Raw genomic sequence first — 72,089 nt, 5'->3', positions numbered from 1 at the left:
AAGCAAGCCACCTACTGCTTGTAGTCTTTTCCCTATGCAACCTTTTAAGCACTTTAGGGCATATCTCTGATTCCACTCTCATGATCTTTTGTCTGTTCTCTTGAAACTTGGTCATAAGATATAACCTGATGGACTTTAGCTGTAATCACACACAAGATGTTAATCAAACAATGTATCAAATAATGTATCGACTAATTGTTACTCAAAGGCTTAGATTCATATCATAGTAATTATAGACTTAGATCTAAACTTCAGAATCCTGCTGTTAAAACTCTCACACATGTTGTTCAGTACTATATCACTTAACCCATCCTCACTGAACATGTGTCTGGCCCATATGGTGGTTGAATGATCTTACAACCAACTGTGTGCATCCTCATCAATTCCCTTCAGTTCATCCATCAGCCTATCAAACTCAGCTTTATAAGTAGCTTTGGCTGCTTTCCAAAACAACTCTCTGATCAGAACACCAGGATGGTTCTTCTGGAGATTATTGTAGAGGTGTCTGCAGCAGATCCTATGCTCATATTGTGGCCAATTATCAATGAAGGTTTGCACCAACCCCTGTGAGTACAACAACAACAATTGTGGTGTTAGTAACTTTATACATCCAATATGGTAATGCATATAGATATGGTAAATAACATACATACCTTCTGTTGGTCTGATATAAATGTTCATCTTGTGTTCTGACCTATGTCTGCAAGTAGCAAATTTATGAACCATGTCCAAGAGTCTTTAGTTTCAGCCTCCACTACAGCATATGCAAGTGAGAAGTACTCTTCATTAGGGTCTCTAGCAACTACTGTGACTAATTGCCCACCTAACTTAGTCTTCAAGTGGCAGGCATCCAACCCAATTATTGGTCTGCATCCAGCCATAAACCCTTTCTTACAACCCTCCAGGCATATGTACAACCTCTTAAAATAAGGAACCCCACAGATCAAGTCCATCTCAGCAGCCAAATCATCTTCATTGAAGGTGTGTACCTTCATAAGTATGGTACTGCTAGGGCTAGCCTTCCTTAACTCTTCACAATACTCCCAAAGTTAATTGTACTGCTGTGTGTGAGCCCCACCAACATATTCTCTTGCTTTCTCCCTAGCCCTATTGGCTTTTCCCGGAGTTATGTTTAGTGTAAACTTCTCATGTACAGCATCTTGGATGTTTTTTAGTTTCATGTTAGGTTGTTGTTGAGGTCCAAAAAATCACAGCACCCAAGCCCAAAGAAATAAGCACAAGGGGCCATGGAAAAAAGAGAAGAAATGGTAAGCCCAAAAGGCTTGAAGCCCAAAAAAACATAAAGAAAAAAAAGACAAGCCTGGAAGTCTATGAGAAAAGAAGAAAGAAAAAGAAAAGAAGCCTAGATCAGGAGATTGAAGAATTACCAGTGTGAAAAGAAAGCTAAGTCGGGATCCTCAAAGACTGCTAAAAGGCTCAGGATCCTCGAGGCATGTAATACAGTCAAGAAAGGATTAAGACAGCTCAAAGGAAAATGCCAAAAGAACATAAGAAATAGAGGATGGGCACATCCTTCTCAGGTACCAAATGATCCAACAAGAAAAGAAGAAAACCTGGAGTGACTTCTCATAGCGCAAGTGGGCGGTACCTCGGGGAACCAGAATGAAGGGGTATAAAAAAGGGAGTAGCAGTAAGGACTTTCAAACTGACAGAATGGGATTTCGCCCATTTGAGAAAAAAGATAAAGAAGAAGGACGGCCAAAAGTTGAATCGTGAAGAACGTGACCTCAACACACTTCGAAATAGGTAGTCAGCCACGGACTTTCAAAGAAACAACACTAAAAGGAAGGAAATAATGAAGAACAGGGAAAACTGAACCTTCTGGGCGATGGGCACAACACAGGCTCTGGTACCCAGGGGGGCAAAACAAGGGAATCAATAGTTCTCTGGGACTCCATAATAACACTATAAAAAGGGGGGAAGGATTGCGAAGAGGGGAAGAAAAAAATTTACAACAGAATCATTGAGAAAGTTTTGTCAAGAAGAAAACTCAGAGAAATTAGTAAATTACTTCCCGGTATCCCAAAAAAAGCCACTATAGCACATACTCGGATTCAAAAAGAATCAAATTTTGCAAGTCTTAAAGGCTTGAATAGCCATCTAAGACTGTAATTTTTAAACTTACTTGAACCTTGTATCACGTCTTAGTGAGCACACTGTAATCATAATAAAGAAAATTCAATGAAGCATTCCCTATTGATTTGAGGATCCCTAACCATTACTTTGTGCATTTACTGTTTGCTTTTGCATTACTTTGCTGTTTTGATTGTTGTTCAATACAAATATCTTTGTTTGTTAGTTTATGTGTATTGTAGGAAGTATGCCCTGTGCACCACTTGATTCTTAAACAGCCCTTTAGCTGCGGTGAATCAAAGCCCAGTCCACCGAACTACAACTATTTGGCCCAGGATCCTTGTGCCTAAGTGCTAGAAAAAAAAAAAAAAAAAAAGCACTCTCATTGTTGTCTTCTCACCTTCTTCATCAACTTCTTCCCAATGTATGAAGAAGTGCACCTTGGATTCTTATAACTCCTAGTGCATGTGTGTTCCAGGTTCAGTGTTCTTAGTTGGTAGCTCTTCTCTTTTGGCAGCTTTGCTAGATATGCCACAAACTTGTAGTTTTCCTGGCAAACTGCTCTTACCCTCTGCAAATCATTTTTTGCAAATCTAATCCCCTAGTCACCATGAATTGCATAATCAGTTATAGCTTCTTTGAATTGCTAAGGTGTTGTGAACAACATATCTTTCTCAAATCTAATATGTTTAACCTTTGCAACTGGATTAAACACTGAGAAGGTCCTCTTTTGTCCCCCCCCCCCCCCCACCTTCCCTTTCCCATAGGTGTTTTCAGTTCATCCTCAGAGCTATCATCAGTATCATCCCCAATATCATCATCAGATGATGATTCCTCAAGACTATGCAACTCCTCACTCTCATAATCAGAGTTCATTACACTAGCACCCATTTGTATTGGTTCAGTAACATCCTCATCAGAACCATCCCAACTATCACTACTGTCCTCCACAAACTCTCTCTCATCAGGATTCACTACGTCTTCATCCTCTAGGCCACTTCCTTCACCATCACCTCCTTCATTATTACTGCTATCAACTACATCCTTGTCCTCATATGGGTGCTGAGTCATAGGTTCCTTACCTACTCTCCTAGAATACACCTCTGCAGCATCAACTTCAACAACATCATCATTATCAACCTCCTCAACCATTGGTGTGTTATTTTCTCTCCTAGAGTAGGCTTGTTCAGCATCTACTTCAATGTGATCCTCATTATTATCTTCATTATTATTGTTATAATCTTCACTACCAAAATTACTACCACATCCTAAAAGGTTTTGCTCCACTGCCGATGGCTGCACACCTGCCCCAACATGCTCACCTTCATCCACTAGTATAAGATTATCCACAGGGTGCTCTAAAAACACATGAATTTCTTCATAACCAATCACTAAATCTGTCATAAACATGGCATCATCATCATCAACTATCAAATGGAAATTAGCTCTCTCTAGATCACTACCAGGCATTTTATACCAAATCTTGCTCATAGAGGTGTACCCAAACTCCCTACATATACCCTCAATCTCTGTCTTGGACCACCTATCAGGGTCATAATTGTCCACTATATCCACTTTACCTCCCATATATTTTCGAAGGTTATTAGTAAAATACCCACCATGATGCACAGACAAACTAAATAGCTCATTCATGCTGCATGCAAAACACATATAAACCATTAGTTAACAACAGCACTCATTAGTTAACAAAATATAAACCATTAGTTAAATAATACTGACTACATTCCAAAACAGCACTCATTAGTTAACAAAATATCACACATTAATTATTTACTAACTCAACACTCATCATTCCATAATCCACCTCAGCTGTTTTGAATTATATAATATGGTAATGCACATTATCTTCAACAGGGGAGTAGAGGGACCACGTTGGAAAGCACAAACAGACACATATTAAACAACAATGTCATAAAAAATAGACACATGCATAGTAATCTACAAACAAACACATGTTAACATTATATATCATAAGCATTTTGGCCCACTAATTCAGTATACATCACACACAGAATCAGCCATTATCTTCAACAGGGGAAAACGTGGACCACATTGGAAGCCACAAAGAAACACATACCCAGACAAGGACCAACAAATAGTCAAAAGTAACTAAACAAACATAATAAAGTCAAAACCCAAACAATGAATATACAAAAACAACATTGTGGCCCCTACGCATAATACAAAGCTAGCTATATATAAGGACATACACAAAGAGAGGGCTAATACCTATGTGTTTGGTCTCTATCTCACAGAGATAGAGATCTCACTGCTTTTCTTTTCTCTGCTATTCCAAGAAAAATGGGTTTGGGTATATATATTTCTGGGTTTGTTTGTCTGCGATGGTGGTTTGTTTGTCTGCTATGATGGTTTGATGGTTATCTTAAATCGGGAGAGAAGGTGGACTGATTTGGTTTAGGGGTTCACAGAAAGAGAAGGTGGACTGATTTAGTTTGGGGGAAGGCGGACTAATTTAGGGGTTCACACGCACCATTTGGGGGGTAGTGAGGGTCACTTGTGAATAAAGGGGCAGGAAACCCATGTGGCATGGGTGACGAGAGCCACGGTGAATTTTTATTAATATTTTAATCAATCTGTTAGCCACGTCAGCTATTTCTATCTGTTGGCTGACGGAAAGGACTAAAATAACACGCATTAATTGGATTAGGGACTAAAAGTGGTAAAATAGAAATGTAGGGACTAAAATAGAAATGACCCCAAAATGTAAAGACGAAAAGTGCATTTACGCCTTTTAAGTATTGTAATCTTGTTACCATTGTTATTAATAAAGTATCCTTTTAATTTTCTTGTTTTTATTGTTAACTTGTGCATTTCTCAAGAAGTCCTATTAAGTTAGGTTATACAGAATCCATTCCCTTTTTAGCAAAGTTAGTTTCCTGTCTTGAGTGGTGTTTAATCATTTCTAGCAGATTGAAAATTGATTTGTACGTAAAAAAAAACTTATTTTAGCCAATGGACATTGGCAAACTGGAACTTTGAGCTGTTGGATATGTGGAAAAATGGGCTAATCTGGCTTTACTCTAATTAATGTGATTCGGTTGACTTAGTTCCATTCAATTTGTTGTAATTAAGGACTTACTATATTCAAAAGTTGCTAAATTTGAGGGATTATGTTAACTAGTGTTCATGGTGATTGAACGAGAATTTATTGTAGAGTTGGTAGTTGTCAATGGCTTAATTGTCTCTAGGAGATTTGGTACAATTACCATGGAGTTGCGACATCTAATAGTTAGAAAGGTTAAAAAGTAATATTTTGAAAGATTAAAAAATTTTCTAATCCAAAAACTAAGATTAAAAGTGAATTTTTAACTTTCAATCTCACCCATTGATTTAATTCACTGTTGCAAGGTGAATTTTCCCATGGGCTTTTTATGTGGGCTTGGACTACATAGGAAAAAGATGAAAAAAATATTATGGATACATGCCCATTTAGCAAGCAAAAGCTTTGTTTCGTGAGACACTCAAAATGGTACAAGTCAATTTTAGTGCTAGTGGTTTCTTTCTACCTGAAGAAACAAACAATCACAACTTGCAACTATCATTATACCATGTGAAATTTAAAAAAAAAAAAAAAATTGTATATCAAGGAAGGGAGTCAATCTCATACCGAATGCCGTATCGGTTTGGTTAAGGAAACGATATATTTCGGTACTAGTTAATACTGGTGCACCGTACAACATTACCTTAGTTCAAAACAAATTATTCAAAGGTTTAGCATCAACTAAAAGAAAAACAAAACATATAAAAAACAGAAAAACTTAAATTGTTCATTACATACTAAAAAAACAAGTAAAAGCAATGCAAATAAGTTAACACAAGTTATACAATATCATCTGCTCTCATCCTTCATAAGGATCTACATTAGGACCATAAAATACATGAGTGCAAGTATTTGTCAACACAACATCATTATCATTATCATTATCATCCTCATCAAGAACAACATCATCATCTTCCAAAGTCATTGTTGATAATGGTTCTTGAATGCTAGTCCAATTCACATCTTGCTCAATTAGTAACACAAATTTAGGTTCCTTAGCTACCCAATCCTCCATTAAATCAATATTATCAAGCCTTATAGGATCCAAGGCATCCTTTATCCTTCTAAGTTCCTACCAAAATCAATATCATACATTAGTGACATTTTCTAATCATTTAAAATAAAAATTGAATATATTTAAAAACATACATTTCTTGTAACATTAGATTATAACAAACAAATACTAAGTAATTTAAACGTTTATGCTCAAGTTTATTTCTCCTCTTGGAATGGACAAACTCAAATGTGCTCTAATTTCTTTCACAAACAATTGCACTACAACACTGACTTAGTACTTAAACTTTTGTAATTTTGGAGTGTCATTTCCAAATTGCTTCCACCAAGCAACTTCCAAAAATAAAAGAAATTAATGATTAAGTGCAAAGCAAATAAAAAATTTTCAAATGAAGTATGTATATTTATTACTAGAAACTATAGATACATATGGTATACCTTGACTTAGGGTTTGTTTGGATACTGCTTATTGCTGAAAACTGAAAATTGAAAACACTGTAGCAAAATAATTTTTAAATATGTGAATAATGTCGTGGAACCCAGGCTAGAAGTTATATTTGCTAAAAGAGGTACTTGTGGGTCCCATGAACAATGCATGGGACCCAGCCAAGGAAACGCAAACGCGGATAGCAATGCAAACCCACTCTTAGTTTTTCACGTTGGTGAATTGCCATTGTCATTCCAAAGTCACCTAAAGATTTTTTGTACTCTTCAATTTGAGAACTAAGTATGTCTTGCTCATCAGGATTAGAAACCAACCTTGTAATGGTATTAAGTAGGCATTTTGTAACATCATTTTGCTTCTTAAATGAAGGCTTAAAGAAGATTCTAGGGTTGACATAACAACCTGCTACATGTAATGAACTATGAAGTTGTTTATCCCACTTGAAATTAATGATACTAGTGAATGGTATATATGCAGAAATTTTATTCTTCAAACTTGATTTAATATTCTCCTTTGCTTTATCCATTGCCTTATACAAGTATCCTATCCCAGGTTTTTCATTCCCATCTATAAGACGTAGTACTTAGTTAAAGGCTTACTAATTTTCACTATTCGTTAGCATTGTAACCAAAACTCTTTTATCTTCCAAGATAATTACAGTCATCTAATTTCCAATGATATCTTTAACATATCCAGATTCAACCCATAGATCACAAGTAAACATTTGCCTAAGTTCTTTCTTGAACTTAATTAGACATTGAAGACTTAGAAACTTAGTTGCAAACCATGTGATGAGTGATGACTGGACGACACAAATCCCTACCATTAGTGAAGTCGCTTCTCATCAGATATAAAATCTAGCTATGGTTGTATATGAATTTATTAATCTTTTTTGCCTTTTGAATAGTTTCGTCACTGAAAATATCTAGAATTTGAAAAAATTTCCAACATTAAATCAATGCAATGAGCTGCACAAGGAGACCAAAAGAATGACCCACATTTCTACATTAACTTCTGTGAGAGTGCTTTTTTTTTTTTTAGCATGCAGGCCCAAGGATCCTGGGCCAAAGAATTATAGTTTGGTGGACTAGGCTTTGGTTCACCGCAGCTAAAGGGTTGTTTAAGAACCAAGTGGTGCACAGGGCATACTTCCTACAATACACATAAACTAGCAAACGAGGATATTTGTATTGAACAACAATCAAAATAGCAAAAGTAATGCAAAGCAATAAGGAAATATACAAAGTAATGGTTAGGGATCCTTAAATTAATAAGAAATACTTCATTGAATTTTCTTTATTATGATTACAGTATGCTCACTAAGACATGATACAAGGTTTAAGTAAGCTCAAAAATTACAGACTTAAGATGGCTATTCAAGCCTCTAAGACTTGCAAAGTTTGAATCTTTTTGAATCCAAGTATATGCTATAGTGGCTGTTTCTAGGATACCGGGAGATAGTTTACTAATTTCTATGAGTTTTTCTCGACAAAACTTTCTCAATGATTCTATTAATTTTCCTTTTTTTTTCTTCGCAATCCTCCCCCCTTTTTATAGTGTTATTCTGGAGTCCCGGGGAACTTATTGATTCCCCTGTTTTACCCCCTGGGTACTAGAGCCCGTTTTGTACTCATTGCCCAGAAGGTTGAGTTTTCCCTATTTCTCATTTTTTTTCTTCCTTTTGGTGCTGTTTCCTCGAAAGCCCATGGCTGACTATCTTTTTCAGAGTGTATTTGTTTCTGATGTCACATTCCTTATGGTTCAGCTTTTGGTCGTCCTTCCTCTTTATCTTTTTTTCTCAAATGGGCGGAATCCCACTCTACTGGTTCAAAAGTTCTTTGCTGCTACTTCCTTTTTTATAACCCTTTATTCCGGTTCCTCGAGGTTCTGTTCATTTGTGCTATGGGAGGTCACTCTAGGCTTTCTTCTTTTCTTGCTGGATCTCTGATATCTGAGAAGGATGCATCTACCCTCTGTTTCTTGTGTTCTTTTGGCTTTTCCTTCGAGCTATCTTAATCCTCTCTTGGCTGTGCTACATGCCTCGGGGATCCCGAGCCTTTGGCAGCCTCTGGGGATCCCAACTCAGCTTTCTTTTTACACTGGTTCTTCTCCAATCTTCTGATCTGGGCTTCTTTTCTTTTTCTTCTTTCTATTCTCATAGAATTTCGGGCTTGTCTTTTTTATGGTTTTTTGGGCTTCAAGCCTTTTGGGCTTACCACCTCTTTTCATTTTTTTCTATGGCCCCTTGTGTTTATTTCTTTGGGCTTGAGTGCTGTGATTTTTTTTTGGACCTCAACAACTTCTTTCCTGTAGCCTTGTAAGTAGTACTATTATCTGTAATGAACTGCACAATGTGCTCAACCCCAACTTGTTGAATAACTTTATCAAACAACTTAAACAATGTCTATGCATCCTTTGTTAGGCCTGACACATCAATGGATTTAAGAAACATGGTATCTCTCGGACAATACACTAAAAAATTAATGATTGGATCTTTCTTTTTGTCCACCCATCGGATATTATTGAACACCCATAAACTTTCCTATAAATTTTCTCATCTAAGAGAAGATCATTAATTTCATTCTCATGCTTTTGTAATAAAGGTCGCCTCAATTCATGATAAGAAGGTGCCTTAAAACCAGGCCCAATAGATGCTACCCCATCCAAAACTTCTTGATAATATACACTCGGTACAAGGCTTGTACGACCAATATTTAAATGTTTAAGAAACATCAGCGTTTCTGTACCTGTGCACGTATTGATATGATAATTGATAAATACCAGTCATATCGGCCGATACGGTACGAGATTGACTCACTTGATATTAAGGCAAAAAAATGTAATTTGACATTATCTATCCCCACAAAAATTATTCGATGAGTAAATGTTTGAGATTTACAGCAGTTCCACTACAATCATTCTACTTACTGAAAATTGTCATTCTCCTAGTAGTTTCATACCTAATAAAATCTATTGCGAACAACTAAGAAACTTATTATTATTATTACTATTATTATTATTATTATTATAGAATTTCAACTTTTGGCATTCATGTAGGATTTATCACCAACTCTATTTTGGATGGTGAAACATTTTTCATGTGTTACGTCATATGTGTTTGCGTATTAGGGACAATAGCTTAGGCTAGGTGAAGAGAAGTTCAAGATGCATGTGTTGCCTTTGTTGACTTTTCTTTTACCAAGTTTTCTACATTTTCAACTTGTAGGTTTATAGGAGTATTCTTGTCTCCTTAGTCCTAATGGGGATTGATAGAAATTGTAGGAAAATTAACTTAATTTGAGGTAGTCACCTTTCATAGAGAAATATTAAGAGAGAGAGAGTGAGAGAGAGTGAGGAAATGCACTAAATAATGAATTGGTTTATTCTTCAATGATGGAAATGTGATTATAGGTAAGTTTTTATAGAACTACACAACTATTCTATTGGCCCACACGACCTTATCCTAATGGTCCTATTATTCCCCATGTGCATTAATAATTTCAACATGTGTTGAATGTGATTAACATGCTTGGAATATTGTAACTAAGTAAATTCATTCTATACCCAAATGTGGGTTTCTAACATTTCACTCTCCTTCAAAACACCTTGCCCACAAGGTGTTGTTGTAGTTGACAACAAAAGAGCACCTTGTCACAGCCCATAACTTGAGCAAGTAGATCCTATCATTAACTAGATCAACAAAGGAGCACTAAGAAATCATTATGTAGTGGCCTTTCTTTCTATCAAATACCAAATCGCTGACCATAAACTTCCAAACAAATGACCACCCATGCAACTCACGTGGGTAAGGAGATAATTGTCCACAAACTGCAAATAATGTAGTAAATGGATCCAACTAATCACATTCCCACGAAGCTAATATTGAGGATAAAGAGAGTTTCTTGAGAGCAATTTCTATATCTTCACAACCTTTAAGATCCCAACTTACACCTAAGTCCTTATAAAAATTATGATCAACTCGATTATGGAACCCATCATTTATCCCACCACAACCACCACAAAAAGGATCTAGTTCAAATTCAATTGCATTGCCACCAATGTTAGTGGCTGTTAATTTTATGCCCTCATTCTTGATTACATGAGCAGCCCCATCTGTTGAAGTATGAGTTTGGCCACAGTTAAACACCATTGGATCACTCGTATTCACACCAATAGCAACAACATCATGCATTGTAGATTCTTGGATCATCACCACCTTCTTTGTTGGTTCTTTGGATTAAACTTCAAGGGCAGTGTGTACATGGATATCATCATTCACTTTGTCACAAAAATCAATGTCCCAGCTTGCAACTACAGCAGTAGATTCTTGAAACTTGATTTGTTCTTCGAGTTCCATTGAATCAAGAGATTGTAACTCATCTTCTGTCATGTTCTCAAGATCCTCTTGCAATCTTGAGAGCTCTTCTTTCATAGCCTTTTTAGATTCAACCAATGCCTTGACATTCTCTAAAATATCCTTGACATCCTTCGAAACTTTGTTCACCATTTGCTTTATTTCTTTCTAAAGTTTTCTTTGGTCACAATCACTCTTCTCAAGATCAACGGCTCTGATACCACTTGTTAGAAACCTAGTGGTTCCTAATGGGGATGGATAGAAATTGTAGGGGAATTGATAGGAATTATAAGGAAATTGACTTAATTTGAGGCATTCACCTTCCATAGAGAAATATTAAGAGAGAGAGAGAGAGAGAGAGAAAGAGAGGAAATGCACTAAGCAATGAGTTGGTTTATTCTTCAATGATGGAAATGTGATTACAAGTATTTATAGAACCATAAAACTATTCTATTGTCCCGCATGGCCTTGTCCTAATGGTCCTATAATTCCCCATGTGCATCAATAATTCCAAGATGTGTTAAATGTGATTAACATGCTTGGAATTGTAACTAACTAACTAAATTCATTTTATACCCAAATTTGGATTCCTAACATATTGTTTTCTATATAAATTTCTTCTATGGATTATATCAATCATCCAATAGAAGTATTGTATCCAATAATCCAAGAAGTGTGTGGTAGCCCAATAAGTGTTGTTTCTTCAAAGAGTAGTATTCAACAAGTGTAAGGAAAACAACAAGAGAGAAATAGTGAGAGGTGTGTGTAGCAAAGTGTGTGTAATGTATTAAGCATCTATAAAGCTTCTATTTTATTAATAAATCCTTTTTTTTTTTTTTTTTTTGAGAATCCAGCCAAAGCTTTTCATTATATTGAAAGTGAAATTTTGTCAAGGATTACAAAGTTGTTAGCCTCATAGTGAATATCTTCCCTCCATATCTATGGAGTAGAATTTTTTTTGGCTAATTTAGCAAGCTTATCCACTACTGTATTACCACTATGTTTTACATGGGAAAAAGAAGCAAAGCAAAATTGAGAAACTAATTTTCGAGTTTCATCAGTTATGTGACCGAAGCCAAACTTGGCAAGGTTGTTGTAAGGTGCTTGTAAACTACTTCGGAGTCTCCCTAAAAAATTACCACTTAGAGACTAAGTTCAATGGCAAAAGTGACTGATCTTTGCCAAGCTAAAGCCTCTAAGTCATCCACTGATGGAGGCAGCATTACCTTCTCTAATAGAGCTGCAATTACCGATCCTTCAGAGTTCCAAATTACAGTTCCCAGGCCTGCACAGTCCAAATCGTTGAAGATTGCCCCATCACAGTTGGCTTTGAGCTGAAGCAGTGGTGGTGGGAGCCAATGTGTTGGGTGACTCATTGTAGCAATGAGGAGCAATAGAATTATGGCTGCCTGAAATTCATTGAGCTGCTCCAAAGCATCCTTACAAATTTGAGACAATGGCAGCAATGGACTGCCCACTCTTGATGCATTTCGGTTTGCCCAAATTCTCCAAGCTATGTTGGCGACTGTTTTAGGCAGGTTGGTTTCTTTGAGGAGCAAGATGCCATGAAACAAGTCCCTGAAGTTTACAAAACATTTCGATAAGAAAACTCGGCATGCCTCAATTTCCCACTAAATCTCCTTCAGCCCAATACACCCCCATAGTGCATGTGCTAAGTCTTCCACCTCACTACCACACCTCTCACAGAGTGCATTTGGAATGGATACACTGTGATGCCCCAATTTGATTGAGTGTGTGGGTGTGTGATGAGTCCCACATCGGGTATTTACTGGGTTGAACTGGGCTTTATTAACAACTACAAGGAGCCTCAATTGTGACTAGTCCTTTTGAGGTATAGCGCAGTTGTGGCTAGCGTTTTTCCTTAGGTTGTTACCAATGGTATCAAAGCCGGCCTGGTAACCCCATGTGGGCTCGGAGACACTACTCCAGAAAGTGGACCCTAACGAGGACGTTAGGGATTTAAGTGGGGGAGATTGTGATGCCCTAATTTGATTGATTGTGTGATATGTGTGGGTGTGTGATGAGTCCCACATTGGGTATTTACTGGGTTGAACTAGGCTTTATTAACAATTGCAAGTTGCTTCAATTGTGACCAGTCCTTTTGAGGTATAGCGTAGATGTGGCTAGCGCTTTTCCTTGGATTGTTACAAATGGTATTAGAGCCGGCCCGGTAACCCCATGTGGGCTCGGAGACACTACCCCACAAAGTGGGCCCTAATGAGGACATTAGGGATTTAAGTGGGGGAAATTGTGATGCCCTAATTTGATTGAGTGTGTGGGTGTGTGATGAGTACCACATCGGGTATTTACTAGGTTGAACTGGGCTTTATTAACAACTACAAGGAACCTCAATTGTGACTAGCCCTTTTGAGGTATAGCGCAGATATGGCTAGTGCTTTTCCTTGGGTCGTTACATACACGCTTGATTAAATTCAATTTTGTTGGGAGGGAATCAATGCAGGCACGCCAAATGAAGTGTCATATTTTACTAGGGACATTAAGAGATAGTTGAGGGCCATTTGTGAGAATCCAGGTGGAAAGAAGGAAAGCCCAATAACAAGGGCAGTAAAGAATTGGCAAAGCAGACAGCAAAACCATCAGGCCCAAGCGGCAGGAATAATGGATCACAGGCCCAAGAAATAAACAAATGGGCCTTGAAGAGGCAAGTGGGCTTAAAGAAGCCCGGAAAGAGAGAAATAGCATCCCATGGACAGTGTATGATGTAGAAAAGTGAGAAAGGGTCGCCGTAGGTCCAAAGTAATGCAAACTAAGAAAGTAAGGGGTTTATGGCAGGCCCATGAACTTCAAGGATGAGAATAAGGTTATTGGGCCAGAGAAGCCCAATGAAGTTAGTACAAGCCCATGGAAATGCAGAATTAGCAAAAGGGCCGAGGAAGCCCAAAGAAAGCAAACGGGCCAAGGATGCCCAAGGAAAAGACAAAAGGGACATGGGAAACTAAGGAGTAGGCCAAAGAAATGTAAGGCCCATCATCAAATAAAGCCCAGCTCCTGAGAGAAGCGGGAAAACAAAAAGCAGCCCACATAAAAGGTCAAAGAACACGGACGACAAGCCTCCAGACCACAGCAAACGAATGGGCAGCAGGCAAATTTTGGACACATATGGAAGGAAGGCACGCGTAAGGCCCAAGCACCACCAGCCTGTATCCAGCCAATACAGGGCATGGTGAGGTCGAGGGTCAGAGATTTAGAGGGCATGGTTTGGTGGTGGGGAGAGGGGAAAAATCTATTTTGAAGGTTCCGGCTCAGGCTCTTTCAGGGAGGTGTCCTGCTGGGATGGCTTACTACCCAAAAGAGACAAGATGAGTTGGAACCACTAAGTGCATGCCATGAGGGATAGGAAGAGAGAAAGAACCCAGACCGTAGCAGGAAAGGGTGCCATGGCGGACAAGCAAACAAAATACTCTTCCTTGTCTGGTGGTGGGAGGGTGACACACAAACGGAACAGTAATGGTCGGTCAGTACACCCAGACCAGACAAAGGGAGTTAAGGGCTAAAACAGTAAAATCTGGTCACGGCAGGCACTATAAAAAGAGGGTCTTGCCGTGAGCAGAAGGAGGAGGATGGAACTTCGACTAAGAAATAGGAACTTAAAAAGAGAAACAAAGAAATAGAAAAGAGAGGGGGGGAAAGAAAGAAAGAAAACCGCAAGAAAAAAAGACAAAAGTGAGAATGAGAACGGTAGGCATGCACCGGTAGATTGGTTCCCTCTCTCCCTCATGAAATCTTGCTCTCTGTGAAAACCTCAAAGAGCATCTGTGCAGAAAAACCACTCAGGTTCGTTTCCCTCAGGACGGTTAATCTCCATGGCAGGACTCTTTCCTGAGAGATTAACCGCGTTGAGAAGGAATGTTCTTTCCTCTTTGGCTCTGCTCCTGCGAATCGGATCTTGATTAATTTCCCTAACATTCTGACTAACCCATATATATTAATATTTTTTAACTTCTGTTCTGTTCTTTCCCTTCTGTAAAAACGATTAATATTGCTGCTGTAATTGAGTTCAAGGGCTGTTTGGTCATTTCCCACTGAGTGGCTAGATATTTTTTGTTTATTTTATTATTATTGTGTCTGTCTGCCACAACTTGCTTGAAACAGTTCTGCCTGCCATAAACATGTTCCTGGCAGACCTGGCTTAGTTTGCGCACAAGCCGGACCAACTTAAGTTGCAGCTGGATCGGTCCCAACTCCCTTATCCAGAAAACTTGGGCTTAGTGCCGTAGGAAACAACCCAAAACCACTAGCACAGCCCACCACCTTACAATTGGCGACTTCATTGGGGAGTTGGGAAGCAGATAGAGGTGAAAAAAAAAAAAAAAAAAAAAAACAAAGCCCCTCGCAAACAATGCCACCAAAGTCCAAAACGACATGAAATATGAGTGTCGTACCCTCACAAGCAGAATCCAGGCCAACAATGCCCCACCAACAATAACCTAACCAAGCGGAAGGTGCCAACAGAACCGGGGTTGATCCTCAGCCGCAGCCAAGAGCCCCCACGGATAATGTCAGTACTTTTATTGAAGTATTACAATCACTGCAGCACTCGCAGCAATAAATGATGGAAGAGATTCGTCAACTAAAAGCAGACAAGACGAAGGAGAAAGGCAGCTAGCATGACCCAGAGCATGCGGCAGACAGAGAAGAGACGCTAGCAGGAGGTGTCCCACGTAACGCAGAACAGCGCTTCATTACTATAGCTGAAGTAGCGGCTCTCCTGGAACAAGAGAGAGCCAGAACACCTAAGGAAAGGTTTTACACACGAAGGCCTCCTTACCCTCTAAAAGTACTCAGCAAACCATACTCTGAGAGGTATGAGCCAAGGGCCTTTGCACAATACAATGACAGGAAGGGAAGGGCAGTTGAGCACGTGAGCAAATTTATTGATACCCTTGGCCCTTACGCCGCAGACGAAGACCTATGTCTGCGAGAATTTTCAAAGTCACTATGTGACTGGGCATACACTTGGTACATTGGCTTAAAACTAGGATCAATCCCAACTTGGGATGACATGGTGGATGTATTTTGCACTAAGTACTTCCACGGAGAGGAAATAGTAACGCTCGCAACCCTACAAGTGACCAAGCAAAGGAATGGTGAAGATTTGATGGAATACATCAAGAGGTTTAAGGATATAGCACTTGACTGCTATGACCATTGTGAAGAAAGGACCTTAGTAGAAATGTGCATGACTAACATGATTCGGGAATTCAGAGTTGTCCTGGAAAATCTAGAAATTTCCCAATTTGTACAGCTATTGCAGAAAGCCAGGAAGACGGCCCAGTCTGTAAAATCCAGTTCAGACAAAAGAAATGCTTTGTAGGCTATGGCGGTGTCCATTGGAGAGCGGAGAAGGAAAACAAAAGGGAGGGAATATAATACGCCCCCACCCATACCATGTACTCCTAAGGAGCTGGATGTGCTGCTAGACAAATGAATAGCGGACAGAATCTTTAAACCCAACCTGGTTTCCAGAGAACCCATGGAGGAAGAAAGAAGAGATCCTCGCTTCTGCCGCCTGCACAACTATGTACAACATCCCACCGCAGAATGTTGGCGCTCAGCAAATTGGTGCACCGCAGGATTAAAGAAGGCACATTGGAATTAACCCAGCAGGAAGTCCAAAGAAACCCACTCCCGAACCACAAGGGAAAGGGTATAGCAGTAGTGGTAATATGTACAGACCCAGGGGAGGACGAGGAAGAGAACTTGGCCCTGCTTGCCGCGGCGATTACCACTCTACAACAGAGTGCCAAATTCAAAAATTTGTTTGACTAGTTGGGACTCACAGCAAAGGAAAGAAAGATAGCCACAGAAGCTTTGGTGAGTATCGCCTTCGAGGTAGGGGTAGAATGCTTATCAGTAGAAAGGCCAGAAGATAGAACCCTCCTACAGGAATCAACAGAGATCACATTTAGCAATAAGGACATGGAGGTGGGACACCCGGATCATAAGAGGCCTCTCTATTTGGCAGCATCCATAAATCAAATCTCCATCAAGAGGGCCTTGGTAGATACAGGTTCTTCTGTAAACCTCAATCCGTTGAGCACCTTGCAAGCAGCAAGAATTTCAGAAAGAAAGATCCAAGGATGCCCGATGGAGGTAACAGGGTTCGGCGGAAAAGGCGAGTACACCGCAGGCCACATTCAGTTGTGGTTGAAAGTAGGTCCTATAGCTTCTTTAGCCCGTTTCCATGTGGTCAGAACAGAAGTATCCTATCATGTGCTTTTAGGAAGGCCATGACTATACAAACATCAACTAGTCCTATCCACCTATCATCAATGTGTGAAAGGAAGATTGAATGGTAGGATGATACGTATAGCTGCATACCCCTCGCCATTTGAGCAAGCAGAAGCTCACTTAGTGGAAACCATGTTTTACGACCAATGGGCTCCATCCGGGGAAAGCTCGGTTTCAAAGCCGCGAGATACCTTCGTGCCTAGGTGGGAAGATGTCCAAGGTGACCCAAAACTCGATCTAAGGGAGCTACTAGCGCGAAAGAAGAAAAGAAAAGAAGCACCTGCCGTAGAGCCAGACGACACACCCCAGTGCATCAAGGTCCGAGGCCTTGATGGCAGGATCGTGTATAAGTTATGAAGGCACGTAGGGCCCACGAGTGAGATGTAAGCGGGCCCCACCCAAGAAGGGCAACACGGGAGTTTGGCATGTTGTGTCACTCAAGAAAGTTTGGGAAAGGAAGAAGAAAAGGATGGGGAAGTTGTGACAGAATAGGACACATAGGTTGTGGTAGAAGGAGAATTGGAAGAAGTTAACTTGGGGTCTGATTCACAAGAACCAAGGCCTATCTCAATTAGTGCAAGCTTGACAGAAAAAGAGAAGTCATAACTAATATTGTTGTTGAAAGAATTCAAAGACGTTTTTGCTTGGGACTATAGTGAAATGCCAGGACTGGATCCCGGGCTAGTTGCGCATACATTAAATGTAGATCCAGAGGCCAAGTCAGTGGCCCAGCCTGCCAGGATATTTCACACAAAAATAGAAGGGCAAATAGTCAAAGAAATGCAGAAATTGCTAGATGCATGATTCATCAGGCCTATTCAACATTCTTGCTGGCTATCCAACATAGTACCAGTAAAGAAGAAGAACGGCCAGATAAGATGCTGTGTAGATTTCAGAAATCTCAACAAAGCCTGTCCAAAGGACGAGTTCCCGTTACCAAACATGGATTTACTAATAGATTCCGCGGCAAGAAGTGCCATGTTTTCGTTTATGGATGGTTTCAATGGATACAATCAGATCAGGAATGCATCAAAGGATGCAGAGAAAACTGCTTTCAGAACACCCATGGGCAATTTCTACTACACTATGATGCCCTTCGGGTTAAAAAATGTAGGCGCAACTTATCAACGAGCAATGACGGCCATATTTCACGATATGATGCACCAGGAGCTAGAGGACTATGTGGATGATATAGTGGTTAAATCAAGGAGGAGAGAAGAACACTTTTGCGTGTTAAAGAGGGTATTTGAAAGATGTAAAGCTTTTAAGTTAAGAATGAATCCCCTTAAGTGCGCATTTGGGGTGTCCTCTGGAAAATTCCTAGGTTTCCTGGTTCATAGCAGAGGGATAGACATGGACCCGGCCAAAGCTACGGCCTTAACAACTATGAGACCTCCGGCCACAGTAAAAGAGTTGAAGAGTTTCTTAGGAAAAGTCTCATATATCCGGAGATTCATCCTTGGATTGGCATCAATCACTTCTGCCTTCACCAAGTTACTCAAGAAGGGGCAAAGTTTTGAGTGGGCGGAAGTGCAGTAGACGGCCTTCAAGAGACTACAACAAATAATGATGAACCTTCCCACGGTGCAAGCCCCTATCCACAAAAAACCATTGCTACTTTACTTGCCACCAACTCGTATGCCATTGGTGCATTAATCGCATAGAAAGATGGAGGTGGCGTCGAGCAGCCAGTGTACCACATCAGCCGCGCTTTAAAGGATACAGAGACTCGTTATCCAAGGGCATAGAGAACGTGCCTGGCCATTGTATATGCTTCGCAGAGGTTGCGTCATTATTTCTTGGCCTATGAAGTATGGCTAATGACTAAGTCCCATGCCATCAAAGCTTTGTTACAACAACCGATCCTCTCTGGTAGGATAACCCAGTGGTTGCTACAATTGTCACAGTATAACTTGAGAATGAGGACACCTAGGGCAGTGAAAAGTCAGGCTATAGCAGATCTATTGGCACAATTTCCAAGAGAGGAAGAATTCCCGTTGGATGATGAAGTTCCAAGGGAAGTAGCCGTGGCACAAGAGGTCGGAGAACAGTGGGTATTGAAATTTGATAGGTCTTCTACTACCCAGTCTGGAGGGGTGGGAGTAGTTTTGTATCATGAAGAAGACAAGGCAGTGGCGCTGTCATTCAAGCTGGAATTCCCCTGTTCAAACAACACGGTGGAGTACGAAGCCTACTAGCCACAGCTCTCGAAATGGGAGTCAAACATTTGAGGGTATTGGGAGATTCGAACCTGGTCATCTGCTAGACCAAGGGAAGCTTTTCCTTAAAAGAGCCCAGCCTAATCCCATACAGAGCGATGGCCCAGAGGATGGAAGAAAAATTCTCAACCTTCGAAATAGAGCATGCTTCGAGAAACGAAAACCGGTTTGCGGATGCATTAGCCGCACTAGGGTAACAAATAATCTTCAAAGGGGATAGCACCAGGATAGAAGTCAGCAAAAGGGAAGAATCCATTATTGAGGTGTTGAAGGAAAAGTTTTGGGAGGAACAGGGCGAAGGGGATTGGCGAATCCCCATAAGGGAAGTCTTGATAAAGGGAGAAGATGCTGCAGAATTAAAAATACTAAAAGATTACACCTTGGTGGGAGAGAGGCTGTACCGTAGGATGCCAGGTGGTGTCTTGTCCAGATGCGTGGGGCAGGAGGAAGCCCAGAGAAAATTGAAAGAAGTACAGACAAGACTTGCAGGTCTTGCAGGGAAGTCAGCCTTTACTGAAGATTTCAAAGGGCAGGCTTCTATTGGCCAAGTATGGGTAAAGATGCGGATCAAGTCCAAACCCAATGTGGGACCTGCCAGCTTGCGGCGGATAGGGAGGAAAGTTACGTTGTATTCGTCAGCGAGGACTGGAGGAGCCCTTTCATGCAGTATCTAACAGAAGGCATCCTGCTACAAAAGCACAGTGAAAGATACAAGCTTAAGAGGTTAGCAACACGTTACTTCTTGTATAACATGGTCCTTTTCAAAAAAGGATATGATGGGGACCCTTTGAGGTGTTTGGGCCCTGAAGAAGCAAAAGAAATGATAAAAGAAGTACATTAAGGGGAATGTGGTGAATACCAGGGGAAGAAAAAGCTTTACAGATGCTTGCTGCAGATGGGCTACTACTGGCCAACCATGAAAAGAGATGAGACAGAATTTGTAAAAAAGTGCCACAGTTGTCAGGTACAAGTCAACTTAATTCATACCCATCTACAGAATTTACATAGCATGGTCACCCCATGGCCCTTCCACACTAAGGGGCTAGATTTAATAGGGCCAGTTAACCCACCATCACGTGGATACATATGGATACTAGTGGCTATAGAATATTTTACTAAGGGGCTATAGAATATTTTACTAAGTGGGCAGAAGCAGTGCCATTCTGTAAGGCCACAGGAGGAGCAGTGGCAAATTTCATCAAAGAAAATATAATTGTAAGGTTTGGGGTGCCTCGCAGGATTATCAGTGACAATGGCACACCATTTGTCAATAGTGATGTAAGGAAGATGCTAGAGTTCTACCAAGTCAAGCACCACCGGTCATCGCCTTATTACCCTTAAGGGAATGGGCAAGCAGAGGCAACGAACAAAACTCTTATCAAGATCATCAGTAAAATGAGCCAAGAGTATACGGGAGGATGGACGACGCACCTGCCAGATGCTCTCTGGGCTTATAGAAAATCACCAAAGTCAGCCACAGGCTTTTCACCCTTTTTCCTTAATCTACGGAACTCAGGTAGTAAGCCTGGCAGAAATAATGACATCATCCCTGAGAGTCATGCAGATGCGAGAAAAGGAAAAGGAAGGAGAAGTCTTTGCGGTGGAAAGGTGTGAAGACCTAGAAGGACTTGATGAGAAGAGAGAAAAGGCCCAGGAACGCAGCCAAAGATACAGACAAAAGATGACTAAAGCCTATGGTAGGATGACCAAGGAAAGAGTGTTCGCAGAAGGAAAACTTGTGCTAAAGGTGGCAGACTATGTCAGGCGAGGCCTGGCAGGACCATCTAAGTTTGCACCAAAGTGGGAGGGACCCCTTGTGATAAGGGAAGCACATCAAAGTGGGTATTACCGCTTTACTCAAATGGATGACAAAAAATTAATGGATCCCATCAATGGGAAATGGCTGAAACGTTATTATGCCTAGGGAAAAGAGTTATGTAGTTGTCCCTTTTTCTTTTGCTAAAAGCTTTTATGTTTCCTTTACTTCTATTTTTTTTATTCCTTTAAGTGATTATGTCACAAAAAAATAATAATTTTGTAACGCGCTTTCATGTAATGAAAAAGTACGAAGTATTAGCACCATGTCATAGTAATAGTAAAAGTAGTAGCAAAGTGTAGCATCATGATTACAAACCCAAACTGTGGCAAACACACGCCAAATAAATACTACAGGAAACATATAAGTGTTCTGGACGACATAACAAAAGCAGGAAAGCAAAGAAAAGGGGAAGGGAACTGTATCATCATCAATGGAGTTCGGGAATGAGAGTCTGGTCTCCAAAACGACTGGGCCCACCAACGTCAGAAAGAAGACACTTGCGACAATCCCTCCAAGTCCGCCACCTCCTTCTTTAGAATCTCGATCCGGGCATCTATAGCATCAACGGCTGGCTGAACTCTCCTCATAAAAAGGGCTCGAGCAACCTCACGGAGGTGATCTAGAACAAACCCCACAGCAAAATCCACGCTGATAAGCTCCTAAATCATGACCCTCCACTACAGGATCCTCTCGGTTGAGACAGTATCAACAAAGCTGTGCTCAATGTCGTTTAGCACGCATCCCAACATCTTCAAGAAATGCTTCCTAGCAGAACGGCCAAAACGGAATTCTTGCATAAAATTGCCACGGCTACTGTAGATCATTACCAAGTGAGAAACGCAATCCTCGGGAACCCAGAAACCATAAAAATCCACGTAAAGAGGATCAGAATCCCAGAAGTCTACCGGGCCAAGGCCGTTAATCTCTGGCTGATCAAAGTGGGCAAAGAAGGTTGCAGCATCATTCGCAGGGTCTGGGATGGTGGCAGAACTACTGCCCACCTCAAACTAAGAAGGGACAGTGGGAAGCGGATCTATAAAGAAAAACACAAGGAAAAATAAGAAGCCATGGTCTGGGAAGAAAAGATTTACAAAAAAATGATGAAGGAAAAAATAAAGGGGAAAGGAAACTTACTGGGTCCACCAGGAATGGGGGCTGCGGGTGCAGCAGAAACAAGTACTATAGGTACAGCAGAAGCAGGTGTAGTAGGTACGGCTGAAAAGGGGACTGAAGGTGTGACAAGAACGGGCACTACGAGTATGGCAGGAGCAGGCATTCCTACGCCTGTTGCGACTCCTGGCCCCTCAAAAGTCTCTGCAAGCAGGGAAGTAGGTGTACAGATGAAATGCAAGTACACATAAAAAAAGGGGGGGGGGAGTGAACTTAGCAGAAAAGAAGAAAAGACACATACCCATAAAGTCAGGTTCAGTTGAAGTACTCTCCTCTTCGTTAGAATTTGAAATCCTCTTCTTCAAGATAGGCGCATTATCAAGATCCTCAAGAATGTCATCGGACCCCTCAGAGGATAAGTCTGTATCAGGACCACGTGTAGCGGAACCGAGAATGGAGGAAGGAGTAACAACAAGAGAAGCACCACCCTTTGCAGCCTGGGAGATAACTGCAAAAGGGTCATTGGTGGAAATAATAAGCGGCAGAACAAAGGGAGCGGTCTTGGTCTGAATGGCAGTAAGAGAAATTGCTCTCTCTAGAGGAGCAAGTGTCTCGGTGGGCAGAGATGTAGTCTCACCAAACCCTTTAGTATGAGTACCCTTTTCTCTGGGTACCAGCTCGGTGGAAGGGGTGGGAGATTTGGCAGGAACCTTATGCGCAACAGTAGAGGGAGTGGATGTTGCGAATGCCACATCGGCCCCATCAAAAAAGCCCTCCATGGGTACACCCATGGAGGCGGAGATCTCCTCGGCAGTAGGGCGATATACAGAGAGAGGTTCAGGCTCCTCCTAAAAAAAAACAGGGGAAGAAGGGGAATATAGATACCAATGTGAAGACCAAAGGAACTATTAACTATATGAGGCAAGCAAAAAACATATGGCAGAGGGAGTACGAGCAAAGAAAAAAAAAAAAAGAAGTGAAGAAAGAGATGTACCTTAGATTTGGGCTCATCAAGCAGAATAGGGCCGGTAACTAATGAGTCCTCCTTATGCTTAGACTAAAAGAAAAGAAGAGGAGGAAATTAACAAGGTTAACCGCAAGAAAGTTAAGAGGAATTTTCTAAAAAAAAAAGATAACTTACCCTCCGCTCAACAACAGACACGGGATGAGGGGTTGTCTTCCTTCTGCTGCCTTGGGTTCTGCTTGCCAGGGAAGCACCTATAGGTGGCAGTGGGGTGGCAGGCTTTGATTTGCCGACAGATTTAAGCTTGGCAGGAGCTTTCCTACTTGGTACAAAAATGTTTGTTACTTTAACCTTTTTCTCCCAACCGGGAGGATAATCGCCAGCATGCCAGTACCATCCCTCTTTCTCTGCATCCCATTTGAAGATGGTTGACCGGTTCTGTCTTCTGGCATACGCCAAAGCAGATTTGGAAGGAAGAAGTAAGCGAGGGTTAACCGAGATGACCATACTGAGCCCATCAGGGGGAATAAGAGAGAAGCCACGGCTACCCACTAGCTCATTCTCGAATGTAGTCATCACCGCTTGCCAATAACCATGCATGGGAGGAGTACAGAGGCCCTCCCTTAGTGAACTAGGAACTGTAACTGTACTGAAACGCTGCCTCCAAAATTCAAAGGCAGTATGCCGCAGAAAAGGGTGAACTGAAGTAGGAGACTCCATAAGGAAGGAAATGTCATCAGGGATATCCTGATCTAATCCAAACTGCCTTTTTACTCGGTTAGCAAGATAGTGAACGAACCTAATGCCTTCGTCGGCTAAGTAAGGCAGCCATCCGGCATTAGTGGCCGCCAGATAAGTGATCCTTGTTTCATCAAAACCAGCCAAGGGAGTAGTAGTCCCAACAGTATCAACAAATGAACCCATGGCAGAATCTATGCATGTATAATTTGCACCCAAATTTCTATAAGCTCTCCAAGAAAAATCGACACCTTCATCAAAAGACTCAACAACAAAATAACCAATGGGCTTCAAGCCAGACCAACGAAAAGCAAGCGGAAAATCAGACCAAAATCTACTGCAAAAGTCAGTAATTATCCTCGGATATGTTTGGTACTTATCTCTAGCAAAACGAGCAGGTCTACACTTTGCTAGATATTGAGCACAACACTCAAATAATAGCTGTTGCAGTATGGTACAGTGGACGGAAGAGGTAACTCTATGACAGGATCCCGCCTGACTCTCGTCACTACGCAGGATGTCTAATTGGACATATAGATGCCCCAAAAACATGGGGGCCAACGGCAGGCTCACCCTAGCAGATATTTTGATGGCTAAATGAAAGTATAAGGGCTTTATGGCATAGTGGGGGTGGGACCCAAAAACAAATTTACAAAGCCAAAATGCAACAAAAGTCGCGCGGTGGGTAGCTACAGAAAACTTAGAAGAAGAACTAACCCAGTATGACAGTTTGGCGTTTCCGGCCATCCTCTTCCTCAATTCGGCCTCAATAGCCTCTTCTTCTGGAGAAAATTCTAGAGTGGCAGGATCGGCATCACCAAGAATAGGCAGAAGTAACTGATTGGCCACATCTTCAAGGGTAACAATGAGTTCACCGCACGAGAAAAAGAAAGTGTGAGTGGTGGTACACCACCGTCGGACCAAATGTCGAAGGTTGTAGAGATCCCGGAAGTTTGATAGGCAGCGAAATGAGAAGATGGCTTTCAAGACGCCGGCTCGTTACAACAACCTTATAAAACCTGCATCAGATAACTCATTATCTACCCATTCTCTCTAACCCAAGGCAGTACCCAAATTCGAAATGAATGGGTACGGGAAGTGAGATGCCTTGACGAATGGCTAGATCAGGGATTGAGGATGCTAACGGAGCCCAAGAGAGGTCGCCGGCCAAGAGCGAGCCATATACGTGAGCTGGCGGCGGCAGCGCATAGTTACCAGGAACTTTTGGAAAGTGAGGGTGGACTTCGTACCACGGATCGATCAAAGGGGCGCATTCACTGTTGGGGTCGCGCTGTGTCTCTTCCCCAGTAGACTGCTCCAACTTAGAGTGTTCTGTCTCCTCACCTACATCAGGAACAGCGAGAGAGTCGGAAGTGATTGCTTTCCCTTTACGGCAGGAAGAGCCTTGGCTTTTCACCGGTGACATGGTAAGAGGACTTAGCCGGAGAAGATGGGTATGGGTGTTTGAAAAGAAAAAGATAGTGAAGAGTAGGAGACGGAGAAAATGTGTTCTTGGAAAATGAGTTTGTGTTTAATGTGCAGAAGGACTCCTCTTTAAATACCCGGGTCATTAATAACAGCACGAAGGAAGACGACGGGTCAACCATCAGAATGGGATGAAATTAATGAAACCGCGGCTATGCTTAGAGAATAACTGCCAAACTGGGAAATTCGAAGAGACAACCCTGTTTGCGGCAGGAAAGAAAAAAAAAATATAATATAATATATATGAGGAGGGGTCCACTGCTTAAAAAGGCCTGGGAAGAAAGAAGAAAAGGAAGAGAAGAGAGAGGACAGAAACGTCTTTTCATTCACATATGAACTGCAGGAACATTTCATATGTTCAGGGGACTAAATGTTGAGGGTCATTTGTGAGAATCCAGGTGGAAAGAAGGAAAACCCAATAACAAGGGCAGCAAAGAATTGGCAAAGCAAACAGCAAAATCATCAGGCCCAAGCGGCAGGAATAATGGATCGCAGGCCCAAGAAATAAACAAATGGGTCTTGAAGAGGCAAGTGGGCTTAAAGAAGCCCGGAAAGAGAGAAATAGCATCCCATAGGTAGTGTATGATGTAGAAAAGTGAGAAAGGGCTGTCGCAGGCCCAAAGTAATGCAAACTAAAAAAGTAAGGGGTTTATGGCAGGCCTATGAACCCCAAGGATGAGAATAAGGTTATTGGGCCAGGGAAGCCCAATGAAGTTAGTAACAGCCCATGGGAATGTAGAATTAGCAAAAGGGTCGAGGAAGCCCAAAGAAAGCAAACGGGCCAAGGATGCCCAAGGAAAAGACAAAAGGTATATAGGAGCCCATAAATAAGAGAAAACCAGTGGCCATACCAAGCCACTGGGAGAAAGAGTAAATGGCTGGCCTAAAGAGGCCCAGCAGGATTAAATCATTACAGCAGGAATAACAGAACAATATGGCAAGAAATGAGGGAAACCAAGGAGTAGGCCAAAGAAATGTAAGGCCCATCATCAAATAAAGCCCAGCTCCTGAGAGGAGCGGGAAAACAAAAAGCAACCCACATAAAAGGTCAAAGAACACGGACAGCAAGCCTCCAAACCACGGTAGACGAATAGGCAGCAGGCAGATTTTGGACACATATGAAAGGAAGGCACGCGCAAGGTCCAGGCACCACCAGCCTGTACCTAGTCAATACAGGGCATGGTGAGGTCGGGGGTCAGAGATTTAGAGGGCATGGTTTGGTGGTGGGGAGAGGGAAAAAATCTATTTTGAAGGTTCCGGCTCAGGCTCTTTCGGGGAGGCGTCCTGTTGAGATGGCTTACTACCCAAAAGAGGCAAGCTGAGTTGGAACCACTAGGTGCATGCGATGAGGGATAGGGAGAGAAAAGGAACCCAGACTGTAGCAGAAAAGGGTGCCACGGCGGACAAGCAAACAAAATACTCTTCTTTGTCTGGTGGTGGGAAGGTGACACACAGACGAAACAGTAATGATCGGTCAGTATACCCAGACCAGACAAAGGGAGTTAAGGACTAAAACAGTAAAATCTGGTCACAGCAGGCACTATAAAAAGAGGGTCTTGCCGTGAGTAGAAGGAGGAGGACGAAACTTCGACTAAGAAATAGGAACTTAAAAAGAGAAACAAAGAAATAGAAAAGAGAGGGGGGAAAAGAAAGAAAGAAAACCGCAAGAAAGAAAGACAAAAGTGAGAATGAGAACGGTAGGCATGCATCGGTAGATTGGTTCCCTCTCTCCTTCATGAAATCCTGCTCTCTTTGAAAACCTCAAAGAGCATCTATGCAGAAAAACCACTCAGGTCCGTTTCCCTTAGGACGGTTAATCTCCACGGCAGGACTCTTTCCTGAGATATTAACCGCGTTGAGAAGGAACGTTCTTTCCTCTTTGGCTCTGCTCCTGCAGATCGAATATTGATTGATTTCCCTAACATTCTGACTAACCCATATATATTAATCTATATATATATAAAACCGAAGCCTTTGCTGGCACCACAATTTTCCACGTCAGCACAATATTTAAAAAATAAAAAATAAAAATAAAAACATTAGAACTCCTCAAAACCCTAGCAACCTTACCCCTCTCTCAAGTTAAGAAATATAAAGTCACGGTTTCTACAAATTCTCTCTCTCCAGACATAGGAAGCCCTAAAAGCACAGTATAGCATTCAAGATCTACAACGCACGGTATAGATTTTAGCTTATAAAGTTCAGCTTTTGTAAGGTTAGTTTTGTTTATATATTAATTAATACATAGTTCTTTGTTCACCATTGAATACTCATATAATCAATTTCCAATTCAGTATTCAAGAATTAAACCAAAATTCTAACTGCGCTATCATAAAATATTATTATTAGTATGAATTTTATGGAGTTGCGGTGTTCAGGAATTAAACCAAAATTCTTTTAAATTATCTATAATATTTTGTCCTCCGAAAATTTTCTCTCTTTGATTTTAGTATATTGTGTTTCTTAAGCTATAGAGAGATTTTTTTTGGTTTCTGCAAACTCTCTCTCTCCAGATGTAGGAAGCCCTAAACGCATAGTATAGCATTCAAGATCTACAACTCACGGTATAGGTTTTAGCTTATAAAGTTTAGCTTTTGTAAAGTTAGTTTGTTTATATATTTTGGTAGAGAAACATATTCAATGTGGTACGGCTTAATAATCGCATTAATAGCCAATAGTTAATACCATTTACAAATTCAATTCATGGAGTTGCAATTTTCATTAAATCGTTCTATGGCTTGAAGCACTTGCATTTTAACAAATTGGACATGTCTTTAAAGTCCTTTTATTTCTTTGGGGAAAAAAAAAAGGAGAGGATATGTTAAAACTTGGCATCATCAACTTATAAGAGATGATATATTCTTAGATGGTAGGAATAGGACAAAATGATTACACATTTGTTACGCCTGACTACCAAAAATTGCTCATAAAGATGTATGCACATGATTTACTTCCCTTTGCTTTTAGTGAAAGATTAAATGCACGCCAATGTTGAGATCAACCACTCTAAAAAAATAGTCTGTGCAAGCTCAGTTGCACAGTATGTGTAAATTCTTCAGAAGGCTACTTTAAATAGTAAGTCAATGTGTCTCTTATATTTGGGTATTAGTTATAATTGTTTTCAAATGATTGTACCAATAAAGGTGAATGTGTATAAATTTTGTTTAACTATCCCGTGCATCGCACGGGTTAGCGACTAGTATTTTTTAACTTCTGTTCTGTTCTTTCCCTTCTATAAAACAATTAATATTGCTGTTATAATTGAGTTCAAGGGCTGTTTGGTCATTTCCCACTGAGTGGCTAAATATTTTTGGTTTATTTTATTATTATTGTGTCTGTCTACCACAACTTGCCTGAAACAGTTCTGCCTGCCGTAAACACGTTCCTGGTAGACCTGGCCTAGTTTGTGCACAAGCCGAACCAACTTAAGTTGCAGCTAGACCAGTCCCAACTCCCTTATCCTGAAAACTTGGGCTTAGTGCCGCAGGAAGCAGCCCAACACCACTAGCATAGCCCACCACCTTACAGAGACCAGACTTGCTACCATAAATTTTTGTGAGCACATCGGTTTGAAGGACCCACTTCAGCCTTACCCACCTCCTCCATGAGTAACTGGTAGGCTGCTTTTGTGGTGTAAACACCATTTTTTGTTGCAAACCAGATCAGTTTGTCAGCTGCACCGCCTTGGTTAAGAGGTAAACTTAGGATTGCACTTGCTTCATGGGGCAAGAGCTCACCTCGGACACAATCCTCTAATCAGCAAGAGTTTTCTTCATCAATCAAAGCAAAAACCCGAGTATTGTTTGGAAAATTTCTTTGTGGTGAGATAATGCAGCTAACATGTTGAGTTGGCAGCCACTTGTCCTTCCTAACAAAAACAGATTCCCTATTTCCTATCCTCCACCTTGCCCTCAATCTCACCACTTGCCTAGCTTTTAAGATACTTTGCCAAGCATATGACCCATTTTTCTTTACTTCATCATCTAAAACTGAGCAATTTGGGAACTATTTTGATTTGAAAACTTTGTATAGTAGGGAGTCAGTGTTGTGAAGAAGCCTCCATACCTGTTTTCCCAGCAAAGCCAAATTAAAATTCTCAATGTCCTTGAAACCCAAACCCACATTGCACTTTGATAAACAAAGATTTTTCCAAGCAACCTAATGTATTTTCCTTGCTTCCCTTATAACCCCACCAAAACTTATGGATTAGAGCTTCGATATCCTTGCATAAGGATTTTGGTAGCATGAGGCAACCCATGGTGTAAGTTGGCATGGCTTGAAGAACTGCTTTTATCAGATTTCCCTACCCCCTTATGAGAGTAGTTTTTCCTTCCACCCTTGAATCTTGTGCCAAATCCATTCTCTGATATAGCTGAAGCTTTGTTGTTTTGCTTTGACCACAAAGGAAGGAACACCGAGGTAAGACTCAAAATGTGTGGTGGCCGAAACTCCTAGTGTTGTTTTTATTTGATCTCTCATGGTTTAATCTGTGTTGGAACTGAAGAACAGTTGAATTTTGTCCTTGTTTATTTGTTGACCCGAAGTGGCCTCATAAAGTTGTAGAATTTCTAAGATTGTGTTACATTCCTGTTGTAAAGCTCTACAAAAAAGCAGGCTATCATCTGCAAAAAATAGGTAAGACACCTTAGGGCCAGCTCTACATAGGGAGACACCATGGAGTGTCCCAAAATCCTTTTGTTGCTAAATAAGAGAATGTAGACCTTCTGCACGTAATAGAAACAAATAAAGGGATAAGGGATCCCCTTGGTAGAGTCCTCTTTTGGGGGTAAAATGACCATGGGGTGCACCATTAACCAAAACAGAGAAAGAAACAGAATGAATACATGAGCTTATGAGGGAGATCCATTTGTTATCAAAACCCAATTTCTCCATCACTTTTTCTAAAAAGACCCATTCCACTCTGTCATATGCTTTACTCATGTCAAGTTTTAAGGCCATATAACCGGATTTCCCTTTCCTTTTATTTCTGGGGTGGTGGAGGGTTTCAAAAGCCACTAAAATATTATTTGAAATCAATCTATCAGACATAAAAGCACTTTGTGTTTCGGAGACCAATTTTGGGAGAATTTTTTTTTTATCGATTTGCAATGGTTTTTGAAACAATTTTGTATAAGACATTACAAGGGCTTATGGGTCTAAAATCCTTGGCTTTTTCTAGTAATTTTGTTTTCGGGATAAGGGAGATAAAAGTGTGGTTTAGGTTTTCTAGCATGTTACCTATATTGAGAATAGAGAGAGTGGCTGCAACAACATCCTACCCAATAAAATTCCAACAAGATTTATAAAAAATTGGTGATACCATCTGGTCCAGGAGCTGATAATGGCTTCATTTGTTTCAAAGCTTGCTCCACCTCATCTACTATAAATTCCCTTGTCAAATCTGAGTTCATGCTAGGAGTAACCTTTTGCTCAATTCCTTTGAGAATCGGCTCAAAATCTGTTGGTTGTGCCAAAGTGAAAATCTTGGTGAAATAATTCACCAACTCTTCCCCAATCAAATGTTCTTCCTCAATCACAAAGCCATCCTCCTTCTCCAACTTTAAGATGTAGTTTCGTCTATTTCTTTGAGTAGCTTGGCTATGAAAGTAGGTAGTATTCAAGTCCCCACTTTTCAGCCAATCCACCCTAGACCTTTGATGCCACATACAATCTTCCTTCACCATGAGTTCATATACTTCACCTTTGAGAATCCGTACTTGTTCATGATTACCTCCCCTTATTGATAGTGCCCTAGCTTGTACAAGTTGTTTCTTTTTCATCTCAAGCATTCACCTAATATTGCCAAAAGGTAATCGGCTCCAACTCCTTAGGCTCGTGCTACATGCATCAATCTTCCCCATCACTTTTTGCATCTGATCTCCTAAATTTGTCTGCAACCACGCATCCTTGATTACCCCCTCACATCTTTCATCTTTCAACTAGACAGCCTCAAAGCAAAACGACCTGTTTCTTTTATAGAATCGAATATTTTCATAATCCGATCTTATCCACAAAAGACAATGATCTGATAAAGAACCTTCTACATGATGAACCCTAACCATAGGGATTAATTGCGACCATGAGGGTATAGCTACTCCCCTATCCAACCGGATCCAAGTAACCATTTCATCAATCCTGTTGTTGTACCAGGTGAAAGGTGAACCCACAAAACCTACATCCCAAAAACCACAGAAATCTAGAGCTTCTCTAAACTCTATCATCAATCTTTCTCTTCTAAGGACTCCTCCCATTTTTTCCTCCGCTTTAACTATTTCATTAAAATCCTTAACACAAATCCAAGGGAGATCCACCTTGAGACGAAGATGCTTTAGTAGTGCCCAGGAGTGTTCCCAGTTGGCTGTTACCGGATCCCTATAGAAACCCATGAACTGCCAAGCGTTATCCTCTCCTAGGTTAACTACTGTGTCAATATAGGATGTGGAAGAAATCATGACTTTGAGATCGATGCCATTCTTCCAATATAGAGCCAATCCACTACTTGTGTTTATTCTTGGAACAATGAAAATGTTTTGAAGATGGAGTTTAGCACATAATTTTTTCAGATAACCCTCTCTTGATCTCATCTCCATGAGAAAAATAATTTATAGGGCATATTTCTTGACCAATTCAATGAGTTCCAAAACTGCACGTATTTGGCCTAAACCACAGCAGTTCCAACTGATGCAATTCATCGTGGTTGGTGGGGCTAGCAACCAGCCTCCTCCACCTTGAAAGAAGCATTCTCAAACTCCTGAAGTTTCTGATGTTTTTTGGAACCCTACTCCTGTTCAATCTCTATCAAGGTGAGCTATTTTTTTTTTTCTTTTTTTTTTTCCAATAACAGATGTGAAAGAATTACTAAGCTCTGGGATGTTTGGTCGAGTGCGTGACCAGGATGGTAGTTTTTGAAGTTCAGATGAGGTGTCATCAACCCTAGCCTTGGTAAGTGGCCCATATGCTTCATTTAGATGGGCTAGGTTCGGATAAGTTTGTCACGTGCTAGGGTAGAGTTTGTTACTTCTGCGACTCTTCCTTATCAAACTTTGATAGCTCGGCCTCAATGCTATTTAACTCGGATTCCAAGCTATTTTTAAGGTTCTCCAAAATGGCTTCATTGTTTAAAACCTGATCTACAACAGCAGAGTGATTAAAATTCGTCTTAAAAGCAATAGTTATCCCGTGCGTCACTTCAGGTAATGCTTCCCCCTCTTTATCGTCTTAACTGTCTGTTGGTCTACCCGTTTGGTGGCTCTTCGGCTTCCTTACCACATTCTCATCAAAGCTTCCTCGGCCACCCCCAACCACCTGCTCTCCACCATGATTTGAGGGGTGATCTTGTGTCTCGAATTCCATTGATGATTGGGGAACACTTGGAGTAGATTTTTTTTTTTTTGGTTGAATAATATGCCGGCACTGTTACACAAGTGTTTCAAGATGGGACAAAATCATGTGCTCTTAAATGTGCCCCAAATTGTCTCTCTTCTGATTTTAGAGTGCCCTCACTGTTAATCCAGATTTCACAGTCTTTATCATCATGAGTGAGTTGTCCACACCAGTAACACATGTTTGGGAGTCGCTCATATTTGAAACTCACCCATGTTAGTTTACCGTTTTCCAAAGAAATAAGGCGCCCTCGACACAAAGGAAGAGAAAGATCAATTGTAATTTTGAGGCGAAAGAAAGTTCCCCCATTGGATTCCTTTGGAGTAATTGAATGAGAAACCTCTCCAATGACAGAGCTAATCTTAATCGCCGCTTCCATAGTTCTGTAGCATAATGGTATGCCATGCAATTGAACCCAAAAACTAGCTCGGTAAAAAAGGATTTCTTAAATGGCTGTTTCTTGCTCATACCTTTGCATAACTACTAAGTGTTTATCAAAACTCCATGGTTCGCTTGCAAGGACACGATCCACATCAGCTTTGTTATCGAAGGTAAACAGCATAACATGATCACCAAGATTTTGGATTTTAAAACCATTGCGAGGCCTCCATAAAGGATTGAAAGTCCTAGCGATGATGTCCACATTTAGAGCTCTTTTTGTCAGAAATTTGGCTGCTATTGAGTGAGTCATGACGTCTTCCTTTTTGTGAGATTGCATCCAAGGCCCTCCTTGTCAAATAACGTCAGACAACTCCAACTCTGTGTCAAGTCTTCCATTGCCAAGTTGCCTGATTTTTTGGAAACACTAGACTAAAAACTCCTATTTCCCAATCCCTAGAAAGAGAAAACCCAACTAGCCAAGGAATAAACTTGTTATTCCAAGGAAAAATTCACAACACCTTCGTGATGAAGGGACAATAATTCTACTGAGGACTAGGAAGTTGTCCATTTGCTTCAAAGAAAACCTAATTGTATCCTGGTAGAGTTAAAATTTGTCAATTAGAATAAAGTTTCAACATTTTCTATTAATAACTCCATTGAGTATTCTATTTGAGTGTGGTGAGATTTATCATTTATCACAAAGTATTTGACAAAATACTTTTCTTTTGAGTGTAAAATTTATTTTGACAAAGATTCCGCAGCAGCAAATCTCTATAGTCCACTCCAAGATGATTGCTCAATATTATCAGGTCATGATACCAATTAGTTTTTTATATAGGCAGTATTTGAACCCAAGATCTCTTTTTCATTGACAAAATTTTTTTCTAATTAAGTTGACCGAAACCTTCAAAAACTTACGGTTAAACATTCATAAATTTTCAATTTGTTTTGATTTTTTTTAAGGGAAAAGAGAAACCTTACACAAACTTAGTGGTTGACATTTTTTTGAAAATTTTCTTGACAATTGGGGCAGTAGGGAAGGTGGGTTGTGACCAACGGCAGAGGCAGGAGGGGCCACCAACGTTTGGTCCCCCAATATTTTTTAGAAATTAAGTTATAAACTAAAATCTTCCTCCTCCTCTTATTTTTGTACAGACACTAATTTAAATTTTAAAACATTTTTTTTATCAAAATAATAATAATAATTAAAGCACTAATATATATAATTAATTAACTTTAATATTTTTTTTTGAGAAACAAACACACACACGAGAGAAAGGGAAAGGAAAAAAGGTTATAACACAAAAAACACACTACAAACTCCACTAAAAAACAATGGTAACTTTTAAGGGAGTTACATGCCCATTTATTTCTAATAATAATAATTTTCATTTTGTATTTAAGAGTTAGAGACATAAGGGTGCATTATTTTTTCCACCTTTATACATAAGAAAAAAAAAAGATGCAATGAATTTTATGATTAAAAGTGGGGGATATGTTATTCTTTTTTCATCCATCAAAATTTTTTTATTTAATATTATTGTTATTATTTTATTTCTCTTAAATATGAATTTATTTGATTTGTATACATTTTATTTTTATAAAAATATTATTATTGTCTAATGTCTAATATTTAATTTATTTAACAAAAATTAATATTTATTTAAATGGTTTAAATAATATTATTTATCATTAATATAATTTAAAAGATGATTAAACACAATTTAATGAAAAAAATATTTAACTTGAATTATATAAAATTGACTTTACAAAATGTTCTTACGTATAAGAAGATAAGCTTATCAAAATATATGAGAATGATAACACATATAATAAATCATGTCAAAGACATAAGAAAAAAAATCTTTGTTATACACTTGTTATTGCGCACACTAAAAGAAATGTGTGTTGAGGTACAAATTTTTGGGTCATAATTTCATTAGCCCACTCACAAAAATACCCACATAAGCCCATAAACTATTTTGAGCCCACATAAATATTCCCCACATATTACTCAAATATTCTCCATGTTATTGGGCTCCCACAAATACTCTCTATATAAGCTCCATAAATTACCTTGGGCCCTCTCACACATATTACCCACATATTATCCAACTTGGGTTTCCACAAGAAATACTCATCATATTACTACCAAGATTGGGCCACAAAATTATACTATCTCCACATAAAAAGCCCAAAAAACATTTACCTTGTGGGAAAATCCAAAAAGCCCAACAAAACCCCCTCTAAAGCCCATTACGATATGGCCTGTTACGATACGACACCTCTAAAGCCCGTTACGACATGGCACTCTAAAAGCCTGTTACGATACGACACCTCTAAAGCCCGTTATGATACGATACTCTAAAAAACCCGTTACGATACGGCAACTCTAAAGCCCGTTACGATACAGCACCTCTAAAGCCTATTACGACACGACACTCTAAAAGCCTATTATGATACGGCACCTCTAAAGCCTGTTACGAAACGGCACTCTAAAAACCCGTTACGATACGGCCCCTCCAAAGCCCATTACGATATGGCACCTCTAAAGCCCGTTGCTACACGGCATTCTTACTAAGTCCATTGCTACACGGCAATATTTTTACGAAATCCTACAAAGCCCAAATACTAATTTGGCACTATTTTTACAAAGCCCAAATGCTATTTTGGCACTATTTTTACAAAACCCAAATGCTATTTTGGCACTTATTTTACAAAACCCAAATGCTAATTTGGCACTATTTCTACAAAACCCAAATGCTATTTTGGCACTTATTTTACAAAGCCCAAATACTATTTTGGCACCCATTTTTATGAAGCCCAAATATTATTTTGGCACTTATTTTATAAAGCCCAAATATTATTTTTGGCAACTACTCATAAAGCCCAATGATACTTTGGCACCAATTTACAAAAGCCCAAATATTATTTTGGCAAAAACTGTTACATTATGCTCAAAGCCCAAAACTATCTCTTAGCAAAATATATACTAAAGTTCCTAACTCATGGGAAATTTAAATTACTCATCTCTCAAAATATTTCTTTCACAAAATTTATGGGAACTAAGCTTATTTTTCCATAATCAACTAACTACAAAAGCCCATGTATATTACCTATGGCAAAACCATTCATTTTTGTAGGGATGACCTAGCCCAAGGAAGCTTAAAGCCCAGCTAAGCCAGCTCAACTCATATACAAATCCCAGCACCTGAAGCTCACGTGAGCTATCCAGCCAAACTTCAGCACAACTTGATAGCTGGAGCCCATCACCATCAGTTCCAGCATGTCCAATCAGATCAGAAGAGGGACACGTGTCCAGCAGGGGTTAAACCCTTCCTTGCCAAGCTGAATTCCATCATTTCTCATGTGACATAAAGCTGAGGTGACATGACAAAAAGCTAGGAAGTTTCAGCCAACTGTATCTCCTTCCTTCTCCAACACATTCGATCAAGGGCCAAGGGCGGCCATAACGAAGTCATGAATACTTCTGGAGCAACATGAAATCAGTTCATTATCATGCCAAAAACGTGTACTTTCTGGTTCATGGACCAAGCACATGAACCCACATAGGAAAACTTAGGGAAATGTGGTTTAGAGGGCACCAAAGGGATCCCAACAAAGTTCCCAACGTAGGGCTCCAAGATTGACACCTGGCTTAGGGTGATACAATTTGCCCTAGGGAACTCTAATTCTAGCAGCAACAAAACCAAGATCATTAGCCTAATACATGCTTTAATCCCATCAGCTAAGGCCAAATCAGCATTTAATGCTAAACCAACTGTTATTACCCAAAACAGCAAAAGCATCCTAAAGCTAAGCTTATTACTCTTGGCCAAAATCTTATGAACGATTCTCTAAGGACTTTCTGAAGATTGAGGAAGATTTAGCAGAGATTATTTGCTAATTACCCCCTCAAACTCAACTATAAATGGAACTCTCCACTAATCCTTCAGCGAGGACCCAATATACACTAAGGGACACACTGATAGAAAGAGTTCTTCTTTAACTTCTCTGTCTAAACCTTCTCTAAGCTCTGGCAAAGTTCTGAGTTCTTAGTTTCAAGCTTAGAGACTAAGTTCTCCAGCTCCTAGCTCACAAATACTCCTCAAACTCCTACTCATAAACATTTATCTGTCCCCAGTAGAAAGTCTTAGCAGCTTTACTATATACTCTCACTCATTACTTACACTACTCACAAATGACTTTCTCTACTCACTACATATACTATATTCACGAGCATGTCTTGGCACCATAATGATCTTGCTGCACTAGCTGAGATTTCTCTCTCTTTCTTCATCTCACACTAAGTTTTCCTCATTATTTGTTATAATGGAGCCCATAACATTCATTTACTCATTTACTATTGAAGATTATGATGTAACTGTCACTATAGAATTTTTTCCTCATATTGTTGTGTTAGAAGACTCTTCTCTAGAGCCAATGAATGATGAGTTTGAAAATGTGGATACTTTCCTTAATTTGTGAAATAACTAACAGCTACCACCAGGACATTTTACCTCTAGGCTATTTTTCTGCAGAAACATTTTACCGCTGGGATATTTTCTACAAAAACATTTTACTACTGGTCAATTTCTTACAATATGCTTTTTAATCATGCTAACGTGTCTACTATAGGAGTTATTTGTGGGCCGTTCTTGTCAGTCTCAACCTAAGCCCAAGGCATAAAATAAAGTGAGTTCTTCGGATCTTCGCCGATAGCCTTTGGGCCGTGCCTTAAGCCCATCGTCGAGTTTCGGTTTAGGCCCCCAACCCAACAAAAATCTTATTTGTCGAAAGGAAAAACTTTTTCGCCCTCAACAATGTTTACAAAGTATGTGTATGTGTGTGTACATGTTATTTGTGGATTGAAAATGACTATATATTTAGCTTGGCCCCTAGAAAATATTTATGGCTTTAAGACAAGTTGTGGTGTATCCAACAAAGAAATTACTTAGTCCTCATGGAGGACCACATCTGTAATGCCTAATGGTCTTCCAAACTAACAATATTGTGTCATGTGTTATAATTTATTGATTGAGATCCTAGTCATCAACATATCATAAAAATAATACTATATCATATATTATATAATAAAAGTTGGGCTTAGAAGCCATGGTTACGTCAAGTGGCTTCACTAAATTGCACCATTTTTTTTCTAAGCTTTAGTTGTGCCAAGTGGCTTCACCAAATTATAACAAATTTTTAGATAAAAACACTTTTTTAGATGGAGACAACAACTTATTTGTTCTTATCAATTTCTTTAGATAAAGTAACAATAAATATTTTAACAAAACATGCAAATGCATTTTAGATAAAATATAATAAGTGTTTTTATAATAAAACTTGAGTTTTAGAAGTTATGGTTATGCCAAGTGGCTTCACCAAATTACATCAATATTTTAGATATAAACATTTTTTAGATTGAGACAACAACTTATTTGTTCTTATCAATTTCTTTAGATAAAGTAACAATAAGTATTTAAACAAAACATGCAACATGCATTTTAGATAAAATAACAATAAATGTTTTAACAAAACATGCAACATGCATTTAAGTTTCAGTTGATAGAAACAAAAACTTTTTTTTTCTTGTCAATTTTTTTAGATAAAGTAACAATAAGTGTTTTGACAAAAACATACAACATGCATCTAAGTTTTAGTTGATAGAGACAACAACTTATTTGTTCTTATCAATTTCTTTAGATAAAGTAAAAATAAGTATTAACAAAACATGCAACATGCACTAAGTTTCAGAAATTTAAATTCTACTCTAACTAAAAATATATTATCAAAATTTCAAATTATATATATATATATATATATATATCAATGTTATTAATTCCGTTTCGGAGCCCGTTTCAATTTGTCCAGTGGAACGGAATATTTTGGTACCGGTCTATTTCGGCGTACCGTTTCAAGGTGTTTCGGAGTTCTTAAAAAAAAAATATATATATATATATATGTATGTATATGAACACACATGTATACAACCTATTATTTACAATTTATTGTGTAAGTATTGTGAAAATGTTATCAATATAATATTTTTCTAATAATAATATTTTTTTAAAAAATAAATTAATATTAATATAAAGTTACAAACCATTGTATAATGAGGAAAACAAAAATAGTACCTCTGAGGCTCTGACTGACATTTGCTTTTGTATTAACTTTTTTTTGTCATTTCCAAAGTCACTCACGTGATTGGGCTCAGAAAAGTTAAAATTTGAAAACAATAAAAGACTCTAGAAGAGACTCAAGACAAAAGAAAATAAAACTATAAAAGAACAAAAGAGTCAAAAGACCGGTCCACTAACCAGTGGATACAAAACGAAGAAGAAGAAGAAGAAGTGGGCTGGGACGCTGGGTTCATTCAGGCAAATGGCGGGCCGGCGTCGTTTGAACCTTTACTGGTTTGTTTTGTTTTTTGTTTTTTTTTTAACAAGCTAAATCTTGTACCGACTGGAATTTACATCTCGGCAGAAATTGGCCGAAATTTTCCGGAATGACTGGAATGGCTCGAAACGGCCCGAAATTTGACCTAAGGGGGAACGTGGGGTATTCTGGTACCGATTTGCATACCGGTACGAAAAATTCCGACCATTCTGGCCGGAATGGAACGGTATTAATAATAATGATATATATATATATATATATAAAAATATTTAGTCTTTCCATAGAATTCCTCTTGCATCCCACATTTTTGTTTTTTGTTTTTTCCAAGCTGCAACTTAGGCATATGTATTTGTATTGGAAGGATATAAATGTTATATAGATTCATAGGAGTTGATAAACTTATATGATACTCTCTCTCTATCTCTCTCTAGAACTTTTTTTTTCCTAATAAACAACTACTCTCATTAATTATTAAATTAATTTTTTTATTAATTGTTAGGATATATTTCCTCAAATTAAGTGATAAAATTAATAATAGTTTAATTTAGTAAAATTTGAACAAATTTTAATTCTATTCAAACTAAAAGTCTATTATAATTTTTTTTTTAACTTCCCTAGAAAAAATAAAAAATAAAAAAATTCTAAACTGAAGTCTAGAATCCCACACAACCCTCACACTTTTTCCCCCTCAAGGTTCATCTTACGTTTTATTAATTATTTAAAAAATTATTTTATTAAATGTTAGGATATATTTCCTCACATGTTTTTGTTTTGCTTTTTTTTTTTCAAGTTGCATCTTATGCATATGTATTTGTATATGATAGTTTTGATTAAATAAATTCATCTTACTTATTGTTATTTGTTTCTAAATTTGCATGTATGAATATTATGTCAAAGGAAGTCTATTATAAAGAAGCAAAACATGTGACACCCATTTAAGTTATTGGTTTCTCTTAGGTAAGAATATTTTGTGTGTTTTAGGTTTGGTTATTTTATGTATTTAGTTTGTAAGTGTTTTGATTTTTTTCAATTAACTATCAATATGAAAAATTTGGTTCAAAACATGTCCTTGTGCTGTAGTGCAATCTGATTTCAGATTACTTTTACTTATTGATTGTTAAGATTTTATCAATGTTTATCTATTTTTATATTTTAAAATTCTATTTGTGCTTTGTGTTAATTTCTTAGTATGTGGAATTTCTCTCATATCCTTTTAGATCATATAATTTAAGGTTCCTATGAATCTTTTCATGACTATATTTCTTCGAAAGTCTAACTAATTCAATTTAGAATTCCTCTTATTGTTAGGGACATATTTATGTAATTGGCTAATCCTTTGACAAAACGCACTTTACTTGTAATTGGGTAGATCTATGATGGGTTTAGTACTTCAAGAAACAAGTGTTCAAGTTAAGTATTGAAGCCATGCAAGTCTGACCAAGAAACAAGTAAAGGAAGTGTTGTTCTTTAAAACTCGACAACAATCTCGACAGAAAGACTTTTATCGAGATTTAATGTTAAAGCTTGATAGAAGCTCGACACAAGCTATATATGTCGAGAATTACGAAATCAGATTTTCAAGATCTGATTACACGCATATTCCTATGTATTTGTGTAGGGTTTCTTTTCTCACAATCCTAGACATATGTAAGGATTATTTTAAGGGTTGTCACAAGATGATGCAAAAGAATAATACATGCATTGTGTGACAGGAGGCAAAAATTGCTCTAATTCATCATTCGCTTTGTAGAAGCTACTACATCTTTACACCAAGGGTTTTATGACCAAGGAGCTTCCTAATCTTCATTGTTGATAAACTGAAGAACTTTGCAGTCAACATCTTCTTCAAGTTGGTGAGTTAGTCACGTACTGGGATCTATGCATCATTGGTTAGTCACGTATAGGGATTCGTGCATTGAATGGAGAGATTACCGTTACAATACAAGTCCAATTGGGTATTGGGATAAAAGTTCAACTACAGGTTGGTATTTCGGGATAGGCCAAAGGGTTTGGTAAGATTTCTCATACTTGTAACTGCTTGTGATTAATAATAGTGGATTCTCGGGAGTAGTAACCTTAAATTCATCCAGTGGGGTTTTGCCTTAGTGGTTTTCCCATTCATAAACAAATCACCTATGTCAAATTTAATTTCGCTACATTTAGTTATTTGGTGATTTGTTTGTGCTACCACGCTATTGCATGTAATTTGACTAATTAATTAACTTGGGTAATTAATTAATTTGCAGGGGGTCAATTCATTTTAACCCAACACTTATGTCCTTTTAGATCATAAATAATATTTGGCTAAATTAGATCTATCGGACTTGTAAGGCCCTGATTTAGTTCCTAAGCCCAAAAGGTAAAAGGATTTAGGCCCAAAGAGCCCAATACAATGAATTTATAGAAAGTGGGTTAGAAAACTAGGTTCTATTGAGTTGGATAACAATTATAGTGGATCTGGATAACAAGAAAGCAAAGATAAACTAGTTTTACCCAAAGAAAATCGTCCTCGGCACAATTTGAGGCGATTAGTTCTTGTATATATTTCTTTTGAATTTGGTTACAAGTCCAGTTCTTGTTCCTATAGTGTTTTTCTCTTTTAATTCTCTGGTCCCCCCTTGTAATGGGATTTCTCTCCTTCATATTACCATCCCTTACTCTATCTCAACCCTCCACGTGTAGATCAAATGGCCAACTCTTACCCTTGTCCCATCAACACCTTCTTGAAACTTTTAGTGGCAGTTGTAAGACTGAACATCACTGTTCAGGTATCACTTCCACATTAATACAACTAGAGAGTTAGCTACAGAGCATTTAATGCGGTGATAGCAACTTTCCCTTAGATATTTCTTACCTTCCCCTTCGTCTTATTCCTTCCTGATGCTCGTCCTTTCCATTAGAACTACCCAAAATGCTGCCGTTGATGTCATGTCAACCCTTCTAAACTCCGCTCTGTTAAACCAAGGACTCATTTGTCCTCGGACCTCCTTCCTAAACCCTTATGGCCAACCACTTTCCTTCATTCACTAGCTTGTACCTTTATATCAATGTTCTCTTGTCCTCAGACTACTAAGTGTCATCGGACAGAGCCCAAGGCCCCAATATACATTTTTGGGCCTATCCCTCCTACAAGACCAAATTGCTATCTTTACTTAAACTTCTTTTTCATTTAAAAAAAAAAAAAATTGGATTGTTTTTCATTAATGAATTGGGATTTTGGCTTAATTTTGTTTTCAAATGTTTTAATTATTAAATTTATTATTTTTGTCATGTGTAATATTAATAAATGTGTTCTTAAAGGTTAAAGCATAATATAGTTAGAGACATTACTCAAGTTGTATAACTTAAGGTGTTAACTATTTGAATAAAATCAACACTAAAACAAATGATTTAAATATCTAAATAAGACTTAAAAATGAAATTCTTTTTAGGGGTACAAATAAAATTGATTTTTTTCTTTATTTATGCTAGTATTAAAAGAGGTTTAGGGGCCGTTTGGTAATGTTGTTCTAGTAACGTTGTTTATATTTTTTGAAAATACGTGTGAGTGAAAAAGTGTATGGAAATACATGTAATGTTGTTTAAAAACTAAAAACATGTGTTTAAACACATTTACCAAACAGCCCCTTAAAGGCTTGAGTTAACCATTTTTCAACACACTATACTTGATACTCCTCAAGCCTTGCCTTTTGGATCTCCTGATAAGTGAGGTAATCCCAATTATTTTTCATGTTCCTGTATGTCCTGTACTCCCCAGACCAGAGCTGTCTGATCTGCTCTTTGGTTGAGATGTCGCTTCATATTCTTTAACAATGGCTTGGATTTTCTGACCTGCCTGGATGAAGACCTGAGTGATATGCAGGCTGTCTGTATGTCCTCTGACTCGCCAGAAACGCTATTTCAATTGCGGCATCCAAAATGCCTATACGAACGCAATTCATTATTTCCATATAAGAATGTAAAACCAAAGAAAATAAATCTTTTGAATGAAAAACAGAAAAAGAAAAACAACACAAAATCGTAGGTTTCTTCTTTTTTTTTTTTTTTTTTTTTTTTTTTAAACTTTGCCGCCTTGCAGTGAAAGAGCAAATAAAAAAAATGAATCAAGCAAATAAAAAAAAAATGATTTGATTCAATCTGGAATAAAATCTATGATTGGATTCAAAAAAGAACAAGGCTTGGGAAATTTTGAAAAGAAAAAACTACTTGAAGAGAATTAAGACATACAGATCAAACTAAAGATATTAAGCATAACAGATTTTTTTTTTCTTTGTTCTTGAAGATAATTGTATTTTCTGGTTTGTTTGTTTATTTAATTATTCAGGAGATGAAACTACTACCAGGTTTAGGAAAACTTGTTCGAATATGACTAAGAAAAATGCTCAGAATTACATTTTATAAGCTTTCACTGGAACATGTATTCGGTATACCAGGCAAAATAATGAGTTTTGCTGGTCACAAGTTTTTTCCCAAAGTTTATTATCATAATCTTTTGCAGAATTTTGAGGAACCAACCACCTGTTTCCGGCAGCCAGAACCTTATATGGGTTTGGGAGGGAGTGGGTATTCTGAATCAAATTAAGCGAGTAAACCCTGGCAGTAACTGGATGCAGGATGATGCAGTAGACGAAGCTAAGAAGTATATAAAACAGGGACTTCCATTCTCGTAAAACTTGGTAATTTACATATATTATAAGAAAGCATTCAATCAAGCCACCAAAGGCATCAATTCAAAATGTTCACAAAAAACTTACACCAGCATTTATATACAAACGAAACAGCTGGAAAAGAGCATCATCAGACCCTTGCCAAGGAAGCTTATCTACATTTTTCTTCTGTACCATAAATGATCCAAAAGAAAGCTTCACATATAGCATTGGGATATTCTTAGAATTTGTACTTCCTGAGCCACAATACATTTCCCCCTCAGGTCTAACCATATGTACAATACAACAAACCTCTCGTCACCTTAAATGTTATTTTATACATAGTTCCCCCACTACACCAACAGTGGCTTTTTACGGAGATCTTTTATGACGCCTCCATAACTACTCAGGACGGAAGCTTACCAGATTGGGGAGATCAGTTGACTGAAGCCTCTTTATATCATTTGCTGTCACCTTACAGCCCTCCAATGTCAGCGATTTCATATTCTTCAGTGTCTTCAAATGACGCAGTCCCACACTAGTGATACGAGAATTTGAAACATTTAAAGAGACCAATTCTGTCAAGCCTGCATTTACAAGTATGTGAGAAAATAAATTAAGAAAATAGGGAAATCATTATTCTTGAAAAATGCAATCCTCAGACAACGCTTAAAAATATAAGTGGGAGTTCAGAGTTTTAATAGGCTGCAGTTTGCCAACAGTGTAAACAATGCTTAACTTAAGGTTTAAAATCGTAGAAAGGAAATATTAAAAAAAAAAAAAAAAAACCTTTTAATAATAAAAACCTACAACCACAAGTATACGAACTTTTATTTAGAAAACTTAAAGCCACTTCCAGGTATCTGTGCAGAGTCTTTAGTTAATGATTGTTGAAACTTTCACTAAATAGTAAAGCAGCATTGACAGCATAAATTTCGCAACTGATATTTCCATAATTAACTACACCAAAGAATGTATTTATTTCTTACTCTGGTCACAAAACTCTGGTACATGATTCCCATCTAATAAAGAAATTTAAACAGATAAAGCAAGCATGTGTGTTGTGTGTGCGTGTGTGTATATCCTTCCACATACACACACCACAAAAAAAAGAGAGAGATCATAGAAATACCAGAAATCAACTCCAAGGTTTTATCTGTCAGGTTGGAGTTTTGTGATAGATTTAGCAGCCTCAGGTATGAAAGATTCTTGATATTCTTGACACCTGTATCAGTCAGTCCTCCACCACATATTTCTAGGGACCTCAGGTTTTTAAAGTCTGCAAAAGGGGGAGGGGGAAAAAAAACAAATTAATTCAAATCAGTAGTCTTTCGACAAGCAAAGCTAACAGTTCAAAGAATGTTGTTTTTTAAGCTAGAGAAGGCATCTCATGATCATATGGTATATAAACTAATAATCATGCATATTCAATAAGCAATTTGGTTCCAACTTGTGTTTTATAGTTTAGTACTTATTGACATCTACTAACAAAGAGAATTTCCAAGTTCCTTCTGCATTTAATTAGATATAAGAATGTGACCATATAATAGTATTCCACAAACTTCTCTAGGACCAAATCCAATATTACATATAACTAAGAGAAATTTATGAGTATAGGCAACAGAAATATTAGTGTGTTATCTAACATACTTCGCAGATGGTTTGTTCCACCGTCTGTAATACGAGCTCCAAAAAGATCAAGATGAGTTAACCCAGTCAAACCTACATCAATAAAGCAGGAAAATGCATCATTAAATCAAAACATTCAAATATTTATGAAGCTTATAAAATATATATTTACATATGAAAAACTAAAAACATAATAAGCTACTATTGCACCGTGTAACACTAGACCTCAGGAGTTCAACTGCAGGAGGAGCAAAAGGAGGCCACTTAAAGTGAAGGAAACAGCAAAGAGAACTGAATTTTAATAGGCTCAAAGGCTGACACATTTACATGGGAACGGTTTTTGAGAGGCTCAGTGACCCAGATATTTGCAGGTCAAAATTGTCAAATACACACCATCTCTTTTGCTAGATTATTGGAACAAAATCATTAAAAGAGAAGAATGGTTCAACATTTAAAACATAAAAAGATTCATTTGGGCAATGCTTCATTGTGATTCCCACAACAGGTATTCTTTCTAATGTTGATTACTTATAATTCCATTCTGTTCCCATCTGAATGCAATGTCTATCTAGAATACTTACTAGTAAGAGCTGCAAGTCCAGCATCTGAAATTTGGCGAACATCCAAATTGAGTGATTTAAGAGATGAGAGTCCAGACAATTTTCTTAACCCACCATCATCAACAGCAGTGAATGATAAATTTAAACTCTCCAGGTTAGCCAAACCTACAGAAAACAAACCAACAAAATACTAAGTTAACCCCAAAATAAAAGTAAAAGGAAATTCACTGAACAACTCTATTGTGTCCTTCATACGTTCCGACAAGTAACCTTGACTTTATTCTTAGAAGTCCCATGCATTAAATGTTAAGAAGTGCATCAAAAGTGAGGAATCTCTCTCTCACATATAAAAAATTCTTAAAACATAAAAAAGATATAAGAAGTTACAAATAATTGAAATAAATTTTGCACTATTCTTGGGGGCTTGCAAACTTGTGAAAATAAATTTGACAATATGGATAAAAAGTTCTCCATTGTCTATAGTTCTCTTTCAATTTTCCTCTAAACTTGTGGTTGCTGTGTGATTTTGTTGGCAAAGGCTGCCAGAATCAACCAAACATGAGCAAACAATCCTTATCTAAAACCACAGACTACACGCATACCCAACCCAATACACCCATACGGATAATGTTTGAGGACCCTATATACATGCATGATGCACCTAGCCTCATACACACTGTAATGTTTGGACCCTACGAATTAGTGTGAATTAACAAGAGGAACGCTTCTTGGAGGGCGGGGAGAAGAGTTAATGCATTAATTGTGAGGCAAATGGCTAATAATATAACCATAAACATAACCTGATTAAAACAAAATGAACATGTAAAAAACATTTGTGATTAAGCTATGCTGAGGCAAGGAGACAAAATTAAAATCACAATTAGCATCAATTGGACAAAAACTCTTAGATTACTCACAAGTTTCAACATTAGTATCACCTATGCCACATCCATTTACTCACACAAACTCTTAGATTACTCACAAGTTGTGACATCAGTATGCCCTATGTCACATCCATGAACTCTTTACAAGTTCATAACCAAAGACAAACATCATAATTTAAGACGCTTAAGATACATTGGACAGTTCAGGCATGATTAGATGTGGCTAATCCTCAAACCCTTACGAAAAATGACAATGTGACTTTGAGGTGGGATGGGAGAGGAGGAAAAACCTCGTTTTGTGGATTGGAAAACTACATGCACTTTGCTTCATAAAGATGGGTTAGGAATGAGAAATTTGAGCATGTTTAATTGTGTGTTATTAGGTAAGTGGCTATGGAGGTCCACTTAGGAGAATGACCTTTTATGGAAACAGTTAGTTCCAATGAAGTATGGAGTAGAAATGGGGGGTTGGACTTCTAAGTTCTTCTAACCCCATTCTCATAAGATATGGGATGGGAGTTTGGAAGGCAATAAGAGCTAATTGGGATTCCTTGAACCGATTTATTAGATTAGATATAAGGTAGGGGATGACAGTAGTGTCAAATTTTAGCATGATCTTTGTAACACTAATAGTTAGTGATGCACTGTTGAAGTTCCAACCTGAACCAAAGAAACCAATCAGAGCTACACTGCTCTTGGCTGCTGCCAATAGTGCAAGAGTTGGTGATGGTCATTTTTGAAGACAACTGCAGGTTGGCTAGTGCAGTTGTCGGTTTTCATAAAACCTCAAAATATACAATCAAGAGAGTGTCTTTATGATTATGGTGCCTCTGTCAATAAAACCTCAATTCTTTAATTTTAGATCTGCAAAGAGTATCAAACACACCATTCAACTCCCTTCGTCTTCACTATCCAACTTAACAACATCAATAGTTTTTTGGTAAATTCAAATTAACCCTTTCCATCAAAGGATGCTGTCATTCAAACAAGTCACTCAGGATAAAACCAGCAAAAAATAAAAATAAAAACAAAACAAAACAAAAAAAAAAAAAAAAAAAAAGGAAGAAGAAGAAAATATCAATTCATTTCCACAAGGCCCTAGAAGGCTGGAACCCATCAAACCTAGATTACCAAGAGACCACCAACTAAGCTTGCATGGAGCATCAATACAAACATGGTGGTGAAAACCAAACAAATGAAGCATTGCATTTATTTAGAATCCACTTTGCAGATAAATAAACTAAGTGAAACTGATTATGTGCTACACTGAATTATTAAAAAGAAAGAGGAGGGCATACATGGGAACCAATCAGATTCCATAATCTGTAAATAAATACAAGGTGAATGTCTAACCAGATAGATGGCGAAGTCCACTACTTCCAACTTCAGTATCAGACAATTCCAAGCATTTGAGATGCCGAAGGCCTAAAATCAAAGCATTTCATATGCATATTTAAGCATTATTTATGATAAGGTGGGAAAATAAGAAAAGCAGAAAAGAGGGACGAAGAAAAGAAAAGGGAACAACTAAAATAATATATCCAAATGAACATATAACAGAGTACATATCCTAGACTACTCCTAACTTTAAATTCTTCTATAAAGCAATGAAAAAGCTTTCTTATGGTTGCAACTCATCAGTTGGTATATACTGAGTGAAACTAGGATTCTGATGCAAAATATGGCTCTCATGTCTATAAAAACCTGCATCACACCATCAAGCTATGCTAAAAATGATATAAATTAGAGCTTGCCCACAGATTGCCACACTTTTTCTGTGCTCCCCTGAAGAAAAGTTAATAATTTGATTCCACAAATTTACTCATGTAACCGAATGAAAAGATGAATCCACAACCTCAACTAAGTTAGGACTTCAGGTTTGTAACAGGAATTTTTTTTTTTTACATGAGTAATGAAATCTGATAAAGGGGTGCAATCCAAGTACAGAGGAAGTATATAATAGACACCCCAAGCAAAAAAGTGAGAGAGTTACAAGTTAAATCCTAGAATTAACAAAAGCATTAAAAAGTTAAATCTTATATATATAGCACTTAAAATTAACATCATCTGTAAACCCTATAAACAAGGGAGAAATATTTACAGAGCAGACGTGAAAATTGTAACAAAATGAGTTTCTCACATTAATTTCCATAATAAAATCTCATTTTTCAGTGAGGGAAACACAAGATACTAACAATTAGTGACTACAACTCAACATGCTGATTTTTTTCCCTGATTTTAGCAAGCCACTAGAGAATAACCCCAAATCAATTTTCATGGAACTTAAAAAGGCTAGTTTTTTTTTTTAGAGATAATTACAACATGCTACTAAGCCCGCAGCTCTAACCCTTTTCCCCTCCAGACTCCCAAGCACTTTGTGCATGGGGAGGTGCCAATTTAGCTACAAGACCTTTGGCAACTCAAAAGGCTAGTTTATATTCTGTGTTGGTTATTTTTTTAAAATTTCATTAAAATGATGTTCTGATTTCATTGCCTCTAATGAATTAGAAATATCATGTCATATAAAACACAACATAAATTATTTATTACATGGAACAAACCATATATGCTCAAAAGAAAACCCTCATTATTAGGACTGCTTACTTCAACTCAAAAAAGTTGCAACTATAGCCAGCTGAGCAGCTCTGGTATTTAGGTCACATGGCAAACACGAAAGCTGCCATTATACCATTTCTAGAGGGAAATGACAGATATACAAAGAATCACATATTTGTTGTTGTAATCTGAAAAGCTTTTCTCATAAATATGATCTCTAGTGCTAGAAAACACCTTTCTACTAAACCTCTTTGACTGGAACAGAAACATTGCAAAATCAATACACAGATTTAGAATTAAAACAGAAAATTAGGGAAACCCTTTTAACACCAACCTGTCAAGTTAACCAGCCCTTCATCACCAATCCTACATGAGTCCAAGTTCAAGCTTTCCAAATTTGTAAGACCTGCTTGAAGCAAGATCAAAATTTATGTACAAAATATATTGTTCAAAATGTAACACAAACACATGAAGATATACCAAGACATTTAGTACCTTGTTCAGGATATCTCACATATCTTTTAAAAAATATATACTTATTCCAAAACTTGTTAAGTTATAAACTCCATGAACTAGCCATAGAAGCCCTAAGCTCAAAGCAGTCGCACATCTAAAAAATTTAGGTAGCAATGATACATACATGAAAGTCATATTGCTGAAGCTTAGTTGTTGACAAGAAAATTAATACATCTATATAATACGTACAAAATGAAAGCATTTGACTTTTTAGGTGACCCTTTCATATGTTGCCACATAAGCTTTTGAAAGTCCACACTTTTCCACATCAACATTATAAATATAGTTTGTTTTGTGTCACATTAGTTAGAACCTATCAGAACTCATTGGTTATAGAATAATCAACCCAACACTAAACAAAATTTGATTAAATTACGGTTGGCCTGCTTTAATTTAATTATAATTTAACTAAAATTCATATTTTCTACCTATCAAAAAAGAAAAAAAGCATATTTCCTACAAATTATCGAATTTGGCTTTTTTTATTACTGGATAGATATTTAAGTATGCATTACTTATAAATATTTTTCCATAAAAATTTTCCTATGCATCACACAGTTTTGCAGCTAGTTATTGATAAACACACAGAAAATCAAGCTATGTTGTGCTCAAAGGAAAGTGGAAGATCTCAAACCTCAACTACCTATGCGAACACAGTGCATTCTGTACATATTTAACACACACAGATTGCTTCCTACATTCTATAAGGCTCAACTCTTTATCCTCGAACCATTTTCCATTGTTGCAAAGGGAAAACAAAACAGAAATTGTAAATCAAAATTTTGAACTTGTGTAGATATGAGAGTGAAAGACACCCACCTTTCAAGTGCACCAAGCATGCATCTGTGATATCATTGAACCCTAAATTTAATACTTTTAAGTTCCTAAATCCTGCAGAAACCAAGATATATGCAATAAGTTCAACACAAGGTTCTTCCAATAAAATAAAATAAAAAAGTAAACCCCAGAAGCATCACAGTAGATATATAGTTGATTACAACAGACCAAGTAATGTATTTATGCCAAATGCAACTTACTGGAAAGGTTCTCGCATCCATCATCAGGCAGCTTACATCTGTTAAGATTCAAATATAACAAGGCAGCAAGAGCTGGCACAAAAACAATGCCAGTTAGATTTCTGGCCAAACAAAAGTATTGAATAACACATTGAGTACATATAAATTGAAAAGTGAAGGAAATTTTATTTTTCCTACTTTTAATAGATACTTAAGTGTACAATTCATCAGGAATTTAATTTTGTTTTAATCTTCACTCCAAATGTCATCAACAAAATATCAATGCATATATCATGTGGAGTTTCCATTACACACGAATAGAAACCCAAGTGGCCATAAAATCCCCGAGTTACCCAGCAAAAAATAAAAAATAAAAAATTCTAGGATTCAAAATAAAGCAAAATTCTAGAAGCATAACAGTAATTAGCTGTAGAGCCATAACTGTTTCTACAATCTAAACCACCAATTTTACATGCGCGCGTGCACAAAGATTGAGAAAAGACATTTGTCTTTAGTATTAGCCATGGTGCACACAATTAATGTGCACATAAATATAACAAATATTACCAATGAAAATGAGTGGTTATGATGCCAACATCTTATCCCGTTTTACATAGTTAACATCCGTAGTGCAAAATTAGGGGTGAAGAGCTTATTTAGGTAATTTCTGTTAAAAATATTCCCAATGGAAATGAGTGGGTTTGCTTTAATACACGGATTTATATATGCAAAACATGAAAATGTTCCAGATAGATCTGCAAATATATCATATAAACAACTTTAGAAAAAAATCATTCATGGTAAATTTTTATGAAAAATCTAATGAACCATTATGTAGTACAGGCCTGATCCTAATGGGAATGAGAATATAATAATTGGCAGAAAGGCCAAGACTTGAAGAGAATCAAAACCTGAAAGAGAGTCCAAGCATGCAGCAGTAACTCGGCATCCCTCCAAGTTCAACAGAGAGAGTTTGGGCAGCCCTGAGACAGAGAAATAATATGCACCAAAATCAACATAGAGGGAAAAGAAGAAAAATGACAACGAAAAGAGATGAAATCCAAAATCTTTGATTAAAAGTTGTTTAGAAGAGTCACCATTCAGAACGCTGAAATAAAACAAAACAATATCAGAATCAGTAAAGGTGGAACCTAATGATTAAAGTATCGCTATCATTTTCTTCATTAAGTTCAGCCAAATAACCAAAGAAATCCTAGAGAAGATCAAAATAAATAAATAAATGAAAGGCTCAGCCAGGAGGGCTTTCCTAAAAGCAATGATAAATTGCATGAATTAAATAGCTACTCCGACTTCACTGCATACAACCTGAAGTTGGAATGCAACCAGATTCACAATATCCAATATAGTAGAAGAGATGAGTTCTTTCTTTGTTTATGGGTATTGACATTACAAAGAATTGCTGATATGTAGATTTAAAAACATTGTTGGGGTCTTTTTTTTTTTTTTTTTTTTTTTTTTTACTGGTAAGAATAACAATATTGTTTATTAACAATCACTCTTTCTGAAATGTAATTCATAAAATACCAATTTCGTTTTTGCTTTTTTTTAAATGGTTCTAGGACCTAATAGCATTTCCTCACCCCACAAAGTGGAGAGCAAGGACAAGATCCAAAATGTTATGTGGATGCATGAGCCTTCAGCTACCAAAAGTTTGACTTGAAACTTCCAAAACAACTGAACTACACCCCAACCCAGTTGGATCCCCAAACACAAAAACGTCAGCAGGATTAAAGGAAAAGGTGGAACAGCATTTTTTTTAATGTGCTTCAAATGAGGAGAATGATGGTCCAGATAACTTTCTTTTTAATTTTTGATAGCCCTGGTTCAGCCCAACAGTTTCATACATCGTGTTAAATAGATACAGAACCTCCCACTTTCTTTTTCTTGATTTATCCTTATAACAACAAAGATGGAAAACAAAGTAACAATACAAATAGAAATAGAAAATATAGATTACCTTTAAGAAAAAAATTACCTTTCAAGAAAGTAGTGCCATCAACAATGAAAACAGATTAACAACAAAAATAGAAATCATAGATTACTTGCTAGAAAATAAAGTACCTTTCAAGAAAGTAATGCCAACATTTGTAACCTTGCTGCATGAAATCTGTAAAGCCTTCAAGTTTGTAAGCCCTGAAATTTTATTGAACATGTAATTCCTCACAATTTTCTATACCACACAATTGCAACTAAACAGTAATCACAACTCAAATAACATGCCAAGACATGCATATGCTCAAAGGAACATATCAAAATGAATTTGCAGTTTGTGGTCTATGTGACATCAAACTCCTAACCTGTTTTCCAGTCCATGCATGACAAGAGCACAACGGGACAAAGATTTACTTCTATTTTCCATAAAAACCTTAATTCTTTAATTCTTTTTATATGTAAAAACTAATATTTTTTATAAGGAAACAAATGGAAAATTTCTTCTTGGGTACTTTATCCAAGTACCTTATGTTCTTAAGAGAGCTTTTTTTCTTTTTCTTTTTTTCTTTTTTTTGATAAATTCAATAGCTACCATGGGGGAGTGGGGATTTAAATCATGGACATCTTTGTTGGAAATATCATAACGTACCAATTGAGCTACAAGGCTCTTGGCAAGTTCTTAAGAAAACTTGTAAGCCAAAAGGTAAAATTTATTGATAACAGTTAGTCAAACTGTCACAATGGCTTACTAGGCTTCAAATTATAAGAAGAAAAAACCTTAAAACCCTAAAAAAATGTAACCATGGCCCTTATTTTAAACTAACCCTATCCATGCATATCATCTGCTTAAACAAAAAGACAGAAATATCAATAGAAACCTTAGCTATACTAGCACAAACATTACTGTCAAAAGACTGTTAGTCTGCTACAGTGCCTGTGAACAGAACACAACTTTATCCCTGTACGCTTTTTTTCCAGCAAATTTTGCCCTGAATTCATGAATCCCATTTTTAGTATCTCTTAGCAAATAATTATTCAATGAGAAATTAAGAGCACAGATTTTCTGCAAGTAGAACTACCTAGAAGGCATCCTTAATGTAGCAAATTTAACAATATTTCAATGTTCAAAAAATTTCAGAATAAAGGATGTACTCATGAAAAAATTCATCACCAGGTGCAAATGAAAAAGGAAGAATGAATTCTGAATATTTATACAACTAGCAAATACAGAGTGCATGTTGTAGAGAGAGAGAGAGAGAGAGAGAGAGGGAGAGAGTAGACATACAATTTCAACAAAAAAGAAAACCATGCTTGAAATTTTGAGCCATCATTGGGAAAAAAATAAATATAATAAATAAAAGCACAGAAAGATGTAAATTACCAGAGAGAGGCATCATGTCATCATCCGTAATGCAATTACAGCACTTGAGATTGAGAGACTCCAATTTTGATAAACCTGAAATAAGATATATGCTACATCAATGGTGAGCAGAGTTACTTGACTACTCCATGCAATGTTCATGCTGCTTTATCTTCATCATTCAATGGGAAGACTGGAGCTACTGCAAGTCCCATTCCTTGGTAAATATATGTTGGTTTGCATTTTCCAATTATACCCCCACTACAAAGTACTCCTTTTGTTAAAAACCCACTACTTTTATAAATATTACCATCACATTTCTATTAAATACCTAATATAATAACCACAATGCACACCTTAGTTTAAGCATATAATTTGACATAGGTCATCTATCAATTTACAAATTTTTTTCCATGTAGAGTTTTCACATGTGATTTTTGCTAAAATTACATGCAATGAATACAAAAAGGTAGTGGAAATGTTTATGGAAAAGGAAAAAGGAAATGTATATGGTATTGTAAAATTTAAATTATCATTAAGGAAATCCTTCTTATAGTTGTTAATATTTATCAAGTGCAGCCCATGAGGGGATAAATTAGAAGGTTCCTTGTTGGTTAACAAATCCCACTTTAGAAGAGTAATATGGAGGTGCAAGAATTCCTATTAGGAGAATTAGTCCCACATTGCTAAGAAGAGTAGGGAAGTGTGATGGTTCCTGCAAAAATATTGGTAGTGTAGCTTTTGTATTGATGGCCTAATATGTTAAAGTGAAAGCACCTTTGGGCACATTGAGGAGTTAGGATAGTTTATGTTTGTGAGTGTTTGAGATAGTAGATTTTGGTTGGCATTACAAGCTGATGTACGCATCAAGTTTGTCAAACCACGTTAAAGTTTGTGTTTTGCGGTGTTTGCCTTATATTGTTTAAAGTGTTTTTCACAACAATTTCAATTTCTTAAGTAGCCTTAGCAGGCTGTATGTCTATATTTCAAAAACTAATGAGTTAAAGAGGTGCAGTAATACTGAAAAAAGTTTTTTTTTTTTTTTGGTTAATTCCCTCCAACGGTGCACTAAACAATAAAATCTTGAGAAGTGCCCTGTGCCCCACTGCCTCAGAAACCAAATATTATATTAAAATTTTATCCCCCACCTTGGTTCACATCTCAGATGTATCACAACTGATATATGTGGCATTCCATAATCTACTTGATCTCTAAAAGAAAATCTCCATACTAAAATATTTTACTTAACTAACTAAATCAAAACTCACAGTACTCCATTTTTTTTTTTGATAAGTCACAGTACTCCATTTTTTACCTGGATCTTTTTTACCAAAAGAATTTTGGCAAGCAAAAATATATTTTATTTAAATAAATCTTAACTCACAACATATAAGTACTTCACAAACTGCCAATCTATAATTTTCTTTTAAATTAAAATTAGTGTAGCTGGGTAGCACCTCTCCCTTTAGTCAAGGGAGATCTTGGATTTAACCTTACAGGAGGAAATGTATTTGGTAAGGGAGAGGCTACCCCCAATATTTAGACTCCTGTCGCCATTAATTAAAATAATAATAATAATAATAAACAACAACGAATGAGCTAACAATATCATTTATTTAATAAATCCCCAATCATAATTCATAAAGGCCTTTCTTGGGCAAATTTAATTCTAAACCCTAAATTTTAAAAAGCTTCAATTGAGACATTGATTTTTTTTTTTTTTTAAAAGAACATTTCAGTCCGTCTCCTACACCTATTTTTTTCTTTAATGCCGTTTACTAAACACGCGTGCCTAAAGGGGAAAAATCCTCCTTTCCTCTCAAAAAGTCACTCCCAACTCTCTCTCTCTCTCTCTCTCTCTAAAACACACACGTCAAGTTTCTAAAGACATGTTAGAAGGCAGCCAAGGGGGGAGAGAGAGCACAAATAATGTGCTGCTGAGGAGGAAAGGTTGAGCCTATGAAGAAAGAGTGGTAGACTTATAAAGATTCGGAATGGAGGAGGATGGTTATTGGAAAATCATCCTTTATATGGCAAAATGACACCAATTCAAAAATCAGAGGAGAAGAAATAGAGGGGGAAACAAAGGGGTTAATGTGAAGAGAAGTGGAGGGAAAGTGAAATTTGGTTAAGGTTTATTGGAGGTGGAGATTGAGAATGGTGAGGGAAGTCGTGGTTTTGTTTCTTTGAAAAATAGAGAGAGAACTGGGGGTGATGAGGGTGAATTACATTGGATAGAATGTGATGGTGATGATTGGAAGTTTTATTGAAGAAGTGTGGGAGGAACTGTTATGGTGGTCTCAACTTGGAAGTTTGAGTGAGTCAAGTCCAATGGCGCCTTTTTGTGGTCCATGAAGTGTGTCAAATTTTTAATATACCAGCATTTTGCCCCACACATTGTCTAGATGGCATTAGCAAGAGCTGTCAAAGGGGCGAACTGAAACGATTTCAAAAATTCAAGGTTTTAATTTAAGATTTTTGAAGTTCAGGGTTTAATTTGAAATTGATCCCAAACTTTAGGGCTTAAAATGTAATTTTCCCCTTTTTCTTTTATTTTTTTATATTTTTTCCCCCGGGGGGGGGGGGGGGGGGGGGGGGGGTTGTGTTCAAGATGAAAGTACAAGTAGAGAATACATACCTTTAAGATTAATTAGCCCACCATGAATCTCAGGACATCTCTCCAAGTCCAACTTAACCAAGTTAACTAAATTGGTAAAGGCATTCATTCCCTTAGCAGTAATTGCATTGTTTCTTCTAAAACTCAAACTTGTCAAGTCTGAGAGACCTGAAACATTCATAATGGTCATACAATATCCATAAAAGAACTGCTTCAAGAAAATCAAGGACTGAGCAATGCCAATTCACATCAATCTCAAGTATGAGGAAAAGATTGAGCATTAACGACAATAAAAGAATAATTAAATAGAATACGCCCAAAAATGAATAACTTACTGGAATCTAACAGAATTATTTAAAAAAAAAAAAAAAAAGTCCTTGCAGGCACATTTTTTTTTTTTAAAGTAGACAAACTCCAAATTTATGTCCAGCAAACTATTTTAAAAATTCAATGCACCAAAGAGAACAAAAAATCAACATGAAAACAATCTCATATGATTAGGAGCATCTGTCGCCCTTGGCTCTCTCAACCATGTGGAGGTTGAGCATATAGTTTAGTATTCAGAGAGCCCCTATGACTCTGAACATCTATGATGATTTCCGAAATGCCTGTCTTAACTTTTTGGGTATAACAAACTCACTTGTATCATGAGATCATCATTAATTTTAAGTCTCCTTTTCAACCCCCCCCCCCCCCCCCCCCACCCCCCATCATTTTTGTTTTCTCTAGATTTTCGTTCTTTTTGGAGACATAAATCCTCCCCTTATTTGTTCCTATTTAATATTTTTTTCTATTAAAGTAACAGTTTTTCATTTAAAAAGGAATTAAATAATCAATTGAAAATAGTAAATGACCAGAAGCAACATTGTAATTGAACAGGCATAAGAAAGACTACCACTTATTAGTTCCAGCCCACGGTCAGAAATTTGGTCACAATAATCAAAATTTAAGGCTAGAAGATTTGTGCAATCTTTGAGATGAAGCAGTCCTGTATCAGTAACTTCAGAGCCCGATAGATCAACAGAAAGTAAAGATGGCCCCTGTGAAGAGATTACATCCATCCAACTATCATTCACCCCAGGGTATTCTCCCAAGTAAAGATCCTGCCAAACACATGACACGAACCTTAAAGAACAGCATGACAGACTGAAAACAAATGAGAAACATACACCAACAAAGAAAGTAAAGCCAAATTTCCATATCATTCATGATGATACCTGGATAGCACAATCTCGGAAGGCTTTGAGAGAAACATCAGTTAGACGTTGGGAATATACCAATTCATTAAAGATCTGCTGGCTAATATCCCTTGGGAGCGTAGAAAAAGTGTTATATCTATCAATGTCCTGTTAGAAAAAGGAAGAAAAGTGATAATCCGAGATATAAAAAAGGTAGGCTCTTTACCTAAGTATGATATAGCATACAACATACCTCACATATTTTACGTATGCACAAGTCCATAAGTGGTGGGCAGTTCCCTCTTCCTAGCTGAATATCTATAGCAGGTCTAGAAAATGAGGTTGCCAACCACTTTGAACTCCCACTTTTACAATACTTTCTAGATACCCCTCTGTGCAAAATTTCTTCATTGTCGCGTTGGTCACTCTTCCTAGAACAAGCTCCCCCCATCGAGGAAATGTCTCGTAATCAATAAATTTCACAAAAACTGCACCAGAACACTACTTAATCCATTGAATTACCACAAAATGAGAATATGCATTCTACTTCAACCTGCAAAAATAAACAGAAAGAGCATGGCAGAATAAGTATTCAGCACAAGCAATCAGTTGATCATCTAGAAAATGCCTAATGTCTTGCAAAGCCTTTTTTAACTATTTTGACATATTTGGCAAAAGCATACAACCAGATTTGTTGGATTCAACACTATGGAAGGTAGGCACCAAAAAGTGAAATTTAACCATATCATGTGGCAGCTGTCACAAGCCAAACGAAATTTACCAAGTACATTTTCAATGTACTTAACAAAGACCCAACATGAATATTCAGCCCCCTCACTCTGTAAGAATGTTTTAAAGCTTAGGATGAGAGCTGATCTCCACTTTGTGGTATAACTAGGTGTAGCAATGGTGCACGTTTCTCCATCTCCAGCTCCTCGCTCCACAACTTAAAGCCTCCCTCCATATTGAGCAAAATATTAATTCCATTCCCACAACACTCCATTAATTGAACAAGGTAATTTTATAAAATAAAAAAAGTTTAAAGCAGCTAAACTTAGCAAATCCAGAAAGAAAATGAGATAAAGAGTAGGAAAGAAGAAGAATATATGGTGGCTATTGTTTTGCATAAGATTGAGAGATAGAGAGAACTAATGAGGGTTAAGTTGTATAAAATCTTCCATAACATTGGAAATCTTTGTAGTTATATAATCAAATAGGGAAACTTTTACTCTGCCACGTTGCCATCTCAAGGAATGAGCATCACCAACTGCGATCTATGAATCTCTATATATTTATTTTCACACCTTTTTCCTCACTTTTCTGTTTAAGGAAAAAAATTTATTGACAATACAAAGACTATAGTAGGAACCTAGAGATGCCAAATCACATTAAAAAAAATTTCATGACTCTAGGTATTGTCAAAAATTCCCACAATGCGCAGACTGCACATATATACAACTATAGTGTGCATGTGTACCAGTTGGATTTTATAGTATTTCACCTCTGGATTAATCAGATATAATTTACAGCAAATAAGAGCCCTCAATCATCGATACCAGACAAACAACAAATGGCCATGCAAACACTTGTGAATCAAATCCATCGACTCTACATAACTGACACAGTAAATGACAGAATCACAATAAAAAGTTCATATAAATACTAAAATAATTAAATAAATGTACGTAGTTGTTCTGCTAAATAATGCAGTCCACCAAAATAAATTCAATCTGGCTTCCATGTAAAATTGACACAAAACCCATGTCCAAATTCTTTTAATTTAAACAACCCAATAATTTTTTTTTAACATTTATTAAACAAACCGTTTTTATTTTTTTTTAAATTATTCTTAAGAGAGACACACACACACACAAAACAGAGGTAAAGTAATACATACGAAACAACTCAACTTTTTTGACAAAATAATATAATTTATAATAAAAACAGCTGAAACCTATGACTTTTTAATTTCAAGTTCCCTAGTGAGAAAAACTCACCAAGAAAAAGTTGTGTTTTTACTCTTTTTTTCTTCCCCACAACCACAAGACAAGAACAATAACCGTTGCTAATTGTTTCTTTTTTTAAAATCGGAACCATTTTCTTTCCTAAACTTTCTCAGAAACCAAACAGAGACCAATCATAACATAATAGATGAACAACAAAAGGCCACAAAACTGACGCAAATAAAAAAAAAAAAAATCACAAAGAATTCACCATTTCCTAACCGCTTAATAAGCTCTCGGAACAATCGGTAATTTAACACGTACCAGATCAAACGAAACAAGATGACAAACCACGATCGCATAGCACACAACCCACACCACCGTTCATTTCCCAAGAAAACTTTCACACCGAAATTTTCCCGAGAAAATTATTTATAAAAAAAAAAAAAAAAACCGTAAGAAGAAAACTTTCATTTCTCGACATGAAAAAGCGACAAACTTACTCGATATATCAATTCACATGAAGAGACCTTCAAAGAAGTCAAAAAAAAAAAGTCATCATTTTCCAACCAAAAAACTTTCCAGGAAAACAATTTCCAAGGAAACAAACAAGTACGAAACCAGAAAAAGAAACAGAGAAACCGTTGGACATAGATATACCTCATCATCATCACGATCAACGAGCGGTGATGGAAAAAAACTGTCAGTGAATTTTCTAGAGAGAGAGAGAGAGGGGTTTTAGAGAGAGAGGCAGAAGCTAGAGAATGAGTGAGGAGGGGACTGAAAAAGTGCGAGGTGGCGTAAAGCCGAGCCTGAGTCCGAGGCTACGGATGGGCGACACGTGGAGAATGATTGTGTTGGCTCGGATGTTAGGTTTGTCTGGTTTGGGAATGCCGATGGATAAAGAAATGTAAACGTGTGTCCTTTAATTATTTTTAATTTATTATATTGAGACTTTCCTTGTCTCTGAGTTTATCCACTGGATTTTATTTCGGGACCCACTCGGTGGCTTTGGAAGTTTGTGCACGCAATGTTCTTGCTTGGCTCTCTAATCTTTTAATTATTTTTCACTTTACTTTAATCATTACATTCATTTGCCATCAACTATCCAAATTATTTTTTATTATTATCATTATCATTACTGTGGTAGGTAAGGTTGATCATTTCAGCTGCAATAGATTCTGAGAATTGCATTAGATTTTAATTGAGACAGTCAGTGGTTTGAACTTGATTAAAAAAAAAATATATATATATATATATATATATAAGAATTTTTTAAAGCATTGGAAAATAATACAGTAATAATCAATCGTACTTCAATGGATCAAATTGAGTTTTAGCCTTAGGAAGAAAAAAATGGTTTTTTTTTTTTTTTTTCACAATTTCACACCATCGAAAGCTTTCTTACTCTTACCCTTTTTTAAAAAACAATCTCTTGGATTTAAAACCATAAAAATAATAGGTCCCACTAAAACTTTTTTTTTTTGCTTGACAAATTATTTTCACATAATTGTTTTGGGTAAAAACTATTTTCGAAATCATTGTGCAAAACAGCATTAAGAAAACACCCAAATCTTCATTTTTCTCAACTCAAATTTACGGTTTACACAAAATAATAATATAGTATTATAGTTGTAATAAAATACATTTCTCCAATTTTCAGTCTTTACTCTTTCTTTAGGTGTGTTGGTGATGGCTGTTAATTGTAGGTGCGCATGAGTTGCCATTACCATTAGGTCATTGTCAATGGTTTAGGCTACGTGGGTTACAGTCGAGTTTGACTTACTTCCAGTACTTTTTTAAAAGAAATATTATTTTGTTTTAATGAGAAACTACCACATCACCTACTAAGTAAATAAAATATGGGAATTAAAATTCACTTTCACTTGTTATTGTATATTTAAAACAAAAGGACATGTCCAGTTAAATAAATACTGAAAGTAAGCCACACCCGTTACCATCACGGGTCTAAACATTTACTCAATCTCGCCTTGCATAGGTTGGGTCAATTAATGGTCATTAAAGTTTGGTCAATTTCTGAGAAATGACCTAATGCAACATAGGTAAATGTTTAGACCCCCAATTTTAATTATGGTTTATAATCAATTATGGCTTATTTAAAGTTGGGACTTGCTTACTTGATAGTAAGCTAGGGAATGAGTAAACTTATTTATTAATATGGGAATCCCAATTGAATTTTAATTGAGGTCGAACCAAGGCTAAATCTAAGGCATCAAACACAAAATTACTTAATCTCGAATTTGAACCACCACCAATTCACTGGCGAAGCCATACTATTTTCTTGAGGGGGCCTGTGTGTAAAAATTAATATATAATTTTTATTTTTCATAGAAATTGGAAGGAGGATGAGGGATTTTTTTAAAAACCCAGGGGGGCCATGGCCCCCCAATGTCCCCCCCTCCCTCCACAAGTCACCACGATGCTTGTTTAGAGCATTAATATATGCATTTGAATCGCTTGCAAATACCACTTGTGAGAAATTCCATTAAGAGACAGCCCAAAGAATGGATTTGGCTTCAACTTTGATAGGGATATTGGTTTTCACTTTCCTTGAAATTGCGAAGACCATTCTCTGTCTCCAACCTCTAGCCAAATATAAGCTTCAACCTTTTCCTAGTGCTTGTTGGAAAAAGTGGTTTTAACAAGTGTTTGGTTGGTTATTTTTTAGCCAAAATTAAAGTGGGACTCACACATCCTTTAAGATAGATTTGAATTGGAATGTGTTATCCACTGTGAGGACATTAATGTCATGAGTCACTTGCTCAAAACCATTTAAAGGAGGGAATGAGAAACTGACGCCTAATTAAAGATGTTTTAAATTGACAGAATCTATGAGTCCTCTATAAGATGAAATTGAACTTTTATATATATATATATATATATATATAGGGTTGGGTTCAAGGTATACCTAGTGTAACTCTAAGTAATATTACACCACTCAATATTTTTTAATTGAATGTAAATTTTGATAAATCCACCGTTAGAATACATTATCTTTGTATATTCTTCATGCTTGTGAAATTTCAAGGTGTTCAAAGATTAATAGTCATGTCATCAATCAATTGTTTAAATTCAAGTTTTTGTAGTTTAAAATAATGTATAAAAAATGAGTTTACGGATTGAGTGGTAAATAACATCCAATTGACATAAAAATTGGCATAAATGTTAAGTACATATAGAATATGTAATTCAATGGTGGGATTTTCAAAATATGAATTCTATAACAAATTATTGGGTGGTGTAACGTTGCTTAGAGTAACACCAGGTGTAACTTGAACCCAACTCATATATATATATACACACACCTATGGGCCTAGATCAATGTGGGTTGTACAAATATTAAATAGTTATTTATTATTAATTTTAAATTTTTGATTACTACACAATATTTACTTTTATTATGGAATAGTGTGCCTATTCATGTGGCATTGTTACAAATAGAGAATTCCTTATATATCATGTACATTAGTTTTATTTTTTGTATTTAATGTTCATAGTCAAAGAGAGAGAAAGAGAAAGTTTTGTTATATATGCTCGAAGATTGTACTTGAACATTGTATCATAGGAGGCAAACATTCATGAGTCTTTGAGCATTATTGATGAAATAGTGTGACAGAGACAAAATTTGTCTTAAGGAGATAGTGTCAAACACAAGCTTAATGCTCCGTTTGTTTAAAGTAAAAGATTTTCATCATTTTATGGTTTTTTTTTTTTTTTTTTTTTTTTTTTTTAAAACATTGGTCAACTATAAAACATTTTTGGTCAACTATAAAACACAAGTAAAACCAAAGCCAAAAGATGTAAAATGTTGTACCAAAAAAACAACCGTAAAATGTTTTACCAAAATATGAGGAACACCCCCCCCCTTCATTCTCTCAAAACCTTCTCTCTCTCTCTCAGACGACAAACTTTGGTAGTCGGCTAGGGTTGTCGTCACTGATGCCGCCATTGCTCACCACACTTTGATCTCTGTCGATCTTGACAATGCGTTGCTCCACTGCTCATTGTTGCTCCGATCTCGTGAGTTGAAAGCCTCCTCTTCGCATAATTTCTTTTTTTTTTTTCCTTTATTTTTGCTTCCCGGTTTGGATTTTCGAGTGGTGGCTCACAATGGCATTGGTTTTGGTGGTGTTAGAGGTGATAGTTTGGTGGTGTGGTGGGGGTGTTGGTGGTTTAGTGAGCTTCACTGTGTTGAGATAAATGCCTTAGATTCAAAAACAATTAAAGATAATGACAACTCGCTCTATACAAGTCACATTGTCTTTATAGATCACATTCCAAATCAAAGTTCCAATTCAAATGCTTCCAAAAAATTTCAGATAAATTCCCAAAGGATTTGGTTCTAACTTCTAACTGTTGTTTTTTATTTGAATTCAAATGGCTCATCCTTATCTTTTATCCTTAGCTTCAATCTACGACTTTCAGTTTAAATCAAATAGCCACTATCTAGGTCTCTCTATTGTAATCTAATAGTAGTTGTTTTCTTTTGTACGTGTATGTGTATATATATATCACCTGGTGTAACTCTAAGCAATGTTACACCACCCAATAAATTGTTATTAAATTCATATTTTAAGAATCCCACTGTTAAATTACATGTTCTATGTGTGCTTTTAACATGCATGTCAATTTTCATGCCAATCGATGTTATTTATCATGTGATCTATAAACTCATCTTTTATAAATTATTTTTAAACTACAAAAACCTGAATTTAAATAATTAATTGATAACATGACTATTAATCTTGGCTCACCATGAAATTTGCAAGCATGGAGAGTATATGAATATAATGTAATCCAACGGTAGATTTGTCAAAATTCGCATCTAATAATAAGTTATTAAGTGGTGTAAAATCACTTAGGGTTATACCAGGTGTAACTTGAACCCAACTCTCTCTCTCTCTCTCTCTCTCTCTCTCTCTCTCTCTCTCTCTCTCTCTCTCTCTCTCTCTCTCTATATATATATATATATATATACACATATAAAAATATAAAATTCAAATACAACTCACAGGTTGATAATTAAGCCAACCCCAGTTACTCACTTTTGTTTCAAGTTGTGGTGTTGGTTTTGTTGGACTGCTAGGTTCCCCCCCCCCCCTAGATCTAGGTTTTTTCAGCCAATTTAAGTTTAGGTTTTATTATTATATTTCTGATTAAAGGAATTTGAGAATTTTAGTTTAGGTCCTTTCTAATCAAAGGAATTTTATTTGAAATTTTAGAAGGAACCAAACACAGGAAAATGATTTTCATAGCATTTTTATTTACGCAACCAAACACAGTTAAATATTTTACAATGAAATTGTGGGGAGATGAACTTGATTTTGGGCCGAGGCCCAAAGGCCCAAAAGGTCATGCTTTAAGAGATGGGCCAAGCCCAAAAATGTGGATGGGAGTAAGAACACCTGAGGAATAAAGGGCAATTCCCTAGAACAGGTCCCGTTGAGATTCGAGTTAGCTACCATTACCGAAACTCTTGTTTGAGGTAACAAGCGGGGCTTGTCCTTCGACAAATACGTAGGGGACCAAGAGCAACCGATTTCCTTTTTGATCTGAGATGCCACCACCATCAAATTTGCCTTAGGAAATGCCATGAAAGAATAAGAATCACAGAGGCAGTCACCTTCGCATTAATGAGAGGTTTTCTACCCAATCTCTTCCACATTAAATGCATATAGATTAGCATAAATAGTGCAAACACCCCCAAAAGTCCTATTTCATGATGAAAATGAGGCAGAACAGAATGTGATGCGATAAGAATCTTGAAAATCTTGCTGGAAGTAGGCCAGCTGGGGAGATAAGGGAAGAAAAAATGTTTATAAAAGGGGGAGGGGGGGGGGGGAGGGTGCAATAGAGAGGGGGTGGGAAAATATTGAGGGGAAAACATGGAGAAGAATAAGAAAGAGAAAGTTACATAAGCTAAGTAGAGCCAAGTTTTATTTTAGCTTTTTTGCCTACTCTCTGTACTTTGGGAAAACAGTCTATGTATCTTTGAATAATTTATCATCCCTCCTTTCTTCTTAATCAGTTGTTTAAGTCTCTTATTGTAGAACTTTTACCTTATATTTCTTATAAATAAATTGTGCAAGTCAGTTGCTTAGTCATTGTAGCTTATTACGGTGTTTGAGTTTTGAACCCCCACAGAAACATTTTACAAAAAATATTTAGTCAGGCTTCTGATTCATTACTATCACTCCATCAAATTTCTCTGTTGTTCTGACTAGGTTCCATGGGATTGAAAGAAAGGGATTTGATATTGGGTTTAGGATTAAGCCTATGGTCATGTATATCTAGAGGTTGGAATGGGTATGGAGAAACAGGGTTAAGGTTAATGGAGTTGTTGAAGTGTTTGTTATAGCTAGGATATGTAAGGGTCATGAAAGGTGACATAATTTTTTGGATAATCTTTCTTGTACAAGGGAGATATTTGGTTTAAGTAGAGACTCTCCATTCCTAACTCTTTATAAGCATAAGAATGGAAAGATTATATCCCATCTCTAATTAGTGGTTTCAATGGTGGACTAGCAAAATTATTACTTTCATAAGGTTATGTTTGATGGCTGTGGAATGGGTATAGAGGTGAACGGGTATGCATGGTGCAAATACCCACGGCCCCTGGCTTGGAATCTAAAAAAAGAAGAAGGTTGGGTGTTCAAAGCAAATAGATATCGGGATAAGAGGGTGAAAAGAACTGTACTGTAGATACACATCAGACATGCTCACAAATTGTATGATACACAAATGTGTACCAGTGAGAGATCGTGCCCTCGGGCCCAAACCTTTCAAATGTAGGTTTTGTCTATGTCCCACATGAATGTGATAGAGTCGTGTTGGTGCCTCTCATGAGACAATAAGGGGGATCTTACTGTTGTTATTCTCCCTCTTAGGTTAAGGGCTTTAAAATGGAATCGCCACTTATTTTAATAGATAACATAAGAAACTAAAAAAATTGAAAAGTGCATTATCCTTATTAATGAATTGAAAATTGTACTTCTCTTTGATAATAATTAAAAATTATATTGTTTTGATCCTAGATTCAATCTAAAACAAAAGTACAAAACTTTGATTCCTAGTTACAATCTAGAAAGAGAAAATTAAAAGGATAAGCCTAATCTACTAACCCTTGATCTTAGTTTGAAGGCTAGATTACAGGATTGGGAAGGTGTTAGGCACCTAGTTTGCCTAGTGAAACCAATCTTCTAGACTTTGGTGGCCAATGATCATGTCACATCATTTAACATTGATAGGCATGATGAAACAAACATTGATAGGCATGATGAAACCCTATTCTAGGCATGCAAAGAGTCGATATTGAAAGACATGGTGAATATGTGTGTGATGTGATAAAACCATAATCTAAAACGTGTGGACATGTTATTTGAATTGAAAACCCTACTTCTAAGAGCATGTGGACATATCATTTTGAATTGAAATCCCTAATCATACAAAGACTAAGAACATCCTAAGTATAACATGCTAACATACAAGAACATGTGAAAAACCTAGAAAATAAACATTCTTGAATCTAAAAACTAAAAGCATAAAAAGAAAAGGAAGGTTTAGAAACCTTACTTGCATGCACAACACTCCAAGCACTACCCTTAATAGAGAGACGAATTTTGAAACTTCAGAGAGTTTCAGTGTTTTTTGAGGGGATTTCCAAGTGTTTTGAAATAGAGGTGAATGGAGGTAGTTATACTAAGAGTGGGGGAGCTAGGGTTAGGTTTCTAGGCAATGTGGGACTTAAGAAAATTAGGTTTTCTGAGTGAAAAATGTAGGATTCAAGGTCAACTTGTGTGGGGGAGCAAGCCATACTAAAAAAGGGAAGAAAATCTAGAGGCTCTAACCTAAGTGCCAATTGGCAATTGGTGCACAGATCCTCTAAATTTTTCCTATTTCATTTCGTTTGTTTCTATTTCCAATTCAGACCTGTTTTCTTCTGAATTTTGACTTTATTTTCTAATTTTCTTGATTCTCAAATTTAGAAAATCAATCCCAAAGTCAAACATGTCTAATTAATTAATTATTTAATCAAATTTTAACTATTTTGAAAGATATCAATAAATGCTTTGACCTGGATTAGATTCAGTGCATGCAACTTTATTATAAACTATACTCTTAGCTAATAGGACCATGACACATCACCTAATATACTTTGGACTAAAAATAGGCCAATCAGAATTAAGAGATCATAATCACTCATGGTCGGAATTTGATGCAAGTGCATTTTACCATTAAAATTGTTTATTTAATATCTTTTAATCTGGTGGTTCGATTAATGCTCATGAACTATTGTTTTGATCGTTATGACCTCAAGATTTTTTTTATGAAAAGTAATTGGAGATCAAACCGCTAGAATTATAGTTTATAGTATAATATGAATCGCATCATATTGTAAAATATATAGACATGTGGATTTAAATTAGATTTTTTTTTGGTTAAAGTTTGTGCTTCGATTTTTTTCCAACAAATTTAGACTTGTTTTTGATAAAAATTATTGGGTTACTTGATTGAGCCCAATGAAAAAACTTGTTCATGACTTTTTTTTCCCTATAAAATTTGGACTACAAACTTGACACTTTACTTTCATATTTGCAAATATCTTTTCTATACTATGAAAAAGGTATTGAATGACAATATAATTATGTTTTATTTTTGTTATTATTATTATTATAATTCTAAGAAATATCTTTTCTATACTATGAATAAAGTGTTAAATGACAATATAATTACGTTTTATTTTTGTTATTATTGTTACAAGTCTAAGAAGCTAGAATGCAAGAAGGAAATATAAAATTAAAATAAAATTATCAAAGTTAAAGAACAAGAAGAGATAATAAAATATGGTGATGTGGAAGAAAATGTTAATGAAGAAATAGTTTTGCTAGATGATGAATATGTTGATAACACTGCCTTGGATGGAATTGATTAGATAAGGTGATAAATATGATGAGAAAGAAATTATTATTTTGGCTCTCATGTCATATATTTCACTTTTAGGTTTAATCAAATTAAACATGGATGTTACAAACACATGTTAATTTGATTTATTTAGTTAGTTTTGTTAAATATTATTACATATGTGATGATCATTAAACTAGTCACTAGTTGAGTTATTTATTTATTTTTTAAACAAAAAATAAACTAGTCATTAGTTGTGAAGAGCCTTGTAGTTCAACTGATTGACACATTTTGTTGTGTCCATGACATCTGGGATTCAATTCCCCCCTCTCTTGTTGTAATTATCGAAGTATAAAAAATATAAAACTAGTCATTAGTTGAATTAAATATGCTCCAAATTTATAATAAATATACTTTTTATATGTATATTTATAATTTTTTTTAGGTGTTATGTATCTTACAATACATAGTACGATACAATACATGATACGAACAAATAAAAGATCAACCTATGATTTGATTTATGTTTTGACAAATATGATTAGTTCCAAAGAAAACCAAACCAAAGGGCTTTTGTTAAGCGATAGTGGAGGGAGGATTCTATTGTACAGCTACACTATGATTTTTTTTTAGGAACACACTATCACTATGAATGCTATAACCACAAATTATTTTACAACATTTTTACAAAATATTAATTTGGCTAATTCTCATCTGGGTCCACTACTAACATCTTTTTTTTACTTGCCAATAACCATTCAACATATTAACAATTTGTAGATTTTTTTGTAAAATAATTTATAACTCTAACATTTTCTATCTATAAATAGGCATAATTCACAATCCTGCTCAGATTTTTCCCATGTGGGGAGGACAATTGATGGCATACGCCAAAGTTACATTTTTAATTCACAAATTGCTCCTTAATTCTGTCTCTTCCAAATCTTGCTCCTTAATTCACAAATTGTGTTTTCACTATCAGACCCTGCTCTAGTCTTGATGCCGCCTTATAATAACTTATATGCTGATTTTACATTGAACTCTCCATAGTTAGATTTTGACCAAACCCATTTGTCCTCTTGGCCCCTAGTCAACAGAGTGGGATACTTGTTATTTCTGCTACCTTTTCATCATCAAATATATTTGGGGCAACATTTGTTAGTAACATGTGCAGTTGCTGAGTTTCTAGGATTGGGTTTGAAGTGTCAGGCAACCATGGACTTGAGATTGAACCTACAAACAAGAGTACCACTTACAAGAATGGAATGTTGTGAACTTAGGATATCACCAAGAGTCACTCTGTTGAGAAGTTGAGATACTCATTGGTGTATTATTGTACTGCCCATGGCCATGCTCCAAATAGTGCCAATAAATTAAATTGAAAGTAAGCCAAGCTAAAAAAACACAATCAAAATCCACATCCTCTTGGAGCTTGAGAAATAAATATTGAATAATTAAAGTGGAAATTCAACAAACTGTTAAGTCAAAAAATGTTAATCACCACCGGGCCTTGTAGCCTAGTGGTACCTGGTTCCACTTGTAACCATTAGCGCGGGGGTTCTATCTCCCGCAATAAACAATTACCCAGCAAAAAAAAAAAAAAAAAGTAAAAAAATGTTAATCAACCAAATATTCTAAAAATTATATATCTTAAATGCACTATAATTTTGTGTCCAAGTATATTCCTCCCTTCAAACCTATTTTTGATCCATTTGAAATTATATTTAATCCTATTGAAAACTAATCTGCACTCTATAACTCAAGTTCAATTTCCTAAACATGCAGATTTTAATAATACTATATGGTAATAACTTATTATATTATGTTTAAACCCCCAAAAAAAAGAAAGGAAAGTCAACTCATTTTTAAAATCTGTTTGATAGAAAAGTTTGAGTAATATTGTTTGTAATTTTTTGAAATACATGTAAGCGAAAAAATGTTTAAAAAAATATGTAATATTATTTAAAAACTAAAAATAAATTATTTAACATCTCTACCAAACGCCTTACTTTATACCCTATTTTTCCACAACCTAAACCAAAAATAGAAAAAAGAAAAAAGAAAAAATCTTTCAAATGAGAATGACACTACTGTCCACAAGTACATGTCTGATTCTGATATTATTTCCATTCAATACCTAGAGAATTTGAGATAGGCAGATAAACCCTTCACTCTTTCTGTGCACAAATCCTAAAACCCCCCAAAACCCAAAAAACCATCATCATCATATCATGGCTTCGTCAATATCAATAACGGCGGACATTGCCAGCACCTTCCTGAGCCTCAGCTCTCGCGCAGGCGCAGCCCACCGCACCCGACTCTCCCAGGTCCGAGCCACTGTTCTTCCTTTCTTACTCTCTCCAAATAATAAAACCTTTCAATCCCAGTCCCACTCTCTACGCTTCAGCTGCAGTACGTTGTCGTTTAATTCCAGCATTATTGCCGCCAAGCCCAAAAGGGGCCTCCGCCGCTTCACCACGGCGGCCACCGCCACAACAACCACCACGCCGCAGAGCGAAGGCTCTGATCTCTCCTCCAAAATCCCAGCC

General features: G+C 36.9%; 2 protein-coding genes across 4 annotated transcripts in view; one reads left to right on the top strand and one right to left on the bottom strand.

Moving 5' to 3' along the window:
- Positions 1–44,421: 44,421 nt before the first annotated feature.
- LOC126725801 (uncharacterized) lies at positions 44,422–61,428 on the bottom strand. 3 transcript variants are annotated; one of them, XM_050430725.1, is made up of 17 exons: positions 61,279–61,401; positions 61,122–61,148; positions 58,929–59,228; positions 58,715–58,843; positions 58,393–58,600; positions 57,519–57,665; positions 54,902–54,976; positions 53,650–53,721; positions 52,479–52,550; positions 51,589–51,660; positions 51,371–51,442; positions 50,370–50,441; positions 48,833–48,904; positions 46,617–46,760; positions 46,057–46,128; positions 45,539–45,685; positions 44,422–44,993 (listed from the first exon to the last, which is right to left on the bottom strand). In XM_050430725.1, the coding sequence occupies exons 3-17, from the start codon at positions 59,124–59,126 to the stop codon at positions 44,809–44,811; spliced, it is 1,737 nt and encodes a 578-aa protein (XP_050286682.1). In that variant the 5' UTR covers positions 59,127–59,228; positions 61,122–61,148; positions 61,279–61,401; the 3' UTR covers positions 44,422–44,808. The 3 variants fall into 3 exon arrangements, with proteins under 3 accessions (XP_050286682.1, XP_050286683.1, XP_050286684.1); XM_050430726.1 differs by lacking the exon at positions 61,122–61,148 and having other exon boundaries at positions 61,279–61,428; XM_050430727.1 differs by lacking the exons at positions 61,122–61,148; positions 61,279–61,401 and adding an exon at positions 59,514–59,633.
- A 10,218-nt stretch (positions 61,429–71,646) lies between these two features.
- Positions 71,647–72,089, top strand: part of LOC126725800 (uncharacterized) — a 10,159-nt gene continuing 9,716 nt past the window's right edge. Inside the window, exon 1 of the mRNA XM_050430724.1 lies at positions 71,647–72,089. This exon is cut by the window's right edge and continues 51 nt beyond it. Within this exon, the coding sequence (XP_050286681.1) occupies positions 71,772–72,089 (318 nt within the window). The 5' untranslated portion in view covers positions 71,647–71,771.

Source organism: Quercus robur, chromosome 5 (genome assembly GCF_932294415.1).
Source record: "Quercus robur chromosome 5, dhQueRobu3.1, whole genome shotgun sequence".
Lineage (NCBI taxonomy): Eukaryota > Viridiplantae > Streptophyta > Magnoliopsida > Fagales > Fagaceae > Quercus > Quercus robur.
This window is presented reverse-complemented; position numbering and strand designations above follow the sequence as displayed.

Excerpts from the sequence above, each read along its gene's own strand:
- LOC126725801 (XM_050430726.1), bottom strand. The coding sequence starts at position 59,126 with ATGGGGGGAGCTTGTTCTAGGAAGAGTGACCAACGCGACAATGAAGAA. Across the intron at positions 52,551-53,649 it reads TGGCATTACTTTCTTGAAAG|GGCTGCCCAAACTCTCTCTG; the intron begins GTACTTTATTTT and ends TCTCTGTCTCAG. Across the intron at positions 44,994-45,538 it reads AACCTTGGAGTTGATTTCTG|GCTTGACAGAATTGGTCTCT; the intron begins GTATTTCTATGA and ends TTGTAAATGCAG.